We start from the raw sequence: 72,089 nt of genomic DNA, 5'->3' as shown, positions 1-72,089 counted from the left end.
CCATGTAATCTGAAGACATGTTTCATCAGGAGTTCTGCCGTTTGTTTGGACGAAGGTAGTCTGCAAATAGCAATGAAATGTGCCATCTTTGTCAGATGGTCCACTGACACCAAGATGGTATTAAATCCTTTGGAAGGAGGCAATTCTACGATGAAGTCCAATGACAGAACCTCCCATGGAGTTTGGGGTATTGGTAGACTGCATAGTAGACCGGATGGTCTCGTAGTGTCAATTTTGGACCTGGCACAGACATTGCATGAAGAGACGAATTTTTGTATAGATGTTTTCATGTCAGGCCACCAGAATTGCCGAGAAATCAAATTGAAAGTCTTTGTCATACCCATATGTCCTGCCATAGGCACATCATGCGATAATTCCAAGATCTTGGTGCGTAGGGTAGGTGGTATGTAAAGTTTGTCGTTGTAGTAGAGGAAGCCTTCTGCATCGGTAGTTAGTTGTGATGGGGGTGAATCCAACCTTATACCATGCAGAACCTCTTCCTTCAAGGAACGGACAACTCCAATAATGCGTTTGTGAGGTATTATAGGAACGGAAGGAATTTCAAAGTAGTTTTCTTCAGTTTGTCGTGATAGTGCATCCGCCTTTTTGTTCTTATCTGCAGGTGTGTAGGTCACTAGGAAGTTAAACCTTAGAAAGAATAGTGACCATCGTACCTGTCGATGCGAGAGAGTTTTGCTAGTCTGAAGATATTGGAGGTTTTTATGGTCCGTGTATATAATTATTGGTAATTGGGTGCCTTCGAGTAAATGTCGCCAATTCTCCAGAGCCAATTTTATAGCAAGCAGTTCCTTCTCACCCACGGGGTAATTTATCTCGGGACTGCTCAGGGATTTAGAAAAAAAGGCGACTGGATGAAGTGGTGAAGTGGGGGTAGGTCGTTGGGAGAGTATTGCTCCTACTGCCAGGTTTGACGCATCTACCTCCAGAATGTATTGGAGGGATGGGTCTGGATGGCGTAATATGGGAGCGGAAGTAAACCTTGTCTTTAACAAGTGGAAAGCCTTATTTGCTTCTTCTGACCATTTAAATGGTATTTTTATGCTAGTGAGCTGTGTGAGGGGTCTCACAATAGCAGAAAAGTTTTTTATGAACTTCCTGTAAAAATTTGAAAATCCCAGGAATCGCTGTAGCGCCTTGCGTGTAGTTGGTGTAGGCCAATCCTGAATGCAGGATATTTTACTCATGTCCATCTCGATTCCTGTTTTGGATATGATGTAGCCTAGAAAGAGTACCTCATCTTTATGGAACAAGCATTTCTTCAGCTTCACATAAAGATTATGTGCAAGCAATCTCGATAATACAAGTCTTACATGTCTTATGTGTTCAGACAGGGTCCGTGAATATATAAGTATATCGTCCAGATATACCACATCACAGACATCTAGTAAGTCTTTAAAAATATCGTTTATAAATCGTTGGAAAACTGCAGGGGCATTGCATAGGCCGAATGGCATCACAAGATATTCAAACAATCCGTATCTAGTTCTGAACGCAGTCTTCCACTCGTGTCCATCACGGATTCGAATGAGATTGTATGCTCCTTTCAGGTCTAATTTTGAAAAATAGGTAGCTCCACGCACCTGCTCAGGGATAAGCGGTAGAGGATAGCGATCTTTATTGTGATAGCATTCAATTTCCTGTAGTCGATGATAGGTCTGAGACTTGAATCTTTATTGCGAACAAAAAAGAGTCCTGCTGCTGTGGAAGAAGTGGAAGGTCTAATAAAACCTTTTTCCAAGTTCTCATCCAAATAGGTTTTGAGATGGGCAAGTTCATCCTGTGAAAGAGGATAAACATGACCGAACGGAAATTTGCTATTTGGGAGTAGATCAATGCTACAATCATAGTCTCGATGAGGAGGTAATGCTTGAGCATTTTTCTCAAGAAAAACCTCAGAAAGATCCTGATAACATAGTGGTGCAATCTCATCTGTCACCACAGACAGAATCTTCCCGGAAAACGGGAGGTTACACGTTTCCTCGCAATAACAAGAAGGGAAGGTCAAGGACCGTTTCTTCCAATCTATGGTTGGTTGGTGTGTGTGCAACCAGGGAAGTCCCAACACAATGGGAAAGTGGGGTGATGGTATTAAATGGAAGGTAGAAGTCTCCCTATGGGACTCGTTAATAGTGACTAGAAGTGCTTGTGTCTGATCGGTGATCGGACCAGAGGATAACGGAACACCGGTAATAAGACTTACTGAGACAGGTTTGAGTTTAGAAATAATAGGAATTTTATTTAAAGCAGCAAAACATATATCCATATAATTTCCACAAGATCCTGTGTCAATCATGGCCTTAGTAGTAATCCTGTTCTGGTCCCACTGTAATGTCAAAAAAACAGAAATGTAGGGGTTAGTGAATGAAGTTGTCAATCCTCCTAGAGAGACATGTGAACACTCACCCTTCTTTTTGTTGACTAGGGGACAGACGTTTATCTTGTGATCCGGGGATGCACAGTACAAGCAGAGATTTTCATTTCGTCTTTTGGCTTTTTCCATAGTTGATAGCGGTGGGCGTATGGTTCCTACCTCCATAGGAACGGCCAGACTCCGAGAGGAAACGGATAATGGCATTCCCATCTTTTCAGTATTTCTTTCTCGTAGTCTTCTATCTATGGTAATACTGAGTTGTATTAATGCATCCAGGGTTTTTGGCAGATCCGCTCGGGCGAGCTCGTCCTTAACGGCTTCTGATAGGCCAAGCCTAAATTGGGTTTTCAGAGATGCATCATTCCATTCTGAATCAAGGGTCCATCTCTTGAACTCTGCGACAAAGTCTTCCACAGGCCTCCTTCCTTGTTTCAAGGATCTTAACTGAAGATCAGCAGTACTCTGCCTATTGGGGTCATCATATAGGCTAGTGAGCTCTGCCAGGAACAAGGCATAGGAGTTGAGAAGCTGGTCGTTTTTCTCAAAAAGAGAATCTGCCCAGGCTCGAGGATCGCTTGATAGGTAAGAAATAATAGTACAAACCTTAATGTGATCAGTAAGGTAGGTACGAGGTTTTAGCAAAAAAAGTAACTCACATGCGTTTTTAAATTCGCGGAATTTTTTGCGATCGCCTGTAAATACCAAAGGGGGATTTATCTTGGGTTCAGGGGACTGAGCAGAGGTAAGTTGTGTCAGTCTAATTACCTGCTGCGACAGAGCCTGATTGTCTTCTTTTAATTCAGCAAGTGCGTGTATTAACGCAGATACTTGCTGTTTTAATTGTGTCACCTGAGTGGTTATTTCTGGAACTATTTCTGCTGAATCCATTTTTAGGTTCGTTCAATCTGTAACGCTCCTGCGTTTTTATATGGTGTGGATTTTCAGCTGCAGAAATAGTTCCACGTCAGCAGTCATGTAAGAGATATGCCGAGATACCATTCCCAACCTCAATGACTCATCATGTGTGGAAGGTCTTATTTCAGCCAGTAAATACACAAAATTAGCAAGCTGGTTCTTAGAGTGACTTTATGCATGTGGTAACACAATGATGAAGGTTGAGGGATAGGTTGAGTGGAGGTGGTAGGTGATAGACACTTGAAGGTGAGACAGTAGCAGATGGATGCAGGAAGGTTTAGCAATGTTGTATGATAGCAGATGATAGAATAGCAGGTGGACATACAAAAGAGATCAACCCAGTGCAGAAAAGTAGCAGTAGTCTCAAGAGCTAGCAATCTAGTTTATGCAGATGTGATAAACAGTCTCCACTATGCAGAGCTAGATAGTGTAAGCTTAGTATAAGTTTATAGAGAATTCCCCTGCGGGGTACTTAACACTATTAGCGATACAGCCGAAGGGTGGTTCAGGAGAGGCGGATGATCCAGTAGTGGGATACAGGGATCAGCGCAGCGAGGTTCCGTCAGCGAAGTAAGCTTGCAAGCATGGAAGCTTCAAGCAAGGTTAGCATCCAGATAAGGGTGTTTGAACGAACACATGTGAGTGAGAACCGACGCCTTAAATAGCCATCTAGTCCGGCGCTGAGTGATGACAGCTCCAGTCTTAAAGGTGTATGCGCACCTTTCCAAAAGTAAATGGTAGGGCGCATACACTTGTGGAAAGTGTAATTTAGGGTACCAAAGGTACCGGAACATTACAGAGAGACAGCTTTTCTCTCCCTCCTGGGACTCTGCTCCAGCCAAAGATGCCGAGCCATGCGCCCCTTCAAACTTATATCCTCTCCCAGAATCCTCTGCAGCAGAATCTGCCTCCTGGGGTAGATACAAGCCTGAATGTATCTCTGATTGGGTTTCCTACACTGCCCTATCAAGAGCCTCCTTTAGAGTCAGTGGGGAGACTCCCCTCCTCAGAAGAAAAATTTGGGAGTCATGACAACCTACCTGACAAAAAGAAACATGGCCCTGCTGTTAGGCAGACAAGGCCTACTATGCTTTTACCTAGCACCTACCTTTAGGGTGCTACACCCACAAAAGATGAAATTAATGTCCTGGAACATCCGACACCTAAACTCTAGGATAAAACATTCCTTAGTATTTGACTGAGTTAAACAGTACAAACCTCATAATATTTTATTATAAGAGACCCATTTGCAGGGCTCTGGGGTCATGGCACTGAAACGAGCAAATGTAATGCAAGTCCTACATGCTGATCACTTCTAGGGGAGTGGCTATTTTGATCACTAAAGTGGTATTTATTCATATCTTACACATCAAGATGCATCCAAAGGGATGTTTTGCTATCTTGGTTTGTAAGTTACTTAATATCTGCTTGACAATAGTAAGTTTATACATTCCGCTTCCATTTTCCTTTCAGGTATTGGAGAAAATTTTGACTGCTACTGTATTGGTGGCGAAAAGATCAGTGTTGTTTCTAGGGGACTTCAATGTGGTATATGATACAGCTTTAGACCATCGGGGATGTGTATCAGGATCCCCCCCCCTCACTTTTTTCATGGTTGGAGAGCTATGCCCTCATCGATGTTTGGTGATATAAAAATCCAGTGATTAAAGAGTTCTCCTGCCATTCAGAAATGCACAGAACACTCTTGAGAATTGATATGCTGCTTTTTACGATGGAGGGTCTGTCCTTAATACATAATGTCAAATATCTACCAAGGGCCATATTGGATCATTCCCCAATGGAGGTTGTATTACACTTAGGCTTGAAACCTGGGATAAAATACTGGTGTATGAATGTTCAATAGCTGCAGGAGGAGTTTATTACAATGAAGTGCCAGACAGCCATCTCTAGCTATTTGGTGGAGAATGCTGCAGATACATCTGTCTCTACCCAGTAGGAGGCATTTAAAGTGACTCTTAGGGGGACATTTATCAAGGATTTCTCTAGGGCTTTGGATGCAGATGTTGTACAGGCAGAGAAGCATGTTACTTAAGCAGAGCATTCATAAGTGAGGGATACCCCTGCTACTAATTATAAGACATGGCAAGAATATACACAAACATACCGTCTACTTTTGGCAGACCAAACTAGCAAGAACCAATTACACCAGTGCAAACGCATTTTTGAATATAGGGACAAGAATGGTTGCCTTTTGGCATTCCTGGCCAAACCCTCTTATACCCCTTTCTCTGTTATGCATCTTAGAGACTCTAGGGGTACTATTGTTGAAGATCCCCAGGGGATTCTGAGCACTTTTGTGGATTTTTTTTGGGCATCTTTACCAATTTCAAGCTGGAAAGACAGATGAAGATATCTCTCTATACCTTGACACTATTTATTTACCTACATTATCCGTGGCAGATAGAGAAATTTTAGATTAGGCTTTAACACAAGATGAAATTGGCAGCAAAATTGATACCTTTAAACCACATAAATAACCGGGTCTGGATGGATACCCAGTCGATTGGTATCAATTGTATAGAGATACCTTAGACCCACATTTACATAGGGTATATACAGCTGCTAGGAAGGAAGGTATACTGTCCACGATCCATGAGAGAGGCTCTTATAGTAGTGTTACCAAAGCCTGGAAAAGAACCCTTGAAATGTGAATCCTATAGACCCATTTCACTGATAAATGCTGATATAAAAATCCTAGTGAAGGTGTTAGCGAGTAGACTACAATCGATGATTACTAAACTTGTGGGATCGGACCAAACTGGGTTTATACCAGGGAGATGTGCTCAAATTAACCTCAGAATGCTTTTTATTAATTTACAAATACAACATGATAATACTGCCAGTAGAATGATAGCACCTTAGACACAAAAAAAGCATTTGATTCGGTGGGATGGAGATATCTTTTTCACTTTTAGCTAAATTGGGATTTGGATCCAGGTTCATTTTATGGGATTAACTTCTCTATTGTGAAACTATTGTGAACCCATGGCCAGAGTTCAGGTCAATGGGCTTATCTTGGAATCATTTAAGATACATAGAGGCTCCTATTTGTATTGGCCATTGAACCATTGGCTGCAAAATTGAGGGAAGATGTCAATATTCAAGGTCTGCAAGTAGGAGAACCCGAGGAACGTGTTTATTTATATGCCATTGATATGCTTCTGTATCTGAATGACCCGGATCGCTCATTGTCTGTGGCCTTTTCGTTGATACAGGAATTTGGGGATTACTCAGGTTTCCAACTGGAATAAATCGGCACTGTTCCCACTAGACCCACAACCTAATTTAGTGGCCCCTTCTTATTGCCCTATAACAATTTTGGACAATTTTAAATATCTAGGGGTTAATATGCAACGACCTTTGAAATCATTTATAGACATAAATACAGCATCTCACAAAAGTGAGTAGACCCCTCGCATTTTTGTAAACGTTTTATTATATCTTTTCCTGTGACAACACTGAGGAAATTACCCTTTGCTACAATGTAAAGTAGTGAGTGTACAGCTTGTATAACAGTGTAAATTTGCTGTCCCCTCAAAATAACTCAACACACAGCCATTAATGTCTAAACCACTGGCAACAAAAGTGAGTACACCTCTAGATCAAAATGTCAAAATTGGGCCCAAAGTGTCAATATTTTGTGTGGCCACCATTATTTTCCAGAACTGCCCTATCCCTGTTGGGCATGAAGTTCACCAGAGCTTCACAGGTTGCTACTGGAGTCCTCTTCCACTCCTCCATGATGACATCACAGAGCTGGTGAATGTTAGAGACCTTGCTCTCCTCCACCTTTCATTTGAGGACGCCCCACACATGCTCAATAGGGTTTAGGTCTGGAGATATGCTTGGCCAGGCCATCACCTTTACCCTCAGCTTCTTTAGCAAGGCAGTGGTTGTCCTGGAGGTGTGCTTGGGGTCTTTATGTTGGAATACTGCCCTGCGGCCCAGTCTCTGAAGGGGAGGGGGGTTCATGCTCCGCTTCAGTATGTCACAGTACATGTTGGCATTCATGGTTCCCTCAATGAACTGTAGCTCCCCAGTGCTGGCAGACACTCCCACCACCATGCTTGACTGTAGGCAAGACACACTTGTCTTTGTACTCCTCACTTGGTTGCCGCCACACACGCTTGACACCATCTGAACCAAATAAGTTTATCTTGGTCTCATTATACCACAGGACATGGTTCCAGTAACCCATGTCCTTAGTCTGCTTGTCTTCAGAAAACTGTTAGAAGGTTTTTGTGTGCATCATCTTTAGAAGAGGCTTCTTTCTGGGATGACAGCCATGCAAACCAATTTGATGCAGTGTTCAGCATATGGTCTGAGCACTGACAGGCTGACTCCCCACCCCTTTAACCTCTGTAGCAATGCTGGCAGCACTCATACATCTATTTCCCAAAGACAACCTTTAGGATATGATGCTGAGCACATGCACTCAACTTCTTTGGTCTACCATGGCGAAGCCTGTTCTGAGTGAAACCTGTCCTGTTAAAATGCTGTATGATCTTGGCCACCATGCTGTGGCTCAGTTTCAGAGTCTTGGCAATTTTCTTATACCTAGGCCATCTTTATATAGAGCAACAATTCTTTTTTTTTCAGATCCTCAGAGAGTTCTTTGCCATGAGATTCCATGTTGATGTTCCAGTTACCAGTATGAGAGAGTGAGAGCGATAACACAAAATTTAAACACACATGCTCCACTTTCACACCTGAGACCTTGTAACCACAAATCGAACCTGTCTCAATTAAATCCAAACACAGCAGAAAGTTATGGAAAATTGTGCAAAATGATTTGAGAGGCTTCTTTGTCATATTCCTGATTGGAGATCAAGATGATAAGGGTAATCTCTCGTGTATCTTCTGCCCAAGCACCCCTGAAAGTGAGACAGAGGGTGCAAAAGGATTGGAGAAACATGAGTTCTAGAATATGTAACTTGCAGAAACCCAGACTGGAGATGCCAACCAGGACGATCCAGCAGGGCCTCTGCATAGTAGTATCAGGCAAGGAGTAAGCAGTATAACCAGCAGAGGTTAAAAGGAATCTCTGATTTACCAGAGGATTCAGGATAGCAGGATTCTTCAATACCATGAGCAAATGGTAGCAGAACTCGCAGCTTAAATAGGATCTAAGTAGAAACATGACAGTGTCTTGGAGGGGAATAAAGGAATTAGCAAAGTCTTGGGTCAAACTGGGGTCAGCAACAAGCAGGCAACGTAGTACCAAATCAAAAGCCAAATAAAGCTTGAGGACAAAACCAAGGTCATGAACTGGTTGAGCAAAAGTACAGGGCAGAATCCAAAATCAGGTCAGAACAAAGCCGGGTCAGTACCGAGAAAACACATGCCCCACTTTAATAGGCCATCTGGTTCCAAAACTGACTCTGGGCATGCACACACATCCGCATGCACTCTATGAAGCATGGGTACATACTCCTGCGTGTAGGCAGTAGGCATGCACCTAACCATTACTCTACACACATAGCCACTATCAGAGGTATGCTCAGGATAAACTCTATCATGAATTAATTTGTAAAATAAGAATATATTGTATTAATGTGAAAGCTACTGACAGTCTATTTTAAAAACAGTGTAAGGGTACCATGTGTAAAAAAGCATATGCATTATGGGGCCACTTTTCCCAGCACTCAACACTGCGGTGACAAATTATTAGAACATTTTGTATCCACAATTCTTTCCATCAGTTGACACCCTTAATGCTGAATTACAGGTCTGCATGTATATTGAAGCTGGAAACTGTGTAAGTTGCAGACTGTCTCAGCAACTTCTGTATTTGGCAGAGTTTTTAAGTTAATGTAGAGGGGAAAATACACATGAAGGAGACTAGAGAAGAGGATGCTACTGTTGACATACGCATATTAGACCAAAATTGAGGACTGAAGACAAAGCCTCCCCAATAAGAAACCAAAAACTGTATGATTTCTAGGTAAGAAGGAAGAAAGAATATGCAGGATGAACAGATCTAGCTCATTAATTAAATCAAACATTTAAAATCAATAGTTAAACTCACAAATATTCTCAAGAATGGTGCATGGGTGTAGCCCTTAGTAGCTATCTCATCCTCTACCCTTCATGGTCAGCAGCAGGGTTTTGTGCTGGAAAGTCTCCTGGACTGTCTCTAGGCTCCTGCAGTGGAGGACCAGCTCAAAGGCATTTGTGTCTTTTTTGTCTTCTACACATTCAAATTGGCCAGTAGCAGTGTTTTGTAGCAGGCCTTAGCAACAAGCTCTGTTACTTCAAGTTTGTCTGTGAGAAAGGATTGATACAGGCAAAAGGTTCAGGTTTTTAGAGGATGTTTCAATTAAATGCAGACAACTCTAGGTATCACCACTTCATACATACAGCAGTTTTTTTTCTCTAACAGTCTCCTTTAATAGATAAAAATATGGGGCTCTTTTACACTTGTGGTGCCCCCTTAAGTGGGATCCACTGTGGATTCTTTTTTTAGTGTGGTTTGGGTCAGAGTATGGATGCCGTGACTTCCAGAGGCAGCTTTCAGCAGTCCTCCCACTTGCTGCAGCAATTCCATCACCCAAAGGTTCCTGGATACCATCTCCACTAGCGGGCAAGTTAACATTTACATGGCCATCTTGTGACAGATCCTGGGGCAATAGATGTTGTATGTATTGATCGACCAATATAATTTTTTTACCGCCGATACCAATACCAATATTTTGGTCATTGGATATCGGTATTGGCCGCTATCTGCCTATATTTTCTGACATTATTTTTTATTTTTTTTTTAATGTCTACAGGTACTGTGGTGAAGGTATCTGGGGGTCTAAAAAAACCAAACCCCTCCTATGCACTTAAAAGCATTCAAAATGCCAAGTTTGGCTGTTTTGAATGCTGTACGTTTTTTTAATTCGACACCGCCAGTACCCGGAAGTGAGCGGATTCTCAGCCACATCGGTTGTTGTTACAAGACAGGCGACTGTCGGCTATGGACACCGGTACCGGGGTGATGCCTCTAGCTGCAGGCGTCACCCCCTTACAAGCAATTCCCCGAAATATCGGCAATATCGGTAAATCAAAAGGCTGATTCCGATATATCGGGCAAAGTGCATATCAGTCCTCGATATATTGGCTTTGCCAATAATCGGTCGATCACTAGTTTTATGGCATATGGTTCATCACAGGAGAACTGCCCAGAAAATGATATATACATAATATTGTTTTTTCCCTTATAGATGATTATCAATTAACATCAAGTGTTTTACTATACTGGGACTTCCATGAACTGGTTTTCTACCCCAACTGGTTTTCTATCCCAACTGCGCACTGTATATTTTCAAGACTTATAATATCCAGTGCGTGAGCACAGCACAAGTTCTAAGCGCTTATACAGAGTTACATTGATCTATAGTATTACAGGGGTGTTTGTCTTATTCAGTTGGATAGGTTGTGTTCAGCAGAGGTTGTGCCCATGGACAATGATAGGGGATCATTTCTAGCCACTCCGTAATTAGAGGCATCATGCCCATGGCATGCACACATGCTACAGTAGGTAAAAACAAATAGGCATTTGTATCACCCCTTAAAGGTATATGTCACCAGTATACCAGGGATCTTTGAAATAAAGTCCAGCTGTTTATTTAGTAAACAACATAGTGTTTAGTGCAACATTTCGGGGCCACATAACACCCCTTTTTCAGGGATACGTAAACATGGAGTTAGGCTTTGATAATTGGCTGGGGGCCAAATTTTATATTGCTGCAGTACTACTATAATGAAGAAGAGAAAAACATTTATAAATCAAGCTGCAATCTTATAGCTGCCGTCTCCTTATCTGTCCCACTGATGCTATTTGGCAATGTCTTACTGTGCAGCAGAATTAATTAATGTCCCCTCTGTATATATATTTCAGTGGCTTATTTATCTATTTTGCCAAAAGTTTCACTTTCATTACTTGAGCCCATCGCATCTTGGCTTTTCATTTTCAGCTACTTGCAAGTGAAGGACTAATTAGGTTGTGACTTCTGATAGTTTGTTAACTAATGTTGCTTCGTTTATGATCCTCCAGTGGCCTTGTTAGGTGTATTATATAGGATGCTACTAAAAAATGTTTTGATAATAAGCAAATTAATGGAGCAATCAGTTTAGGAGAGATATGTTTTTTTTTTATTTCAATTTCTCTTGATAGAGCATGGAAGCAAACACCAAACTGATGTGCTATTGTAACAAACCCCTCCTTTCTCTTTCTATATTCACCCTTTATTTGTTGGTGGTTTCAGTCAATTTATTTTGCACATTTGCGTGAAGCTGTTCAAGAAGCAATTATAACCAGATGCAGCAAATCAACAAATCAATTTTCACATATGCATTTATAATTTTTCCTTTCAGTCATTTTCTTTCAATATCTGACACTTTTGTTACTAATATTGTACATTTTTCATACTAGTGATATGACCTCTATCACCAGACAAATTGTTCATAGTTTCTAATAAATTAGGTATTAAAAAATAACATTTCATATTTTGAATAATGTTCTTTTTTTTGTATAGTCATTATGAATATACCCTTGAGAGCTGAGACTTGATGGATCTTCAGCAGTGACACAGTTGGAAACCAGGGAAATACATCACAAACTCAGCTTCTCTGCAGAATTACTAATTATAATGGAGCACGCAGTCAAGAAGTCATTTGGAAAATGTTGATTATTCTGCTTTTAAACTGTTTCTTTATTGAATTGCATAAACAAGTCTGAGTCTGTAGGTAAGGAAGGGTTTCTAATTCGATATATATGGCTGCTGAATATAAACAGTACATTAATATTAATTTATTGGTCCATAAAGAACAAATGGAGAAGAACAAGGAAATGTATTACTGAATCAGTATTTATGGATAACCAAGTAAATTGCAGCTCTGCACTTGAAAACAAAACTATTTATCAGGTTTCACAGGATAGTCTTTATTCAATTGAACTCTGTTGTTATTATTCTGATAAAACACAACCCAGTTCCTTGAAATATTTCAGATTGAAGTTGATTAGTGACTTATATACTATTATATTATTTACATATTAGACAACAGGGATCCATATTCATTAACCTTTCCAATTTTCTAAATGCTCCCCTCTCTTATACCACACCATTTCTATAAATTACTACAACCTTCTGGAAAGTTGACAGTAACATCTTTATGACCAGAGGTCACTGAAGCCTAGAAATGCATTTACGTGGTGATAATGCCCTTCCGGGTCTAGGGGCTCACTCTTCTGGAGTGCAGAAGTTTATGGACACCTGCAGGGTGTGGAGGATCTGGAATGATGCCCCAGGAGTGCATTCCTTTCTATGGTCAGTTTCGTAGGGTGCCCCAACTTGTAGATTGTTTTATGATTGCAGAGCACTTTTGTGATAGTAGTGAATTGTTGCCTTAGTCCCAGGCTATATTTAGAGAGGTCCAAAAATAACTGTATATCTTCATATGGAATGGAACAGGTAGCTTCCCTAGGAACCTTGATTTTGCTAAGAGCTGCTCCTTGATGTGAAAAAAGTAGTATCTCATGAACACTTCCCTAGTAAATATATCTGGCAGGTAAAAGTAAGGTGGTGTGTTTAAAATTATCCTATTTCCGTAGACGACTGTTTAGTGGAAACGCGTCACAGAGGAGCGCCGCATCATCATCGCAAGTTGCCGAGGACCGCACTGCAGGCGGCCACGGCCTCTCCAATATCGGTATCGGTTTCCTGTGTCCATTAGTTAACATCTAACTGTAAGTGCACTGGATACTTTTGTTTTAATAAATTGTCAAAGGTACTGCGCTATGGTCTGATTATGTTTCTGTGAGATACACGTGGAAGCCCTCACCTGTGCGGAGAGTAACACCCAGAACAAGAGTGGACCGGGATTGGGTTGAGACACCGAAAGATCAGTGAGACAGTCGCCTTTTGGTTTGAGTGATCTGGTAAGAGGCCACACTTACTATCTGATTATTTCATGGTGACCTCCCTGAATTCCCAAGACACTACTGGGCTGATTATCCGTCCTTAACCTCTTTTCTCTATGGTAAGGGGCTAATCCCCACAAAGGTGGTGGAACCCATCTGCACTCCACGGATCTAGAGGAACCCACAGAGTGGATTTTACTTTAGCCTGTGAGGGGACGATTGGGACTTTATGCACTTTTATATGTATATGGACTATACACTGAGGTGGCAACCATTGAAATATTGGACACTTTTTCTTTGAATTACTTGTGCACTTTGTTGGTTTATGTTGGTATCACATTATCTATTTATCATCACCTATTCACCATAACACACCCAAGTATATGCACCAGGGTGTATAGTATTTACTGTACACCCGTTCAAGTGCACATCAATTTTGGAAACACATCACAGGTATATGGGGGACACTCATTATAGTGTCACACCTTTTCCTGATTTGTGACACCAGTGAATTTTAGTGCACCTGATTTCTTTTCTACAAAAGTAAGGTGGTGCCTGCGATCCATTGTTAATTCCATGAGTGTAGTGTCAGGAAACAAATCAGTAAATATTTCCTTCCTACGTCCACTGACAAGACTGTTTCAGGGACTCCACAGATGTGGCGTGGCCTCTTCTCTAGATCCACTATCTTAGCCTTCAACTACTTGCGTTCCTTTAGGCTGTCATCATGGCCATCCACTAAGTCATTAACTGTGGTAGTAGTCTCCCACAAAGAGTTCTCAATGTGGGACTTTTCAGCTTATGGGACAACAATTTAAGTGCCAGAAGGCTGAGCCTGATCTTTACAAGGGCCTGGTAACTAAACCCTTTGCACACAAAAAACGCTGCCACCATGGGTTTTAATGGGAACACACCTAATTCACAACACCAGCTGTAAAAGATCTGGTCTTTCTATGATAGTTTGTTAACTAATGTTGCTTCGTTTTGTTATGTCTGTTACCTTAACTGTCACTCCAGACAGTATTAGAACAGAGTTTAACCACCTCAATACCAGACACTTTCACCACTTCCTTTCCAGGCTGTTTTTAAGTTTTTAGCACTGTCACACTTAGAATGCCAATTACTCAGTCATGAAACACTGTACCCAAATACAATTTTTATAATTTTTAGATATTTCTTTTAGCGGTGTTTATCCACTTAACTCTCCCTTCCCCCACCTGTAGAAGTGATCAAGTGGCTGTATAGCAACTCAAATCACTTTTACATTAAAGAGCATCGGCTACTAAAAATGTTGATACCGGGATGATGCCTGCAGCTGCAATCAGTATATATTATTTAGTGTGTGTGAAAGTTAAAGAGTTTACAAACTATGGTATAAACAGTATATTTGAAAATTGATTGATCCTGTTGTACTGACTGCCTATCTAGTTTCTGGAGAATCAAATATCAACCCCCCCCCCCCCCAACTCATTTTTTGTAAAGCAGATAGTCCAAGGTATTTAGGAAGAGGCATGGTGAATTTTTTTAAGTTGTATTTTTTATCACAATTTTTTGGAAAATTAAGAAAATATTTATTTATTCAATATATTTTTATTTTATTCAAAGCTGTCATCTTAACAAGTTATGTCTCACACACAGAATAGGCATACTTAGAATTACACTCAAAACACATTCTACTATGCCTTCTGAGTATGGAGATACCACATGTGTGAGCCTTTTTCACAGTGGGGCCACCAAGGTATTTTCTAAGAGGCAGGGGGAGTCTTTTGAAGACTTCCTTTTTTTGCCACACATTTTTTGAAAATGGGGAATGAAAATTAATGTTTTATACCAAATTGTCAATTGATTAAGATATTTATCACATACAGCATGGGCATGCTTCAAATTACAACCCAAAACCTATTCTGCTACTCTTTCTGAGTATGGGGATACCACATGTGTGAGACTTTTCAGTGCCTGAAGTGATTATGTACTAGACAAGTTTCACAGGTCTTCATATTGGGACCACTTTAACCTCCTATCCACAGCGGTCTCTTTTATTGCACTCCACATAGCCTCCCAAAATAAAAGAGGTGGGGCTCACAGCTTACATATATTTATGTGGCCATTCTGCATAGCTCTCAGTAAGATAGTGGGCCCCCATTGTGTAGTAGTAATAAAACCAGCCAAATAATTAAATCAGAATTATGCTCACCTAGGGATTATAGCTTAGTGAAGTGTCACCTACAACAGTCCCAGGTCCTATAAGCCAGGCAAGCCTGGCCTACTGTTATGTGGCTGCCCCCAGGAATGGCCAGGGAGTACAGGCTACAGAAAGGAAGAACAAAAGTGTTCCTGTGGTTCCAGGAGTGCAGTTGTCTGCAGGGAAAGGCTGGGACTGGTGTCTTGCAGGAACATAGTCACTGCAGATAAGAAGATTTAGGCGCAGGCAGAGACAAGGTCAGCATATGGCAAAGGATTGGTCCAGACAACATGCAATTATCAGGAACACTGATCTACACTGGTGTGGCAACACTGTGGTTGGTGTGGTGGTGATCAGAGAACTTTGACTGGATTATTGACAAGCTGCGTAAATTCTGACTAAGCAGTATTTGTAATATTGCTAAAATGCTTATGATCTTCTGCTAACGAAATGTAATGGGATTTATGATAACCTGCATGTTTAAAGCTCGAGCTATGATGATGGAATTTATGATACTCTGCATTATCTTTGGAAAAATAAGTTTAAGTGTGATTTCCCATTCTCAGTTTCTTTGGACTTTGTTATTGTTACACTAGGCCACAACAGCAATCCCACAGTTCAAACACACTGTAGGCAATTAAAAATATTTATTGAAATTGTATCTATTTTCCAAAAATTTGTAAAAATAGTTTGGGTCCACTTCAAATGTGTAGTTAGCTTTATTGTATTCCTGCATTGCTGGCTTGATTAAAAAAAATCTGAAATTGAAAAAAAAAAGTACACAGGCCTTTCCAAAGTTCCCTCAAAATACAATACAAAAAAATATACAATGTATCTTTTTCTCCATTCAAAAAGAGAAAAAAAAAAAAACACAGGGGCAAATTATATAGTGATTGATCACTGTGATAGCCTATCAGCTCCTGATCCTTAGTATGGAACTCTGTAAGAGCCCGGTCCCTGTGCTGGGAGCGAGCTACGCATTGTGCTACCAGCACAAACACAGGTACACATACTGTATCTGTGGCCCAGCAGACAAAGAGCCACTTCTGTGAAGCCACAAATATGTGTAAGAGTAAAGAACCAATGCGCTAACCATTAGGGGAGTAGATAACAAGATAACTACCATTTCCCTTGATAAAGTCACATCTTGTAGTGACGCAATGCGTTGGGAGGAGCCGGGTGATGTCACTTCCGATGATAGATAATCCAATGCTAGATGAGCCAGTGTCACTATTCGAGCAAGACAGAGGATCATTTTACCTATCTTTTTACTTATGCTGAAACGTTTTATTTTTGCCTTATTGAGGTGAGCAGCCACTGCACTCAGTGTTGGATTCTCTGTTTTTGGATTGTCTCACATCGGTGACACTGTGTGATTGGTTTACATCAAATTTCTAGATTACCACAACATTTATATGCATTTCTTCTGCACATTAACATGGACTCTCTACATTGAACTTTTTCTTTAATGATCCCCAATTTTTGTATGAATTTAATTTAAATTTACAAATTATATCTTTTTTAACCATTTATCATAATATGAATGGATTTTCACATGATTGTTTAAACTAGCACTGTCCTATCTATGCCTTTGGAGGAATTTTCATTTTGGAGCACTAGTCACTTTTTTACAGTATATATTGGTATAGTACTTACATACCACTTTTTGCATTGTGTGGACACTTCTATGATCTATTTATTCGCCTTTGTATAGTGACTTTATGTATGATTTTATGCACTATTACTTTATTATGTGATTCATTTTATCTGTGTATTTTTAGCGCTGAATTGACATATATAGTGATATATATATATATATATATATATATATATATATATATATATATATATATATATACAGTATATATATATATATATATATATATATATATATATGTATACACTGTATTTTCTGGCGTATAAGACTACTTTTGAACCTCAAAAAAATCCCCCAAAAATGGGGGGTCGTCTTATACGCCGAGTATAATATCTCCAAGGTACCCTAAGTATAAGTATTACCGGTAGATGTAATCTCTCAAGACGCTGGCTGTGTGGGAATCCTATATCGGTATACCGTATGTACTGTAGCTTCGGTAGCATACAGTGTACCGCGCTGAGCCAATCAGGGAGAGCAATGTATTCTATTATTGAATGCAAAGCCTGCTCGGATTGGCGGAGTAACATCAGCCCGCCTCTCTGACTCTGCCTTTTTGAGCAGGCTTTGCATTCAATAATAGAATACATCGCTCACTGTGATTGGGTCAGCGCGGTACACTATATGTAGCCGAAGCTACGGGACATAAGGTATACCGGTACAGGATTCCCGCACAGCCAGCGTCTTGAGATTACATCTACTGGTAATACTTATACTTAGGGTACCTTGGAGATATTATGAGAAATTACATGTATTACAGTACTTGGGGTACCTTGGAGATCTATGAGAAATCTGATGTTTTTCAATGGTGTTGCCTTGCTTCAGAAGGGGGGTAGTCTTATACGGCGAGTATAGCCCCAAACCTATGTTTTAACTTGAAAATTAGGGGGGTCCTCTTATATGCCCAGTCGTCTTATACGCCGGAAAATACAGTATATACAGTGGGTACGGAAAGTATTCAGACCCCCTTAAATTTTTCACTCTTTGTTATATTGCAGCCATTTGCTAAAATCATTTAGGTTCATTCTTCTTCCTCATGAATGTACACATAGCACCCCCATACTGACAGAAAAACACAGAATTGTTGACATTGTTGCAGATTTATTAAAAAAGAAAAACTGAAATATCACATGGTCCTAAGTATTCAGACCCTTTGCTCAGTATTTAGTAGAAGCCCCATTTTGATCTAATACAGCCAGGAGTCTTTTTGGGAAAGATGCAACAAGTCTTTCACACCTGGATTTGGGGATCCTCTGCCATTCCTCCTTGCAGATCCTCTCCAGTTCTGTCAGGTTGGATGGTAAACGTTGGTGGACAGCCATTTTTAGGTCTCTCCAGAGATGCTCAATTGGGTTTAAGTCAGGGCTCTGGCTGGGCCATTCAAGAACAGTCACAGAGTTTTTGTGAAGCCACTCCTTCGTTATTTTAGCTGTGTGCTTAGGGTCATTGTCTTGTTGGAAGGTAAACCTTCGGCCCAGTCTGAGGTCCAGAGCACTCTGGAGAAGGTTTTTGTCCAGGATATCCCTGTTCTTGGCCGCATTCATCTTTCCCTCGATTGCAACCAGTCGTCCTGTCCTTGCAGCTGAAAAACACCCCACAGCATGATGCTGCCATCACCATGCTTCACTGTTGGGACTGTATTGGACAGGTGATGAGCAGTGCCTGGTTTTCTCCACACATACCGCTTAGAATTAAGGCCAAAAAGTTCTATTTTGATAAATACAAAAATATGTGCAGCGCTAGAAGAAAAAAATTCCCAACAAAATAAATTGTCCAATCGCAGGAAACATTCCACAAGTAACGTAAACAATTGATGGTGAGAAAAAGTCCAATATATAATGGTGCAAATCATATATAAGTGCAGCAAATCTCGTCACCAGTGAAGGTAGAAATATATTGCGCTCACCAGATGGATGGGACCCCAAAACACCTTATAGTGTAGGAGTCAAACAGGCTTAAAAATGATGGAGTGTCCCCACAGATTTTTCACCGATTCCAACGGCAACCATGCAAATCTCCGGTAGATGGAATAGTTCAGAGATTCCCCTTCCACATGGTGGGTGGTAAAACCGAAAAAAATGGAGGGACATATAGCGTAATATTGCTAAAATCAATTTAATATCAATAAAGCTGATACACTTACAGACATCCGTGAAAGACAGGCATATAAGATGTAAAACAGCTGGGCTGACCAAGTCCTCTTTACATGTTTCGGCATAAATGCCTTTTTCAAAAAAAAAAAAGGCATTTATGCCGAAACATGTAAAGAGGACTTGGTCAGCCCAGCTGTTTTACATCTTATATGCCTGTCTTTCACGGATGTCTGTAAGTGTATCAGCTTTATTGATATTAAATTGATTTTAGCAATATTACGCTATATGTCCCTCCATTTTTTTCGGTTTTACCACCCACCATGTGGAAGGGGAATCTCTGAACTATTCCATCTACCGGAGATTTGCATGGTTGCCGTTGGAATCGGTGAAAAATCTGTGGGGACACTCCATCATTTTTAAGCCTGTTTGACTCCTACACTATAAGGTGTTTTGGGGTCCCATCCATCTGGTGAGCGCAATATATTTCTACCTTCACTGGTGACGAGATTTGCTGCACTTATATATGATTTGCACCATTATATATTGGACTTTTTCTCACCATCAATTGTTTACGTTACTTGTGGAATGTTTCCTGCGATTGGACAATTTATTTTGTTGGGAATTTTTTTCTTCTAGCGCTGCACATATTTTTGTATTTATTGATTTATCACCCTCCTTAGTTCAGTGATTGATGTCAGCTGCTTACATTTTTTAAGTTAGCGCAATAATCTCTACTTTATTAAGTTCTATTTTGGTCTCCTCAGACCAAATAATCTTATTTCTGACCATCTTGGAGTCCTTCAGGTGTTTTTTAGCAAACTCCATGCGGGCTTTCATGTGTCTTACACTGAGGAGAGGCTTCCGTCGGGCCACTCTGCCATAAAGCCCCGACTGGTGGAGGGCTGCAGTGATGGTTGACTTTCTACAACTTTCTTCCATCTCCTGACTGCATCTCTGGAGCTCAGCCACAGTGATCTTTGGGTTCTTCTTTACCTCTCTCACCAAGGCTCTTCTCCCCCGATAGCTCAGTTTGGCCGAACGGCCAGCTCTAGGAAGGGTTCTGGTCGTCCCAAACATCTTCCATTTGAGGATTATGGAGGCCACTGTGCTCTTAGGAACCTTAAGTGCAGCAGAAATCTTTTTGTAACCTTGGCCAGATCTGTGCCTTGCCACAATTCTGTCTCTGAGCTCTTCAGGCAGTTCCTTTGACCTCATGATTCTCATTTGCTCTGACATGCATTGTGATCTGGAAGGTCTTATATAGACAGGTGTGTGGCTTTCCTAATCAAGTCCAATCAGTATAATCAAACACAGCTAGACTCAAATGAAGGTGTAGAACCATCTCATGGATGATCAGAAGAAATGGAAATCACCTGAGTTAAATATATGAGTGTCACAGCAAAGGGTCTGAATACTTAGGACCATGTGATATTTCAGTTTTTTTGTCTGTATGGGGTGCTATGTGTACATTCACGAGGAAGAAGAATGAACCTAAATGATTTTAGCAAATGGCTGCAATATAACAAAGAGTGAAAAATTTAAGGGGGTCTGAATACTTTCCGTACCCACTGTATGTATATATATATATATATATATATATATATATATATATATATATACATATTTTTTTTTCACAAATATGTGTACAGTCAGTTGGAAGGAGTTAATATGTGTTGGACAAATTAATTAATTATTTTCTGCAACCTCAATTTGTTTCTTCACAAACATAAGAGATAGATAGATAGATAGATAGATAGATAGATAGATAGATAGATAGATAGATAGATAGATAGATAGATAGATAGATAGACAGACAGACAGACAGACAGATAGACAGATAGACAGATAGATAGATAGATAGATAGATAGATAGATAGATAGATAGATAGATAGATAGATAGATAGATAGATAGATAGATAGATAGATAGATAGATAGATAGATAGATAGATAGATAGATAGATAGATAGATAGATAGATAGATAGATAGATAGATAGATAGATAGATAGATAGATAGATAGATAGATAGATAGATAGATAGATAGAGTCCCTCCTAGAGAGCAAGCTTTACTGAGCCGAGCCCTCTAATTCCTCCTGAATTGAATTGTATTGTAGCTGTACTGTCTGTCCTCGTGTTGGTGTAAAGTGCTGTGTAAACTGTCGATCCTGTACAATAATGATAACTGACAAGGAAATATTTCTGTCAGTGTCTCTGCTAGGGAAATTTCCCTTCACTTCCTTTCAGAACAGAAAGTGATGATGGGATGTCTGTCCAACAGGAGCAAAGAAGGGTTAACATTTCTGTCATTTTTATTACATTATATAACTATTCCTATTTAATTGATGTTTAACTAATTTTACAACTTGATTGTTTTCAATTTTACATTGGTCTACCATGCTTTCACTTCTGCAAGGACTGTAAGGGCTAACTCCGGTATTAATCTATTACATAACACTTGTATTTAGCATGTACCATATAATATATTGTCTAGCATCCCCTCTATTTTCAGAGCACCCCTCCCTCCTCCTCCACCAGTGACAGCTTGCAGGGGTTCTTTTTCCCTCCAACCACTTTTAAAATTGTTCATTCACAGAGATCTGTGAATGAATGAACTACAAGTCCCGTCTACCACTGTGGTAAATGTACTTGTATTTCTCAATGGAACACGAGTGCAGTGAACAGTACACTCATTGTCCATTAACACTTCCTCCAGCTCTCCAACTGAAAGCCAATAAAGACGTATGGGCAGAGAGCCAGAGGGAAAGTTTACAAGAGCCTGCAATTGCATTCCCAAAAAAATATGTGCATTATATTTTTTAATGGTGAACTCAGCTTTGCTGCTTGGTTGCCTTCTGCTTCAGTAATCTCCAGTCTAATACCCTCTGTATTACCTTTCATTTTCAGTTAATGCTGTCATAAATAATTTATTTTCCTGCTCTAATCATTGATGTTTGCTTGTGACTCTCCATGATTGATTTACTAAATCTGGTGTAGCTCTGCATAGAAACCAATCTGCTTCCAGCTTTTTTTTCTTGTCAAAGCCTAATTGAACAAGCTGAAGTTAGAAGCTGACCAGCTACCATGTACAGATGCACCAGATTTTTGCACTCTCCAGTTTTTGTCAATCAACCCCTCTGGGTCTGTTCCTTCTTGTACCCGTTGTGCCCTGCTACCCCATAAAGAGTTAGGGCAACTAGTATTAAAGCTTGCATGGAGCTACAGTATGTCACTTTCACTTTTGTGTCTCTGTAGTATCAGAATTTATTTTTTTTCCTTTCTTATTTCCTCAATTTGACATTTGGCTTAATTTACTTTCCTTGCTGGCTATCTCTGACTGTCATTTTTCACTATGCATCTGCATATTCTTGCTATGAATCTCACCAGTTTTCATATTTAAACAGATAGGAGTTTCCAACCTTCCTAAGCAGCATTCCCTTGATGGTTCTTACATAGACATTATACACTGATAGGGGAGACATAAAAAAGAAGGTTTTGACAGACAGCATATCGGGAGATGTGGCAAAAAGTATTGCAGAGAGCAAAATGAGACATGGGATAGAGAGAAAAGGGGATTAAAGTAGGCTAAGGGAATGAAAAGTAACAGTTGGCATACAGATATATAAAGAACAGAAAATGAAATGAAAAAAAAAAAAAAAAAAAAAAAGAGAAATGATGGCAAATAAGTTCAGTAGTGAGACAAAGAATGTACATTAAAAAAGTAGAAGGAAACTCCGTTAAGTTAGATTAACTGTTTTCCTTTTCTTATTTTTTTTTTTTTTGCTTTTGCCCTGCACCATGTACAGTATGATACATTTACCTATCTGTTTACAATTGATACAATTGAATTATAAAAAAAAAAAAAAATACTATATGAATAGTAGAATCTAATTGTCCACAGATTCATTCATACAAACCACTATCCCTATACTATTTCGTTTAGTGTGGAGAAAATACTGCAGTTCATATGTGTTTTCTATTTTGTATGCCCAGCTTCTGACAGTATGATTCATAAGAGTGCATTGAACAACTGAAAAAATGATTGCTTCGCTCTGCAAACTACTGATATCCTAATAAACCAATTTCCTTAGACTACATACTTCAAGAAGCTAGATTTATACCATCAGGAAATCCTACAATCCATACATTATTGATCTGCAATTTATTTTTCCCAGACATCTGCCCAGTGTTCAGTGTTTTGATTAAAAACCTGAAGATATCATCCTGGGCAGTTGTCAGAACATAAATCAGAGCGTAAAAATATAACACATAGGGTGTCTTCTGCTTATTAACTTTCTATGACCATGAACTGCTTTATAGATGTTGTACAGATCCCATCACTGATAAACAATAAGAGCTAATGTGCATTATAAATTACGTTTAAGAAAATAAATTAAGCTTTAGCTAAACAAGATAGATAACACAATGCAAAATATCTACATTTTTTAAATTAAATAAAATTTTAATGGCAAATTAAAGCTTACAGCATGCATTTCCCACATTAGCCGGATCTTTATTCAACACTACTATTTAGATTTAATTGCAGCCACTGAACTGTAATTAAAACCTTTGAGAATCACTCTTATTAGTACAATCTGTATTTTTTTAAATACTGAAGAAGGAATTAGTCTCTTCAGAAAATTAAAATAAAAGTTTTCTTTTGTGTATTAGTTGGTAAAGCTGCAGTTTTAAAACAAAATTAACTATTGTATATTAAAAAATGTTCTTCGTTAGAGGAGGGCAGCTTTCCCTTCCTTAGCTCATTGCGCAAATAAAAAAATCTGGGCAAATGTTATGTTTACTCTCTCTTTATTAAGATTTGCTTATAGCAAAGTTACAAGAAAAAGATAAATAATATAGGACATTGAGACATATATGGGATCAGTACATATACATGATCAATACAATATCAGCAAAAGTACATCATAATTACTGATATAGAAAATGTAACAAAAGAAAAAACATGCTGAGATAAGGGTCTGGTATACAAATTTTTGGTGGGTACCCCGCGCCATTTTTTTTCAAGATTTTGAAAACGTATGACTCATCGGTTGTTAAGGATGCAGCGGCCGGCTTCCCGGCCAGCTATATACAGTATGTTTACAGTGTGTTTAAAGAAAAAAAAAAAACAAATGCAAAACACAAAATGCATGAAAACTGCATGCAAAAAGGCATAAAAAAATGAGGGTTTAAATGTGCAAAATGCACTGCAATATGTCCCTGAAAAATGCATTAAGCGCAGCCCGCATAGATGTGAACCTATACTCAGACCTCATTCCTACATGGTTGAATGTCAGATTGGTGAATAGTTAAAAAAAAAGAAAAACCTGCAGGTGGCCATCTTGAACCATACCAGGCCACTTGGCCTCAAGATGAGGAGGGCGCGTTGGGGTGCCCCCCTCATGTTGATGGGGACAAGGGCCTCTTCCCAACAACCCTGGGCTGTGGTTGTGAGGGTCTGTGGGTGGGGGGCTTATCAGAATCTAGAAGCCCCCTTTAACAAGGGAACCCAAAGATCCTGGGCCCACCTATGTGAATTGGTATTGGGTACATCGTAACCCCAACCCATTCACCAACAAAGTGTAAAAAAGGAAATACCACAGAACACAGTTTTTGACATGTGACGTCAGAAGGGGCGGTGCCACCTGGTGATGTAACCGGGTGGCCCCGCCCCTTGCCTATAAGAAAAAAAGCTATTAAAGCTGAATAACGGCATACGGCGGGATGCCCCATAAGAGGCAAAGTGTTTTTGAAAATGTTTCTATTTTTCGGATCAGCAGGCATCATGATTGACAATGGATTTACATCGAGAGACACTATTTTTTTTTTAATAAAGGACTTGTCAAAAACTGTTTTGCCGTTTGTCCTTTTTTGGTAAATGGGTAGGGGTAATTGTACCCGATACCCATTCACATGGGGGGGCCAGGGTCTGTGGGCCCCCTTATTAAAGGGTGCTTCCAGATTCTGATAAGCCCCCCACCCATAGACCCCCACAACCACACCCTAGGGTTGTCGGAAAGAGGCCCTTGTCCCATCAACATTGCCCCCCCCCCACCCTGGCCTTCCAGGCTGCATGCTCAGATAAGGGTCAGGTATGGATTTGGGGGGACCCCACGCCATTTTATTTTTAATTTTGGCGTGCCCGAAGGGCCTGGCATGGACTGGGGGGGGCGCCATTTTTTTCATGTTTTTTCATCTCTTTTGCTGGGAGCCAACAATACATTACAACCGCAAGCAAATTGCATTTTTTTCTTTAGAAATGTCAGTATTGCGGCAGCTGGCTCCATACATCATACAGATGTGCTAATTTACAGGCACAATATTTAAAGGAATTTTTCATTTTTATTGTTTCACTTTAGGCAACATTAAAATCACTGTTCCTGTAAAAACGATTGTTTTAAAAAACTTTTTTTGAATTGGGATACATGTCCCCCCGGGGAAGTACCCGGATCCCCATACACTTTTTATGGCAATAACTTGAATATAAGCCTTTAAAATGAGGACTTTTGATTTTTCATGTTTGTGTCCCATAGACTTTTATAGAGTTTGCATGTTCGCTAGAACTTTTTCCCTGTTGAAGATATTCTGGTGCGAACCAAACAGGGGGGTGTTCGGCCCATCACTAAGTGTTGACCCCTCCCCTTTCTCTTTCAATAGAGTAAGGAGAGGAATTATATTCATGTATGACTAGAAAATGAATTAATGGCTCAACATCAGCAGCTGCTGATCCATTTATTCATTTTCACTGACTATGATATTTTTTAACCCTTTTACAACCCCCACCCCTATTCTACACACTCAATCTCATTTGTGTCTTAACGTGAATCCCCATTCCTTTGCACCTACACATTAACTCCTAATCCCTATCCTCCCACTGTATCTGACCTGTACATTAACCTCTTCATTTCTTTCTCCCTTTGTATCTGACCTGTACAAGCAGTATAAAGCACATCTTTCATGGAGATTGTATGCACAGTCGTGTACAAAGATGTGCATGAAAATAACTCAAGTGATTTTATGGAAAAGAATTCTCAAGTAGACATGCCTTAACTCACTAGCGTATCTGCGAGCATGCGTTAATACTTGGCGCCCTCTTGCCTATTTAACTGGCTCCATAGACCAGAAGATTGCTGAGTGGTCATCAGCTTCTACCGTCTGTGACCTGATCCTGTGCTTGTTCCTGTGTATAACCAGCCTGTTTGACTCTGTTTGTTCCTCATACCTTATTGCTGACCCAGCTTGTAACCTGACTCTGCTTTTCGCCTACCATTTCGATGCCTCACCTGATACTGACCCTGGCTTAGCCCTTACTCTTCTCTGTATCTGTTTCTGTACCTATGCTGCTTGGCCTTTACCGACTTCTGCCTGCCTGACCACCCAAGACCCTCCACCCACCTGCTCACCAGCTTGGTTGCTGCCTTCTGTCCTGCACCTGTTGGCGTGTATCCACATCTGCCAGTCCATGAGCCTGCCCCCTGCTTGACATTTGCTGCAAGTACCTTCCATCCAGGATCTCCAACCAGGCACCCATGCTACTCCGTGCCCTGTTATATCCTGTCACTAACTTCAGGAGAAACAGGACAGAATGTGTAAAGGAAAGGGCTCCCGTCAATTTGGACTCAACCAGGTACGTGAAAACACCATTGCCAAGACCTATGTCTCAGCTCCCTCAATACCAGCATGTTTCTTAATTTCCATTAAATAAAATGGCAAAAAAGAGATCACCTTGGGGTGTCTACTTTTCAAAAAAGGGTAATTATTGGGGTGTTTGTACTATCCTGGCATTATCACTATATCGCAAAGCAAGCAAAACAATTTTTATTGGCAATAACAATAATCTATCTAAGTCAATTAATGTATTACAGCACTGGACACTGAAAATGACCTGACAATGAATGAATAATACTGGCTGATGCTCAGCTGGTTGAAAAAAATTGTGTATAGTGCGACATGATGTGAAATTGATTTTGGATTTGGATACACTTTATCCACTTAAGGACCGGAATGTTTTACCCCCTAATGACCAGGCCATTTTTTGCAATTTGGCACTGCGTGTCTTAAACTGGTAATTGAGCAGTCATGCAATGCTGTGCCCAAACGAAACCTATGTCCTTTTCTTTCCCAAAAATAGAGCTTTATTTTTTGGTATTTGATCACCTCTGGGATTTTTATTTTTTTCGATATAAATGAAAAAAGACCCCAAATTTTGAGAAAAAATTACATTTTCTACTTTTTCTTATAAAAAAAATATCTAATAAACTGAATTTTTGTCATACATTTAGGCCAAATGTATTTAGCTACATGTCTTTGATAAAAAAGAACTGTCAATAAGCATATATTGATTAGACGGCCAAAAAGTCTCACACATTCAGTATCCCCATACTCAGTGGACGTAGCAAAATGGAATTCCACATATACCTATGGCATGTGTGAGCAGTATATCATTTAGTGACAACTTTTTGTAAAAAAAAATAAAAATTTAATTTTCCCAAAACTTGTGGCAAAATATAAAGTATTCCATGGACTTAACATGTCTCTCAGCAAATAGCTTGGAGTGTCTACTTTCCAAAATGGGGTCATTTGGGGGGGGGGGGTTGTGCTATCTTGACAATTCAGGGCCTCTGAAACTGTGATAGGTAGTAAGGAGTTAAAATGAGCAATTTACGCCCTTAGAAAGCCTGAAGGCAGTGATTGTTTTTTGGGGTCCTGTACACTGCTAGGTTTCCAAAAAGTCTCACACGTGTGGTATCCCTGTACTCAAGAGAAGCAGCAGAATGTATTTTGGGGTGTAATTCCACATGGCTAGTGTCTTTAAAAATGCGATAGCCATCTAACATCTTTCAAGACCCTATACTAAAACTCCACTAGTGTGTGGTAGCGACGGAAACAGTCTCTGATGCAGAGACCAGTTTGGCCAGGACAGGAGGGACAAAAATAGCGGGTGCCATGCCTATATCCGCATTTTCTTCAGACACGCTCTTTGGGGTACTCTTTGAATAGAGGTACCAGGGAGGACACCTGGAAAATGTCTCTCATGCAGCTGGCTCACTGAATCTGGATTGTGAATGTGGGCCACAGCAGCTTCTGGATACAGAAGGGCTGTAATGATCTCTTCCTGTAGTTTTAGGAAGCATCCACTTTTTCCTGACGCTTTGTATAGCACATAAGCGTTCAGCAGGGCCAATTGGAATAAGTATTCAGACACTTTCTTGTACCAGCGTCTGGCCTTATGGGCAATTAAGTACAGCGCCATCATCTGGTCGTTGAAGTTCACCTATCCCATGTTAAAGTTTTAGTCGTGGAAACAGAGGGGCTTCACAACAACACAAGTCACTGTTGTAATTTGGACAGTTGTATATGCATGAATGGAAGACAGAACGAAAACATTCTGTGTGTCCCTCCACTTCACTGCAACCAATTTATTACATTTCAAGCAGGCTCTCTCCCCCGTCTAAGTCAGGAATCTACAAGCCGTTGGGGGAAGCCCCTGCGATTAGGTCACATGGTGTCATATGCGCCAATTCCAGAATCAAAAAAGTGACTAAAAAGTGGCACGGTGATACATGTGTAATAATTGTCCACGTATAAATGGTACCCCTTTCTGAATAAGGGTAACACCAAGTCCCAAACAATCTTGCTGCTGCTCCCTATGTAGTCTGGGCAGTCTTGTCACATAGCTTACACATCTTGACCCCATATCTGACATGCTTGCTGGGGAGAAACTGTTTGAAAACAAGGCGGCCAGAAAAGGTCATCAGAGACTCATCAACGCAGACAGCTTGTTGGGGCATATACAAGTCTGAAAATTTTTTGTTGAAGTGATTTATGAGGGGCTATGTAAATTTTGTGGACATGGTCATATCCAGGGTCACCATGAGGATGACAGAGTTCATTGTCATTAAAGTGCATGTACCACAACATTTGCTCATATCTAGTCCTGGCCATGGCAGCAGAGAACACAGGCATATGATGAATTGGGTCAGTGGACCAATATGACCACAACTCACTCTTTTTAGTAACACCCATGATGAGGCATAGGTCCAGAAAGATTTTAAATTTGGAAACAGTTAAACGTTTGCATGCAAATTCTCTCGCAAGGGTCAAATTTGGGTTTGCGGCAATAAATTGATTGGCATATAAATTTCTTTGGTCCACAATAGATATGTACAGATCTTCCATGAAAAACAGCTCATAAAAAACCAAGGGGAGTAAAATTGTCTGTTTCCACCTAAATTCGGGGTTGGCCATTGAATGGGGGAAGTACGGACGCTGAAGTAGTGGTGGGTTCCCATTCAGGATTTGCAAGCGCATCAGGAAGGACACTATGGGCTCTACGGGCAGTGTGAACCGTCCCTGAAGAAGGAAATTGACTTTCCGAAATATATTGGGCTGTAATTCTTACCATCTTACGTTCACGGTTATTTATTCTTGACGCATATAATTTGCCTGTTATGTTTTTAACATTTATGCTCTTATGTTTGTCACTTTAATAAATAATATAATTTTTTGCATAGATCTTTGAATCAGTTTATCTATGTGCCTAAAAAATCCCATACATAGGGGAATTTTCTCTTGTATCTAGATTTAGGGATGTGGCACATGTTTTTGGATTACCTACCATGAGCAAACCCTCCCCTGTTTTTAAATTATTGTTGGCTGCCAGACACTACGTGTACTAGCCACCGCACCAGCTTGAACTGCACTTATGGGACTCGCCACATCACCAATATGTGCCTATGTGTACTAGTGTCAGTGTAGTGCTTGTGTACTCACTGTCTGATGCTCTCTCCTCTCAGTCTGGAACCAAAAAGGACTCCGGGAGGGGAGATTGCACCATTTCCCGTGCCTGTGTTTACATTACACAGGCATAGGACATTCTGTGATTCGCCAGAACCGATCAGAAGGTCCAGGCCATAAATCATTGTTCTGGACCTAACGAGTGATCGGTTCTGGAGCGAACATGAGCATATACGCGCGCCCCCTACCTGTGGGTGTGAGTGACATACAGGTACGTCAATTAGCACAGCCGAGCCACCTTTCTGCAGTAAATCTGCGGTGGGATGTCGGCAAGTGGTTAAAGCGGTAGTAAACTCATTACCAAAAATCCCCAGCCAGCATAATGCCACAATGGATTGCATTTCAAAACTCAACAGTATACTCTAATCATCATCTCAGCTTTTTTACATTTGTGCAGTGTATTTTATTATTGCTCCATTTCTTTCCTCTTCTTTACTTCTGCCCTTTCTAGTATGTCACTGCCAGAATCTCGCACATGCGCATTAGAAGAAATCCAAGCCTCGTTTTCATGTACAGATACCTAAATAACCGGCAATAGAATCTGCCATCCTCTTGCCTGTGTTGTATATCACTATGCCTGTGTTGTATATCATTGTACACACCACATGTAACATAGCTAGTCACATGGGGTTTTTTTAAGGAAATGACTGATCAGCAATCTCGCGGGATTGCAATGCTGTGGAGTAATCCTGACAGAGGCACTGCATGTAGATGCATAGATTGACGGCTCACTAAGTGGGCCGTCAATCAGGATAAAAATGAGCATACGTGATTGATGTTGTTAAAAGAAACAGCAGGCAACATCTCCTAAACAATGCACATTGAAGTACTTTTAAAGACACCAACTTGTAAAAATGTTATACTGCTTTACATAGAGCAAAGTATAAAGAGTTTAATACCACTTATTACCACTCTAGGATGTTTTTTTATCAATATTGATTTATGTCCACAAATGTATCAATTTCTCTAAGAGTACAGTTTAAATACAGTACCTTATGATGGATACTAATATATATATATATATCTATCTATATATATATATACTATATATATATATATATATATATATATATATATATATATATATATATATATATATATATATATATATTCCTTATTTTCCAGGGCTTCTGCTACATACAAAACTTCTCTATTTATTAATATTTTAGCCCACTGGATGTGCCCTAATATGTACTGTACTGTATGTGGCTTCTGCTACATACAGAACTTCTGTATTATTATTATTATTGCATACAAAGTGTATGCAAGGCTTTGTATGCATTAATAGAATACACCACTAGCCATGATTGGCTCAGCATGGTACATAGCACAGGGATGTTCTGTAAGTAACTGAAGCTTGCTGTATACACATCTAGCGGGCTAAAATATTAACCACTTACCGCAAATCGACGTAGCTCTACGTTGGCTGCAATAAGTGGTTGTACCAGGGTGATTCCTGCAGCTAGAGGCATCATCCCAGTACTATTTTTTAGAGCCGGCGGTCAGCTTTCAGGCGGTAATGACTGATGCAGTTCGGGAGCGGCTCGATCGTTACCCCAGCAAGCGGGAGGGGGCGCCCCCCCTTCCACCGCTTTCTGCGGCTTTGCCCGGGTCTCCAGTCCCTCCGGGAGACCCGAGCAACCAGCTGACGCATCCGCCGGCTAGTTGGCGTCTTCGATGACGTAACCCGGAGGCGGTGTCCATGACGTCATGTCCGGGTTACTCGGCTGCAAAAGGAATTTAAAAAGTGAATGTATTCAAAAATTTAGTTTTAAGCATTTTGAATACATTGAAGTGCAGTGGAGGGGTCTAGGGTCTTTTAGACCCCGATCCCTCCATAAAGAATACCTGTCACTGCCTATTGCTGTCACAAGGGATGTTTACATTGCTTGTGACAGCAATAAAAGTAATCAGATTTTTCTTTTTTTTAAAAAAACAGTGCTAAAATGAAAAAAATAAGTAAAATAAATAGGAAAATTTTTTTTTAACTGTCCCCATCGCCGTGAGCTTGTGCACGAAAGAAAACGTATACGGAAGTCGCGCCCACAAATGTTAGGTATTGCCGCGATCGCCAGAGAGAGAGCAATAATTTAAAAAAAAAAAGAGCTACTCTGTAACTCTAAACTGGTAACCGTTAAACATTTTTAAAATGTCGCCTATGGAGATTTTTATTGACCGTAGTTTATCGCCATTCCGCGGGTGTGTAGTTTATCGCCATTCCGCGGGTGTGCGCAATTTTAAAATGTAACATGTTGGGTATCAATTTACTCGGCGTGACATCATCTTTCACAATATACAAAAAAAAAATGGTCTAACTTTACTGTTTAGTTTTTTTATAAATGCAGTGAAATGTAATTTTTCCAAAAAAAATGGCGTTTGAAAGACCGCTGCGCAAATACCGCATGACAAAAATATTGCAATGACCGCCATTTTATTCTCCAGAGTCTTTGCTAAAAATATATATATAATGTTTGCGGGTTCTAAGTAATTTTCTAGCAAAAAATACTGATTTAACTTGCAAACAACATGTGTCAGAAATGGGCGGGGTCCTTAAGTGGTTAATAATACAGAAGTTCTGTATGTATCAGAAGCTACAGTACATATTAGGGCACATCCAGTGGGCTAAAATATTAATAATAGAGAAGTTGTGTATATAAATTCTTTGGATGGCATGGAGAACGACTTCTTGTGGCAAGATGAAGGGGAAGTCGAAGCTGGAGCTATATGATGACTGTCTTACAAATGTACCACAAGATGTCATTGATGAACTTATGATGTCAGAGGATGAACATGATGAGGATTTTGAAGGATTTTAAGTACAGTAAGTCTTAACCATTTTAATTAAAATTATTTACGGGGAGTATAGGGAGTTATACGGGGAGTATAGGGCAAAAACCTATTTTAGTTTTAACTGTAAAATTAGGGGGTTGTCTTATACGCCTAGATGCCATATAAGCCGGAAAATATGGTATATATACAGTATATATATATATACTGCTCAAAAAAAATTAAAGGAACACTTGAAAACGCATCAGATCTCAATGGGGAAAAATATCATGCTGGATATCTATACTGATATGGCCTGGGTAATGTGCTGGAAGGAAAGGATGCCACATCGTTTGATAGAAATGAAGATGATCACCCTACAGAGGGCTGAATTCAATGACTCCCCGAAAATCAAAGTGAAAATGATGCAACAGACCAGTCCATTTTGCTGAAATTTCATTGTAGTTTGTATGACCCCCACATGCTTGTAGGCATGCCTGATAACATCGAGGCATGCTCCTAATGAGACGATGGATGGTGTCCTGGGGTATTTCCTCCCAGATCTGGACCAGGCCATCACTGAGTTCCTGAACAGACTGAGGTGCAACCAGAAATGGATGGACAGAAACATCATGTCCCAGAGGTGTTCTATTGGATTTAGGCTAGGGGAGCATGGGGGCCATTCAATGGTATCAATTCCTTCATCCTCAACTAACTGGCTGCATACTCTCACCACATGAGGCCGGGCTATGTTGTGCACCAGGAAGAAGCCAGGACCCACTGCACCAGCATAGGGTCTGACAATGGCTCCAAGGATTTAATCCCAATACCTAATGGCAGTCAGGGTACTATTGTCTATCCTGTAGAGGTCTGTGCATCCCTTCATGGATATGCCTCCCCAGACCATCACTGACCCACCACCAAACCAGTCATGTGCAAAAAAATATATACAATATGTATATATTAACGCGCCAGGGAGATTAAATCAGGATCTGGTATATATAAATAAATAAACATATATGTGGATAAATAAAGTGATTATTAGTTTAAATAAATTATTAAATTAGTTGCAGCTGCTATGTAGTGCGGGTGCTAGTATTGAAAAGAAAGTGATCACATTAGTGATAACTATAGCGCTTGCAGTGTCCCCTAATGGGAAAAATATAAATCACAATAGTGTTGAATAATAAATGTAAAAGTGATGCTCTCAAATAAATGCACTGATAAATAGACAAATAATAAATAAGTAGATAAATAAATAAACCACTCATAAATATAGTCCTTCACAGTGTGCAGTGATAAAAAACTTTCAATGTGTCATAAATGTTAAATATAAATAATAAAAGTCCAAACAAAGCTGAGATGATAAAAAGTGCTGGTGCTCGTTGTTTGATCCCTTGGTGCTTCCTTCACCGTGAAAAATAAATGAAATGCCCACTCACCAAATGCTGTGGGTTTTATATGTCTTACGACATTAAAACCATCTGTGCTTAATTAGGAGATCCTTCCCGGTTCGGATAGCTCTCCCTGGGTCTTTGCAGCCACTGCGGGTTAGACTTCCACCTCGGGTATGTCCCCTCCAGCCACGATCCCAAACTTGGAATGTGCCCCTCCTGCAAGTCACCTCCAATCACAGCCGTGATGGGGAAATAAAAAACGGATAGTGTGGTATTGTTTCCAATATTTTATTCACACACCCCATGCATTAACAACGGTAAAATCCATAAAAATTCCAGCAGGTGATAAAAAGGTGCTCATCCAAAGTTCAAAATAAACAGCACAATCGTGAAGTAAACGTGGTCAGTCCAAACAATACAGGCAAACGGATAGGACCATCATACGTTGGACACAGAGAGTGGAGAGCGGTAGTTCCGGTTTGCGTTCCACTCGAGTGCGTATGACGTCACGGCGTGCGTTCCACCTAACGCATTTTGTCATTGGCTAGACGTCTTCAGAGGTGACCAAACCAGTCATGCTCAACAATGTTACAGGCAGCATAACATTCTCCACGGCTTCTCCAGACCCTTTCACATCTGTCACATCGGTCTCAGGGTAATCCTGCTCTCATCTATGAAAAGCACAGGGTGACAGTGGTGGACCTGCCAATTCTAGTGTTCAATGGCAAAGGCCAATTGACCGCCAAATGCCAATCAAACTCCACAGTGCTGGGCAATGAGTACAGGGCCTGCTAGAGGATGTCAGGCCCTCAGGCAACCATCATGAAGTCTGTTTCTGATTGTTTGATCAGAGACATTCACACCAGTGGCCTGCTGGAGGTCATTTTGTTGGGCTCTGGCAGCACCCATCCTGTTCCTCCTTGCACAAAGGAGCAGATATTGGTCCTGCTGATGGTTTAAGGACCTTCTACAGCCCTGTCCAGCTCTCCTAAAGTAACTGCCTGTCTCCTGGAATCTGCTTCATGCTCTTGAGAGTCTGCTGGGAGACCCAACAAACCTTCTGGCAATGTGCCATCCTGGAGGAGTTGAACTGCCTGTGCAACCTCTATAGGGTCCAGGTATCGCCCAATGCTACCAGTAGTGGCATTGAAACTATCCAAATGCAAAACTAGTGAAAAAAGTCAAAGAGATGAGTAGGGGAAAAAATGTCAGTTGCCTCCAACTGTAAAACCCCTCCCTGTTTTGGAGGGTGTCTCATTTTTGCCCATCTAGTGCACCTGTTGTTAATTTCATTAACACCAAAGCAGCTGAAACTGATTAACAACCCCCACTGTCACTTATGGCCAGTACACACGATCCGAAAATCGGACGACTTTTCGTCCATTTTTGCTTGGTTGCTAGTACACTCTCAATTATATCGCAAATGGGAGAGGTTACTTACAGTACAAATTTTCTTGTACGATGCTCCAAAAATGTCCTGTATGCGTAACCACGCTGTAGCGTGTGAGGGGAAATGATGTAATGTGCGTGTGACCCCTCTAGCCACGCCTTGAGCGCCTTTGTGCCGAGCTATTTGGAATTTTCGTGTCTGGTCACGTTTATTCGCTCGTTCTGCATGACCTTTTGGATTTTAACAGGAAATATGGAGGATTCTTGGTGTTATGGCTATCCAGAATGTTCTTAACCAAAAGAAAAAGAGAAGGCGAAGATCGTGGAGTAAAAAATGACTCCTCAATCATGCAAAGTACTCCCACATGCTACTCATCCGTGAAATTCAGGAAAACAACCCAGATGATTTCCATAATTATTTGCGAATGGATGATGAGTGCTTCCAGCATCTCCTTTCATCTGTCTCTCCCCGAATACAGAAACAGGACACAGCCATGCGTGAGGCAATTAGTGCAGAGCGAAGGTTGATAGCCACCCTGCGTTATCTGGCAACAGGGCGAAGCTTGCAGGACTTAAATTTACCACTGGAATTTCCCTGCTGGCCCTTGGCAAGATCATCCCTGAGACCTGCAAGGCGCTGATCACTGCTCTACAGAATATAAAGGTAATTTTCATATTTACAATGTTTAGTAAAAAAAAAAAATATATATATATATATATATATATATATATATACAGTATATATATATATTTATAGTAGTAAATATTTTACATATTTACAACAGAATACAAATTGGCCTTAAATGATGTAAAAATAAGATTTCTTTTTTATTTGGGAATGTTATATAGCAGAAATTGAAAAATACTGCTCTTTTGCCCAAATTGTCACTATAGTGCATAATCCAAAAACCGCACAGGTGATCAAATGCCACCAAAATAAGCTTGGTTTGTGTGAAAAAATGACGACAATTTTATCTGGGTACAGCATCGCACGACCGTGCAGTTGTCAGTTACAGTAACGCAGTGCCGAATCACCAAAAATGGCCTGGTCATTAAGGGGGCAAATCCTTCTGGTACAGAAGTGGTTAAATATAGTTTTCATGGTTGCTATCAATGTATAATTACTCTCAGCTATTACCATTACCAAATTCAATTGTCTAAAATACTTAGTTGTTAATTGTTGTCTGTAGCACACAGATTGAATTTTCTGTATTTTTTTTTACAGTTTCCCAAGAACACAGACACATTGTTGGAGGTGGCCAAAAACTTCCATGAGATGTGGAACTTCCCAAACTGGGGAGGTGCAATAGATGGGAAGCATGTTAGGATTACCCCACCTGCCAACTCTGGATCATTTTATTATAACTATAAGGTATTCTTCGGCACTGTCATGATGGCAGTTGTTAATACAAACTGTGAATTCCTATATTTAGACATTGGTACAAATGGGTGGTACTCAGATGCCAGTATTATCGAACACACAGAATTCTATAGGCGCCTCCAGAATGAGACACTTAATTTGCCAAGCAATGCTCAGAATGTGGAAGGTATGAATTTTGTTTTTATAGCAGACGACGCCTTTGCATTAGGAGAACACCTACTGAAGCCTTTCCCCATGCGTGGCTTGACCTCAGATCAGAGGATCTACAATTATAGGCTGTCCCGTGCATGTAGGGTGTTGGAAAATGCCTTTGGAATACTAGCCAACAGATTCCACATTTTCCAAACTGTGATTAACTTGGCAATATATAAAATAGACACTATAGTTTTGTTATGTTGTGTCCTTCACAACTACCTCCGTCGACATGTACAGGGGTATGTTGCTGCAGCACCAGATCGGGAAGCTGAGAGACTTGGCAGATATAACAGTGAGGAAGGACACGAGTGCCTTGCTGGACTGACATCTCTTGACCGAGTACATTCCAGGCTACCAACACAAAGTGTTTGGCAAAGCAGGCTGGATTACATGAATTATGTTACTGGAATCGGTGCAGTGAGCTGGCAGAATGACATGTAATTTGCTGCTGTCAAAGTTATATTTGTACACTTTGTGTTTGAAAAACCTTTTTCCAATAAAAACAAGTAAATTTGTACATTAGCAATGTTAATATTATATGCGCTTTTGTACTTTCATTTTCAAATACATTTAAATTTGAAATATTTTTCGGACTGCATTGAACCAACTACTTCCATGGTTTGTAAGGTCTGCCAGAAATTAAGATAGCATGGTTAAAAATAAAAGGGGGATCTTGAAACTGCACAAGTGTCTTTTTCATAGCGGGTACATTTGGGAAATAACAGTCACAGACACCAAATTTCGATGACAAAGGGTTTTATTGCAGTGAAGCAGAGTCATTGCATTTTTTAAACACTTTTATTCAAATACTTTTCTGAAAGAATACAGGTTACATACATTATTTTGATGCTAGGATTCTTAAAAAATCCAAGAGTTTACATCAACATAAAAACATTCTAAAAACAATTTAACATTCAACATGTCATTTTTATACATTATTTTTAAACAAAGGCTCCACTCTATCTTTTGATATTATGAACCTAGTTTGTTTGGGACTGCTTGGATCACCTGCACTTTGTCCCTCGCCATCATGCTGGATGTCCTTTTGAACATCTAGTTAGGTGTGGCTGCACATAGCATACTGCACTGTCTGGAGGTGCATGATGATGATGATGTCATATGCTCTGACTCATACAATCATGTTACAGCCATCTAGTTTAGTTTGATCAAACCTAGGAAGATGTAAAGTTGGAGCTTATCATTATTTACTTGAGAGATCAAAGATATTATACTTTACATTAGTAAACAGGACATGATAGGCTGACGTAAGGTAGTCAAATGGTGCACATGAAAACAGTCCTTAACATTCTTTAAAGCTGCACCCCTCCCCCTCAAAAACAAAAAGCACCAAACTTCCGATTCAAGGCCACTCTCCATTGTTCTATTTCCCTCTGCACAATATGTGAAGCAACCTCATATGCTGGGCAGTATTGCATGGAGTCCTTGTTATACTTGAAAATGATTTACCTTAATGTATTCACCACATTAAAGTTGAATTAAAGACTATATCTAACTAAACCTTGGAACTGCTCCCACCCCCGTTATAACTCTGATTCTGACTGCCCTGTAGGCCTACAATTTAGCAAGTAGATCAATGAAATTTTGCAGTAAACACAGTACAGAACTTGTTGCTTCTTAGATTTTATGAAGTTGAGTGCAGCAGTGAAGCAAATCAGCAGATAGACAGGCCAATGGTTATTGGATTCAAACTGTGCTCTGTGTAGGTAGTAATATTAATTAATGGCCTTACTATGCTCGATAGAACCTAACAAAAAAAAAAAAAACAAGACATGACCATGTGACTTACGAGAGGATAATACTGGCTCTGCAATGTCCACAACTGTTGGCTTCATGACATCTGTACCCACAATCTCCAAAGTGTCTTCTTCCAAGAAATCCGATCTGCAGTCATAACTGGTCATTTCCTGAACCTCCATATGCTCTTTTGGTGTAGCATCTGCATTTCCAAATATAAGTTAACAAGTCAATATCATTTTTTTTTCAGTCATATGTATGCTAGAACACTACACAAAATTGTCAGGTTGGAACAAAGCAATGTGAACCTTATGCAAATGTGAGAAATCCAGCCTCTGCAGTGCTCCATCAATGTGAGGATGTATTCTCCGAATGCTCACCTCTTGAGTTTGTAATACTTACTAGAGTGCTGTTTAAAATGTTTGAAACGCCTGATTGGAGACCATACTGGAATCCATATCCACCTAGCTATAGTACACCCCCATGTAACAGACATACATTTATGGTCGGATAGGTACAGTATAATTTCAAAAAACAAAAACAATCCTTTAACACAAGACTCTGGCATAGATAGATTTACCACCGTTATGCCACTGTCCTCATCAGCGTGTTCACCTGTTGATTTTTCAAAGCTGGAATCACGCACATGTAGTCTTCTCTTCTTGCATTTCTCTTTAATAAAAAAAAACATGTGTTTAAACTTTTTGAGATGTGAATTAAAAATGTGTTGATATATGCTAGGGTACCTACTTGATTTAGTTGTTGTGCAAATATTATCTTTTTTGTGGCTCTCATTATCTTTACTTGTCAGGTTAGCATAGCTTCTTTTTTGCCTCTCTCTCTCTCTCTCTGTTTGGCTCTATCCTTTACTATATTTCCTGTAATAAGAGAAAAGAAAAGAATCATTTAGAGGTCATACATGCATAGACAAAATATAACATTGCTACAATCTATAGTTTTCACATTAGATACCCCTAAAATAAATACTCACGCTTTTTAAGAGTGAGATGGATTTGTTCCAACTGTTCATGTTCACAGTGTTTTAAATCTGACCATCTTTTCCTGACTTGGTCTTTGCATCTTTCTACTTCATGCTTCTTTCTTAAGCATTCCAGAACTTTGTCTAAAATTGCATCTTTTCTGCTGTTGGGCCTCTCATAAATTTGGAGCTTGCCTTCATAATCATGCTTCTCCAGCAGATATGCAAGATCGACCATTTCACCTCGGGACAATGCTGTTGCCTTCATCTTTCTCCCACATGTCCCTCTGGCCTTTGGTCTGGGCTCTCCTTCGTTCTCCTCGTCCGCCATTTCGTACACCTGATGTCTTCCTCGTGTGTCGCCGACAAGTCCTACGCACATACACACTGCTGTGTGAGTCATCAGAGTGAGGCGGAGCAACAGGCGCATGCTCACTGTGTAATCCAACGAACATACGCGGCAGACCTGAAAGATCTGACATACAACAAGCATTGACCCTGATTTATCTGCCACACAATCGATCTGTTCAACGAACAAAGTAAGTGAACATTTTAGTTTACATTCATATGAGAACATTTAATATTTTATGTTGACACACTGGGGGTGCTGCTGCAGCTAGTAGGCCTCACGAATTATCGTTGTCTATTGGCCAGAAGTTCTGGATTATAACTCTGGTTTACTGTATGTTTGTTAAGGTTTCACCAAGAAACATTACTTTGAATTGAACTTCAGTATGTGCCAACATGCTTCATGTCTGATCATTACAATTTTACTTTGCAGTTAACATGACAGACAAGTTCACCACCCCTGAATTTCTTCAACGCTTCATTGAGATATACAGGCAAATCAAAAGTTAAGTCCAAGGATTACTCAGACCGCAACAAGAAGCATGAGGCCCTAAGCAAGCTAGCGGAACTCTGCAAAGATGTTTGCCCTAATCCAGTCGTGCAATATGTGCGAAATAAAATTTCTAATCTGAGAACAGTATTCAAAAAGTAGCTAAATAAAATAAGGGCATCACAGAAGTCAGGAGCAAGAGCTTCAGATGTTTATGTTCCACGGCTGTGGTACTACGAAAGCCTTGCCTTCTTGACAGAGCAAGTTGATGCTAGAGCTTCCCTTTGTACCCTTGCAAACCCTTTCCCAGTCTCAGCAGATTCACCAACATCTGACATTGATCTTGACAATTCTCAGGACATTCCCCCCTCTCAGGTAAGTGATGGATAGTTTGGTACTTTTGCCTTGTATGAAATTTATTTTTTAAAGGTGTCTTTTTGCGAAAAGTTTCTTAAATTTTATGGCCTTCAGCAGTTTGTCTGTAAACATTTTGACAAAATGGGGTTTTACTTTGCTGATAATGGTCTTATTTTACAATCATAGGAACTTGAGGATGTCATTCCATCAACTCCTTTTGCATCAACATCCATGAGGAAAAAAAGGAGGAGCCTGGAGGATGCCACATCATCCTTCTTATCAAAGGCATCTTCAGCTCTTGAACGAAAGTCTGATGATTATGATGGGTTTGGAATTGTCACAGCCAACAAATTACATAAAATGTCTGATGAGCAACGCATTTTGGCTAAAAATTTACTCCTTCAAGTCATGCATAAGGGTGTTAGTGGGCAATTATCTACATACACACATTTGTCAGACAATCAAGTCTCAACACCACCACCAATACCACCACCACAGCCATCGCAACAGTATTCTCAACCCATGCCATCCCATCCCATACCATCCCATGCCATCCCATCAGCAAACAACACGTTGGCAATACCCTCAAATGGAAAGGCACCATTCCACCTGGTCGGAGGAGTTTAGTTTTACCCAACTGTAAAGTTTTGGTTAAACATGTTGCATTTGCCAGTAAATGTGTTAAGCTGTGATAATGCACTTTAGTATATTAATGAACATTGTTTGATGTTGTTCTTCATTTAAATGTTGGTTTGTAATATTTATTAACTAATTCAAAAATTATTTTGGTTATTAAAGATGTCTGCTTCTTCACTAAAAATAATTTTGCAGTTTTCAGTACTGCCACACCATGAATATAAATTACGTGGTCATGCTGCACTGTACCCCAACAAAATTGGTACTTTTTATGGACACAAATACAGGTTTTTATTTGTGGTAATACATCTTCTTTTTTTAACATAGAGGTATAAACCAAAAATTTAAGGCAAAAAATGAAGATAATTATCATACATTTGTATGAAACGTTTGAAACAGGTATTAAAAAAAAATAAAAAAGGCAAAGACAGCAGGTTACAAAATCACACTGTCAGCATTGCTGTTTAGGTGGGAGAGTGGGGAAGGGCAATTCTGAGACATATAATTTTTGCATATTATTATTTTTTGTCATTTTTATTTTATTTCTTGCAAAAATTACCATCTATAAACTGTTTAGCGTTTAACAATTGGAATGCTTTTCAAAAAACACAAAACATAATAACTTACTCCTATAAAATGTAATTTTGTGATTTAAACCTATTATTCTTCTTTCCCTGTTTTTTCTTCCGGGTCGTTCTTTCGTTTCCGTGCATGCGCTGTCTACTGCTCTCCATTTTTTTTGTACCAACAACATACTAATAATACGATTATCGTACGATTGTCGTACGATGTGTTATCATACGATCAAAATTTTTTGGCTTGCACGATCGGATAATACGGGACGAACTGTCGTGATCGCCTCTCGTAAGCTGTGTACTAATGATCCGATTATCGTACGATCTTTTTGAAAGTGGCATTTTTCGTCCGATTTTCGGATCGTGTGTATGGGCCATTAACTGACCAGATCAATGTCCCAGGAGTTTAATTGACTTGATGCTATACTCTGATCAAAAAGTGTTTCTTTAATGTTTTTGAGCAGTCGTATACTGTATATCTGAACATAGCTTCATATCATAAAATGTAAAATTATAAAGTATTTTAACCACTTGCCGACCGCTCACTGAGCTGGTACTGCGGCAAAGTGTCTCATTATCGTCCAGCGACGTAGACCTACTTCTCTGGATCCCGCCCCCTCCAGGCGGCACGCGCACACCGCCGGATGCTCGCTCCTGCTGTATTCAGACACAGCGGGAGTCGGGCCAAGGGAGGAGAGGCGGTTATCCCGATTGTCGGGGATCGAGTGAGGAAATCCGCCCACTTGTGTAGACAAAGCGGGCGGATCTCCTCTGTGACAGACAGTCACAGATTACAGGATTCAGCATAGCTAAACCTGCGATCTGTGTCTGTGTCACACAATCCCCTCCCCCCACACACGTCAGTAAGCATGAGGCATACATTTAACCCCTTGATCACCAATAAAGTTAACCCCTTCCCTGCCAGTGTCATTATTACAGTAACAGTGCATATTTATAGCACTGATTACTGTAGTAATGTCACTGGTACCCCCAAAAGTGTCAAAAATGTCAGTTAGGGGTCCGATCTGCCGCCGCAATGTCTCATTTCCGCAAAAAAAATTGCAGATCACCGCCATTACTAGTAAAAAAAATAAACAATAAAAATGACAAATCTTTCCCGTAGTTAGTAAACGCAATAACTTTTGCGCAAACCAATCAAAATACGCCCATTGCAATTTCTTTTACCAAAAATATGTAGCAGAAAACAAATTGGCCTAACATGTTAAAAAATTTGGATTTTTAATTTTTTTTTTTTAGGGAATGTTATATATCAGAATGTAAAAAATATTGCTTTTTTTTTTTTTCAAAATTGTCGCTCTTTTTTTCAAAAAAAAAATCACAGGTGATCAAATACCACCAAAAGAAAGCTCTATTTGTGGGGAAGAAAAGGACATAAATTTAATTTGGGTACAGCGTCGCACGACAGCGCAATTGTCTGTTAAAGTAACGCAGTGCCGAATCGCAAAATATAGCCTGGTCAGGAATGGGGTAAAATCTTCTGGTCTTAAAGCGGTTAAAAATATGCTCATTGAGGATTTTTTTGTCAAAGACATGTAGCTAAATACATTTTGGCCTAAATATATGAAAAAATTTAATATATTGGATATTTTTTAACTGTCAAAATAGAAAATGTCAATTTTTTCACAAAATTTTCGCTATTTTTTTATTAATATCGCAAAAAATGAAAAGTGCAGAGGTGATCAAATACCACCAAAAGAAAGCTCTGTTTGTGGGAAAAAAAGGACGTAAATTTCGTTTGGGTACGGCATTGCATGACCGCGCAATTGTCAGTTAAAGTCACGCAGTGCCAAGTTGCAAAAAGTGGCCTGGACGTAAAGCAGTAAAATCCTCCGGTGGTAAAGTGGTTAAAGTAAAGGAAAAAATTAGTAAAAGAAAAAAATAAAATTATGTAATTTGAATGGTTTAGTAAAAGCTTCACGTGTTAAGAAACACTTTTCATACCTTTTCTATTCCTAGAAAACAAATGTATGTCTGAAAATTAAGAGTTGATTCTCTGTTAATAAAAGAAATATTCATAACAATTGCACTTTCTCACATTTAAACTTCAAGGGAATACTCCATATGCTGCTGTGTTACCAACTGACGTGATCTGAATATTTGCACCACTAACAATGCAAGGCAAGCTTTTGTGAGGTGTCTTCCAGATGACATGTTTACCAGACTGCTTCTTTCACTTTTACTGGAAAACAATAGAGCTTCTTTTTTTCTATGCAAATACACTTAAATGCAGTTAGAATAATAAAATGTATATTTAAATACATATAGTATGGTCACTATTTGCCTTTATAATAGCTTCCTGCAAACCCCAGCACTACAGGATTCAGTGTGGGAAAGAAAGACTAAACACTGGAAACTAATAAGACTCTGTTATTAACCTTTGCAACGTGGTATTGCTCCTTTATTACCCAAGCAGCAGACTTTGGTTGAGTCTTTCATCAAGTTGTACTAATAAACTACTGTCGATAAAGGTCAGATCATGATTGCCCCTTTGAGACTGTCTACGGTATCTTATAGAAGAAAAGACAATGCAAAAAAAATATATATCTTGAAAAAAAATATACATTTTTTCTGCATGTTCTTGTTAGTTCGTTTGCCAGAAATGTTAACGATCCAAATGAGAATTTGGATTTGGAATTTGAAATCAGAATTGGGAAAAAGGCCCTCTCCTGATGCATGTGTTTCGTATACTGTTGACAACACGTTGTATATAGCTTACCATGTAATCTGCCCTATAAATTTAATGATGTTAATCAATGTAAGAGATACTAGTTTTATTATACCACAACTGTAACTTCTGAAGCTTTGTACATTTTTAAACACTATTCAGAAGCCAACATTTATAATTTAAAATAACACCTATACTCATATGGGAAATAGCTTCATTTTTATTATTAGACAATTGATGACAAATATTGAATATGGAGTGGGCTGTGATAGTTTCCCAAGTGAAACACAAATTATTTATGTGCAGTGTTAATTGGAAGGTGTTCTGATATTTGTCTTTTGAGGATCCAGCTGACTGATTATGTTATTATTTCATTTATTGTTTCAGTCTTTAAAATGTCAGTAAATCTCTCACAGGAATAGGAAGTTCAAGATATATCATTTTTTTGTAGCATAGTATTCTTATCTTCTGCAACAATAATTATTAGTTGAGAATTACTTGTTTTCTCAATCTGGCCGTACATTATGTTTAAAGGGTAACTCCACTTGCGTGGGGGGAAAAAAAATAAAAAATAAAGAAAAATAATATAGCGCATACAATTGCAACACAAGTCATATTTTAATTGAATATTATTAAAAATGACCTTTCCTTTTCAATCTGCAGCCACTGTAATTTTCTGAAAATGCAATGCAATATGTTTACCTGAAGGTGTCCTGTACAGATTTCAGGCATCCCCTGCAACAAAAATGTCATTTTTGGTAAGATACCCCCAATTGGAAATAATATCTAAAGTGATGCAGGCCCAGCAGATTTCTTCATTAGTACTCTGCAGGTGCAACAGCTGATTGATAATTGTGAAACCACTCCCATTAAACTAATTTTCCCTCAGGGGCAAAGAAAAACACAGAGGGATTTCTTCAGATTAAGAAAAGGTAGGAATCTGCAACAAAGGTTGTTATAATCATTGTAATGTACATAGATCACCCAGAGGAGAATGTTTCTTTCTCAACAAAAGTGGAGTTATGCTTTAAAGTGTCACTTAGCTTAGCTATTTCAAAATGGAAATGAGGCATTGACATAATTTTGTTGTATACATGTGTATCCACTATTTGAAATTGTATGAATATAATATATATATATCAATATATATATCAATATATATATATATATATATCAATATATATATCAATATATATATATATATATATATATATATATATATATATATATATATATATGTATACATACACACGCTATGTTGTCAAAAGTATTGGGACGCCTGCCTTTACACACACGTGAACTTTAATGGCATCCCAGTCTTAGTCCGTAGGGTAGACTGTAGGGTGATTTGTCCCACCCTTTGCAGCTATAACAGCTTCAACTCTTCTGCGAAGGCTGTCCACAAGGTTTAGGGGTGTGTCTATGGGAATGTTTGACCATTCTTCCAGAAGCACATTTGTGAGGTCAGGCACTGATGTTGGAGAGAAGGCCTGGCTCACAGTCTCTGCTCTAATTCATCCTAAAGGTGTTCTATCGGATCAAGGTCAGGACTGTGCAGGCCAGTCAAGTTACTCCACCCCAATTTCATCCATCCATGTCTTGCTTTGTACATTGGTCAAAATCATTTGGTGGAGGGGGGAATCATGGTGTGGGGTTGTTTTTCAGGGGTTGGGCTTGGGGTTTTTGAAGAAGGGCTGTATCTATTGAGCCCAAAACTGTCCACCTTGAATACCATGCAACTTTGATGTCTTTTTTAACCTTTTCATTAGAAAAAAAAGCAGCAATCCCATCACTTTTTTCTATATAATGGCCCTTGGGAAGGCCTAATTGCTTTGCATTGATATTCATAACCGACCTCATCCCCAGAAATTTGCTATCTATAAATACAGTATCCCACAAAAGTGAGTACACCCTCACATTTTTGTAAATATTTTATTATATCTTTTCATGTGACAACACTGAAGAAATTACACTTTGCTACAATGTAAAGTAGTGAGTGTATAGCTTGTATAACAGTGTCAATTTGCTTTCTCCTCAAAATAACTCAGCACAGCCATTAATGTCTAAACCACTGGCAACAAAAGTGAGTACACCCTAAGTGTAAATGTCGAAATTTAGCCCAATGTGTCAATATTTTGTGTGGCCACCATTATTTTCCAGCACTGCCTTAACCTTCTTGGGCATGGAGTTCACCAGAGCTTCACAGGTTTCCACTGGAGTCCTCTTTCACTCCTCCATTATGACATCACTCATCTGGTGGATGTTAGAGACCTTGCACTCCTCTACCTTCCATTTGAGGATGCCCCACAGATGCTCAATAGGGTTTAGATCTGGAGACATGCTTGGCCAGTCCATCACCTTTACCCTCAGCTTCTATGGCAAAGCATTGGTCATCTTGGAGGTGTGTTTGGGGTCGTTATCATGTTGGAATACTGACCTGTGGCCCAGTCTCTGAAGGGAGGGGATCATGCTCTACTTTAGTATTTCACAGTACATGTTGGCTTTCATGGTTCCCTCAATGAACTGTAGCTCCTCAGTGCCGGCAGCACTCATGCAGCCCCAGAATATGACACTCCCACCCCCATGCTTGACTGTAGGCACACTTGTCTTCGTACTCCTCACCTGGTTGCCACCACACATGCTTGACACCATCTGAACCAAATAAGTTTATTTTGGTCTCATCAGACCACAGGACATGGTTCCAGTAATCCATGTCCTTAGTCTGATTGTCTTCAGCAAACTGTTTGTGGGCTTTCTTGTTGCATTATCTTTAGAAGAGGCTTCCTTCTGGGACAACAACCATGCAGACCAATTTGATGCAGTGTGCGGCGTATGGTCTGAGCACTGACAGGCTGACCTCCCACCCCTTCAACCTCTTCAGCAATGCTGGCAGCACTCATATATCTATTTCCCAAAGACAACCTCTGGATATGACGCTGAGAACGTGTGCTCAACTTCTTTGGTCAACCATGGCAAAGCCAGTTCTGAGTGGAACCTGTCCTGTTAAATGCCTGTACGGTCTTGGTCAGCGTGCTGCAGCTCAGTTTCAGGTTCTTGGCAATCTTCTTATAGCCTAGGCCATCTTTATGTAGAGCAACAATTCTTTTTTTCAGATCCTCCAACTTCCAGTGACTAGTACGAGAGAGTGAGAGCTATAACACCAAATTTAACACACCTGCTCCCTATTCACACTTGAGACCTTGTAACACTAATGAGTCACATGACACCGGGGAGAGAAAATGGCTAGTTGGGCCCAATTTAGACATTTTCACGTAGGGGTGTACTCACTTTTGTTGCCAGTGGTTTCGACATTAATGGCTGTGTGTTGAGTTATTTTGAGGGGGCAGCAAATTTACACTGTTGTACAAGCTGTACACTCACTACTTTAAATTGTAGCAAAGTGTGTTGTCACATGAAAAGATATAAAATATTTACAAAAATGTAAAGGGTGTACTCACTTTTGTGAGATACTGCATATACATTTATATATATATATATATATATATATATATATATATATATATATATATATATATATATACTGTATATCTGTCAGTCTTGTACTGTATTCTTAATATTGCAATAGTTTTGTATGTACAGTATTTTTGTATTGTAAAAGCACACGCATACACTGCAGAGGTCTGAGCTTCCTTGATTATACCTCGAAGTAACCTTGGTAGATAGAGGCAAGCAAAACATTCTGGGGCTAGTACCAGTATTGTGGTAAAATTCAACTGAAGCAGACCTGTTTTCTGTGGTGTGTTGTAAGGCTTGTGCTAGGTAAAAATGCTGTGTAAGCTGTTTAGGAAAAGCAAGGATGCAGAGGATTCTGGTATCCAGAATGGAGTGTACAGCTTGCCTATCTGGGCCAGAGACAATAAGTGGGAGCCTCTTGCTAAAGAATTTGCAAACTATGCTTCTCCCTTGAATAAGACTTGGGGTAATAAAGACTCAGATAATCCTAGTGGCCTGGAAAATACCTACTCCTGGAGAACAATAAGAGAGGGTATTTCCAGGTTGGGTGAGATGGGTTGTATAACCAGATTAAATAGGTTTCTAGAATGGATGTGTCCAGATATGGAACCCTTTACATATGCTCTGTGTTGTAATCTGATGAAGCCTGTTCCATTTAATCTCAGGGCTCCTTTATTGTACTTGCTGGGAGGCCTGGGATTAAACAGCAGGATTCATGAAGCCACAACCCTTTTAGGCCAGTTGGGGGAGCTAGAGGAGACTAAAACAAAACCTGTCAGGGCAGTAGGTAGGCTCAAGGCCGGACAGGAAGAGAACAGGCAGAAAACAACAGAGAAGAAAGGGAATGTGGGAGAGAAGAAAGGAGGTGAAGAGAAAACCAGGTAGTTATCTGTAGGAAACAAATGTGGGTGGACCTATTAAAGGCAGGAGTACCTAAAGATGAGATAGATAGGACTTCTACTGCAGAATTGCTGAAGAGGTGGATACGTTTTGTGGGGAAAATTGTCAGGGTTAGAAACACTACTCCTAGTGAAGATAACATCAGTCTAGATTTAGAGAAAACAGAACAGACGCCTCCTGTTAGCCCCAAACCAATTCCCAAAACTGCACATGAACCCAAACCCAAATCTTTTTATCCTGGAGAGGAGTTAAGCCCCGTACACATGTACTGATCGTCGGCCGAATGATCGGCCGTCTTTTGTCCAGGGCTGTCGTGTCTGTTGAAAACTGCAAAAGACTGCACACGAATTTTGTCAGCCAACAACAGCCGACTGCAGAAGTGATGTCATGTGATGGTTAACTTTCCTTGTCTTTTTTCTTTTCTGAGCATGCCCAGTCTTGCAAATCTGCTGTCTGTCGGCCGAAATCTGTACTGACTGGCGAACAATCGGCCGTTCTGGTGACGGCCAACAAATATTTTAATGCCTGCACGACAGATTCTGTTCGGCCGAAAATGTGCTGTCGGCTGTCGGAAGCATCATACTAACAAGCCTACAATCGGCCGATCGGTCGTCGGCCGAATATTTACGGCCGACAATCGGTACGTGTGTACGGGGCTTTAGAGAGACTCAGAAAATGGGATCGGGAGGTTCCTTATTCTTTATGAAGGGAAGGTGGGTCTCTTGTAAGAGCAGTGAGGACAGTGACAGCAGGAGATCAACGCCCATATGCACCTGTCACTGTATGGTGGGTGAAGTCATCTTCTCCTACACATGTGATGGCTTTAGTGGATACTGGAGCTGAAGTTACATTTTTGCAAGGAAATACTTCCCATCACAAAGGAAAAGTGATTTATGTGGAGGGTTTGGGAGGGCAAACCACGCCAGCAGTTAGGACACGGGGTAAATTGGCTATTAGGAAGGGACCAGGATTTTGGACAAATGTTTTGGTATCAGAGTTACCTAAAAATATTCTTGGGATGGATATACTTCAAGGTCTGTCTATTCAGACTGAACGGAGTACATTCACATTCGGGTATCCTGATAAAGCATGTCTGGTTAGGGCGGTGAAGGCCATGGTCAGAGGTCATACAAAATGGACCCTAGTCTTCATTCCTCCACCAGAGAGGCCAGTCTGTCTCAAGCAGTACAGACTTCCTGAAAGCCACAAAGAAAATTAGGGAGACTTTTCAAGAACTGTTGAGAGTAGGGATCCTTAAACCTGCTGTAAGTCCTTTCTCTTTTTTTTTTTGTCCTTTCTCATCTCCAGTGTTCCCAGTAAAGAAACCAAATGGGACATATAGAATGACTATGGATTACAGAGGTCTAAACAAAGTGCCACCTCTGTTGAAATGAGCTGTACCTGATACAATCTCAATCATTGAGAAAACTGCTATAGAGGAAGGAGAGCATTATCCTGTGATAGACATTAATGGTTTATTTTCTATTTTGATAGACCCAGAGTGTCAGAACCAGTTTGCCTTTGTGTGGGATGGTCGCCAATACACTTTCACTGTGCTTCCTGAAGACTATGTTCATTCTCCAATGATTTGTCATGGACTGATTGCTCAATATTATAGTACCCTGAAATTAAAAGTCATTCATTCATTGTGATGGGTTATAGACCCAGAGTGGATAAGTGCAAGAAGTTGGAAATATTGTGACATGTGTCATCACAATGAATGTGTATAGACATTTCATATGTTTGATGTAAATCAATTATTTTTCTATTAAATACAAATTATTTTATCTCACATACTTTGTATACAATTCACTTGCTTCTAAAGTCCCACTCCAATTGGCCCGAGGTACCAACCCAATATATATATATAACTACTCAGGGACGAAGGCAGACACATATTCTTAAAGCCTTATAGAGATCAAAACTGAGAAAACAGAGATACACCCCCCTAGAGAAGTACCTGTTTTGGGCCTACAAAGCACTTCAACACGTAGAGACCATTACAGGAAAGGACAGTCACCATCCATACTGCATTGCCAATAGCAGGATGGGTGAGAGATAATGGACTGATCAGTAGGGCAGCTGTAGCCCAAAACATGACATTGATGAAATGGAAGTGGTACCTTCAAGAAAGAGGGGGTATTGCAGCTGGGGATCTCAATGACATTTTGAAACAGTTGACAGGGCTTGTCACTTTTACCAGAACCCAGCCAGAAGAAGAAATTCCTGTGCTTCAGTCAACCCCCTGTCAGGAAAGGGTTAACCTGCTGGTGGCGCTGTGGCTCCCAGATCTATAATAAAGGGAAAGAAAGCTGCGCACAAAAAAGGTGATGCTAAAGGCTGCTAGTACAAAGTATATCAAACCCAGAAAAATGTAAAGATGGTACAGCGCCACTAAATAGGTAACTAACTAAAAAATTGAGGAGGTGAACCAAAGTCCATAAGTCCATAAGAGGGAAATTCCAGATGCTGGGAATATGACCGTGAATCCCACATCAATCTTGCAAGTAGAGTTTCAGGCAGAGATCACATAAACATTAAGGATGTAACCTTACCGGACAGTTGGACCCCCTGTTACGGAAGGTCAAACAGGCATGCGATATCCACCACCAGGAACAAAACTGCAACAGAATTCCTCTCCAATCGACCACAGACACTCCGGGTAACCATAGACCATGGATCCGGCGGACCTCACTGAACCCCAGGTGCACACAGGGGATGACCTCCAATGAGACAAATGGGGGCGCACATGGTGAAGTACGTACAAGTCTTTTATTGAATTAAAAGGTAAAAAACTCACATTTAGCTGCTTGACACAGGCATGTTAGAAAATCATTTGGCCGCGGCTCGAACAGCGTGACTGCATGGGGGCTTAGCGTGCCTGATGCGTTTCGTCCTGCAAAAGGCGTTTTCAAAGGCAAAAGCCCCCCTCATGCAGCACGCTTTTATAGGAAACCCCCAATTGTTTGGAATGTGGCCACTTCCGATGCGTGGTGACGCACTTCCGCTTCCGGTGTGCGATGACGCGCTTCCGCTTCCGGTGCGCGATGACGCACTTCCAGTTACGGCGTGCGTGATGATGCACTTCCGGTTTTGGCAATCAACATCGCCGTGAGGCTTTGGTGAGCTCCCGGACATCTGGCAAAGGAAGGGAAAAAAAATTACCTAGAGAGAACAATCGGCAGTAGGAGATAACGGTCCCCCAGCCGCCCAAGGCAAGCCAGAAGAAACCACTCCAATTGCACTATATCCCAGATCTATAGACCACAGTTCTGGTGTTCACCAGCAGGTGTCCCTCAGCAGCCAGAAGCTGTCATTATCTTATGCAATCAGTCAACTCCTAATGCTGGTTGCAGGAAGTGTATTTAAACACTGTTCATGTTCTTCCTCACTACCTTGGTGTTGTCTCCATGTACCCCTGATCTGCATTCCTGTGTCTCTGCATCCTGATCCTGGACCCTGATCCTGACCCTGCAGGCTGATCCCTTCCTTCCTGCTTACTCCGTCTCCTGTTACCCTCTCCCTGTTCTATCTTGTTCCCAGCTCCCTCTGCTTGATCTCCCGTGTATGACCCTGGCTCTGTTACGATTATGATTAATTTATCCTGTTTTCTGTATATATTTGGTTTGAGCAGTTGTTTATTGTGTGTCACTATTGTTTGGTTATCTGGTTTGATTTACACGGTTTTCTTTTTCTGGAGGTTCGTTTACATTTGTGTTATTCATTTATTTTTAAATAAATTATATTCTTTTACACTATATTTGTGCCTGATATTCTCTGTGGCAATCCATACATGTCTGGTCACACCTGTTACTGACACCCCCATTCAAGAGGCTCTACCCTTTGAGTCTCTGTCAGAAGACATGAAAGAGTCAGCATGGTTCAGTGATGGTTCAGCCATAGTACCTTGTATGGGCGTAAATGGACAACAGAAGCCTACAACCTGAGTACAGACACAGTCCTGAAGGAGACCGGAATTGGAGGGTGCGGTCAGTATGCAGAGTTGAAAGCTGTAGTGATGACTCTTCATGAGGATCCTACTTCCCATGTCACTATCTACACTGACAGCTGGGTGGTCTTTAAAGGACTGACAACTTGGATGCCCATATGGAATTCCAATGAATAGAGGATTCATGGAAAGGTGGTGTAGGGACTACATCTGGAACGAAGCGCACTCCAGCACCATAAAAGTGGGGCATGTTGATGCACATGTATCCCTGGTCCCAGACTTTGAGAACTATAACAGAGTGGCAGATAAATTGCTAAGTTGAGCGCAGTTGTGTCAATTGATCCTTTCTTGATGAATTTGGCCAATTGGGTCCACAAGCAATCTGGACATTTAGGACAAAAAGCAACATATGAATGGGGACAGCAGAGAGGATTGCCCATATCCATGGACATAATAAAGACTGTAATAGGGACCGGTACAGTGTGTGGAGAAGTGAGAAAATGCGGTAGCTACCCTCTGCGTTGCCCTAATGTTTCCTCCCACCTTATGTTCCCCCCCCCAGCTCCCCTTTGGTATAGCGATGGGTTTAATCCCATGGAACTAACCATATGACGTTTATATTGGTTTCCCTTATGCTATAGAGGGCTCTCTCCCCTTGGGCGCAGCTTGATCCCTTTGGGGTGCCCAGGGGGGGGGGCGGAAATCCCTCGGTCCAGTATAAGCTTCTGTGTTCATTCTGTTAACTGAGTTACTGCCAGTTGGTTCCTTTGTTTACTGCACATTGTGAATATCTGTTTCATGTAACTACTCAACTGTGCCTTGCGGCTTATCGCGTACTGTTATTGTTACTGAATTACTAATAAAAATTATTGAAACTAGAAGTGCGAAAATGGCCATTTACAAAAGTACCGAACTTTTAAGAGGGGTGAGAGGCCTGCAGATATTTGGCAGATTGACTTCATCGGTCCCATGCCTTGGGAAAACAATGGACTGAGGTATTGTTGCACTGCAGTGGACGCCTATTCTGAACTTTTGTTTGTTCATCCTTGCAAAAGTACAGATCAAGCCGCAACACTTCAACTGCTACAAAAACGTGTCGTTGCTTATGGCTGTCCAAAGTGATAATGGCTCACACTTCACTGCATCAACAGTACAGCAATTGCCCAAAGATTCTGGAGTGTACTGGTTGTGCCACACCCCATACCATCCACTGGCAAACGGTTTGATTGAAAGATACAACAATACAACAAAGATGCAATTGAAGGGCCAGATATGCCAACTTACACCTACACGTACACTTTGTGAAACTTTCACAAGCAGGCAGTCACAGGCATGTTCTGGGTGTAACTTGGCTGTCAATGTGGCCCCTTTCAGTCTCCCCCCTTTTTTGAGTGTTCTGAGCATGGCTTCTTGCAAGCCAGATACACTGGACCCTGCTGTGTGGATGACTGGAATGTCCTAAAGGGCAATTTGGAGCAACAGCCTGTTTGTTGAAAGATTCTGGTTTCAATGTTGGTCTCCATCTATTGGAGACTAAGGATGATCGAACGGTTCGGGTCGACCATCGGTTCGACCCGAACATTGGATGTTCGATATTCGGCCGAATACCGAACTTTTTGCGGCAAAAGTTCGGTATTCGGCCACCAGAACCACCCAAAATGCACTGGGACAGGAACTGGGCTTGGCCCAGAAACGTCTGCAAAAGCCAATGAGGGGCAGGAGTCTCCCAGGAACGTGATTGGAGTGACTACGGGGACCAGAGGCCAATCAGGAGTGAATACGCCCCACACTATATAAGATGGCCCCGCCTAACCCCTAGCACAGTTATCCAGATCCTGTTGAAGAGAGTTGAAGCAGTTCTCTGACTCCTGCTTTGCTACACTACATTTCCTACATATCGAGTGGTTCTAAAGCTCCATATAGCAGAATTGTATTTAGCTTACAGCCAGTGTAGTTAGATACAGCGATTGTGCTGGTTCTTAGAGTTAAAAAAAAAACTTAAGGGACAGTGTCAGTCTTCTGCTGTATGGAGCTTTCTATTTAGTGGAAAGGGATATCTAGTGTAGTTAGGGAACATTGTACTACATTAGTTATATTTAATAATTGAGTTTCTGTAGGGAAAGTGTGAGGGTTCTGTTTAGTGAGCACGTGGCACAGTGCTGCTGTATCAGAGCAGGTGTACGTGCTTACTAGGCAGCAAAATACAGTGACAACTTAACGCCTGTTGTTCAAAGCGTTAGGTCCACTGTGCAAAAGCCTTTGCAACTGTGCGTGACACGCATCTGCTGTGCTGTATCCAGCGACAACTGTGGGTCGCATAGCAGTGTGCGTTTTTCACCGCACACAGTTGCCAATGCATCAGTGACAACTTAACGCCTGTTGTTCAAAGCGTTAGGTCCACTGTGCAAAAGGCTTTGCTACTGTATGTACAGGAGGTGGTGGACTATATGACCAAACCCTCATCATCGGCATCATCTGCAACTACAGTGACCCAGGCAGAGAAAAGTGGTCAGTCTTCTGCAGTTGGCAGAACAAATACAGATGAGTCCATGTCCACCTCACGTCCTCCCTTAGACCCAACTTCAGACATGACAGAGGAGTCAGCTGAGCTGTTTGACCAGTGTCGGCCATCTACTCTAGTATGATGCTCAGTTCTTTATGGAGTCTGATGTTGGGTCTGAGTTTGAGGAGGAGGCAGAGCAAACAAGAGGGGAGAGCAGACGGCCCGCTCCATCTAAGGCCACACCTGTTGTCTTCCGGGCCAGGCCTGTTGCTCAGTCTTTGATGGAGTCAGATGTTGGGTCTGAGTTTGAGGAGGAGGCAGAGCAAACAAGAGGGGAGAGCAGACGGCCCGCTCCATCTAAGGCCCCACCTGTTGTCTCCCGGGCCAGGCCTGATGCTCAGTCTTTGATGGATTCAGATGTTGGGTCTTAGGTTGAGGAGGAGGCAGAGCAAGCAAGAGGGGAGAGCAGACGGCCCGCTCCATCTAAGGCCGCACCAGTTGTCTCCCGGGCCACTATACACACCTCATCTTGCTGGGCCTTTTTTGAGACATCCCATGCAGACAAAACAGTTGCGATCTGCAAGATTTGTAAGAAGGGTATAAAACGTGGCAAAAATGTCAACCACCTGGGTACAAGCTGCCTAAACAGGCATTTGACAACCCACCACTCGGCCCGTTGGCAGGAGCATTTAAAGAACCCACAAAAGGGCCAAAGATCGGTCAGTCGGCCTCCTAGTTCTCCTCGCGCTCCTCCTCATGCTCCATCGGCTCCACCTGCTCCACCTGCACATCAGTCTGTTCCTGGCCCTGCTATAGTCACTCGTCACCTGTTGGCAGCCTCCACTGACAGGGATGATGATATAGCAGGGAGTGTCGCATCTACCTCCAGCACACCACCAGCTGTAACATGTAGACGCCAAATTTCGATTCCACACATGCTGAAACGAAAAAAAAACGTATACTCCCCGCTACCCACATGCCCAGCGTCTAAACAGTAGTTTGGCTAAACTACTGGCTCTGCAACTATTACCATTTAACCTGTTAGAGTCTGCTCCCTTCCGTGACTTCGCAAAATGTGCAGTTCCACAGTGGCAGGTGCCAAGTCAGCATTACTTTTCCCGTAAGGCCCTGCCATCCCTATACCAACATGTGGAAGGCAATGTAGTGTCGTCCCTGGCCAAGTCAGTCAGCCATAAGATACACTTGACGGCTGATACTTGGTCAAGAAAACATGGGCAGGGACGGTACATTTCTGTCACTGCTCACTGGGTGACACTGCTTGCCAGCGGAAGGGATTGTAGCCAGGGCTCGGAGCTGCAGCCAGTGTTGCCCCCACGTCTGCAAACAGCTGGTGGTGTCGCTGATCCGGGTAGATCGATCACTTCTACCCCCTCCTGCTCCTCCTCCTCTACCTCCTCCATGCCCTCCTCTGCAGAATGGTCCTTTGAATATGATGAGGTACCACGTAAATGTTCAAAGGGCTATTCTTTGTCTCAGGCCAAAAGGTGTCACGCAGTGCTGCAGCTTGTGTGTCTAGGGGACAGGCAGCACACTGCCCCTCAGATTCTTGGGGCTCTGCAGGCACAGGCCCAGAGGTGGTTGACACCACGCCAGCTGCAGCCAGGGATGGTGGTTACTGATAATGGGTCAAACCTCCTGGCCGCCCTTCGTCAGGGAAAGTTAACCCATGTGCCATGCCTGGCGCATGTCCTGAATCTCGTGGTACAGCGTTTTTTGAACTCGTACCCGGGAATGCAGGATGTGCTAAGGATGGCAAGAAGGGTGTGCAGTCACTTCAGGCGGTCGTACAGTGCCACTGCACGTTTGGCCGAAGGGCAGCGCGAGTTTCACCTGCCGGTACACCGCCTCATCTGTGACATGCCCACCCACTGGAACTCCACCTTGGCTATGCTGCAGCGCCTGTACACACAGCAGAGGGCCCTCAATGAATACCTATGCGAGTACGGCACCAGCACTGGCTCTGCGCGCCTGGGCTTCTTTTCACCACGGCAGTGGCTTTTGATTAAGGATGCATGCGCTGTCCTCTCGCCATTTGAGGAGGCCACAAGGATGGTCAGCCGGGACAGCGCATGCATCAATGACACCCTACCGGTACTGTTTTTGTTGGAGCACACTCTGCGTGGCATTATGGACAGGGCACTAGAGGCAGAGCAGCAGGAGGAAGAGGAGGACTTCCTTGCCTCTCAAGGCCCCCTTTATCCTGAGAATCCTGACCCCATTATGCCTAGCTCCCAGAGGCCCGAGCAGGATCCAGGGGTGGAAGAGGAGGAGGAGGAGGACGATTCTGCGGGAACTTTTGCAGGGTTTGAGGAGGAGGAGGAGGAAAACATGCGGCAATCTGCAAGGCCTAGTTTGACTCCCTCGGGACACTTTGGAGTAGTGCGTGGCTGGGAGGAGGAGGAGCCCGTTGAAGATAATGTCGTTATGAGTGACCCCGAGGAGTCAGCTTCTCAGGACTTCGCTAATTTGCGACGCATGGGAAACATCATGCTTCAGAGCCTGCGAAAGGACCCCAGAATCAAGGCCATTAAAGAGACTAACCACTATTGGTTGGCCACCCTACTTGACCCCCGGTACAAGTCTAAAGTCTCGGAGCTTTTCCCATCCACCCAGAGAGTCCACAGGATCAAATCCCTTGAGGACAGTCTCAAGAGGATTCTGGTGAACACGTTCCCCGACTCCCGTAGGGTGCAGGGGCGGGGACAACCTACCATGGATTCTACTGGTGGTCACGAGAGGAGCGTTGGAGAAGGCGTGCTGTTGACGGATGCCTTTCGGTCTTTTATTAGTCCTCACCGCCCAGGCCTCTCAGCTGCCACATCGCATCGACAGCGTCTGCATCACATGGTGGACGATTACGTGAGGGCACAAAGTGACACAGAGGGCTTTTCATGTGACGATGCCGATCCACTGGCATACTGGGTCTTAAGATTAGACCACTGGCCAGAACTGGCCCAGTATGCCATGGCGTTGTTGGCCTGCCCTGCTTCCAGTGTCCTATCGGAACGGGCATTCAGCGCAGCAGGAGGATTCGTCACAGACCATCGAACAAGACTCTCCACCGACTCAGTCGACCGCTTGACATTCATTAAAATGAATCAGTCGTGGATATCAAGCTTTGATGCACCTGATGCAAACCTTGTAGACTAGGCTATCGTTGTGATGTGGCAGCTGAGCCTCAGTTTAAGCCTGGACCGTGGTGCCACCCTCAAACCCTCCTCTCATTCTCTTTACGTTCACAGAACCTCATTTTGGTTACAACAAAAACTAGCATGTTTGCGCTCCTGTTCCACAGGTGCACACCTTTACAATTTTTGGGCCTCTTTCAACACCAGCTCTTTGGGGTTAAGGTGGGGAGGCTATGCTAAAACAAAAAATAGCATGTTTGCGCACCTGTTCCACAGGTGCACACCTTTACCATTTTTGGGCCTCCTTCAACACCAGCTCTTTGGGGTTAAGGTGGGGAGGCTATGCTAAAACAAAAACTAGCATGTTTGCGCACCTGTTCCACAGGTGCACACCTTTACAATTTTTGGGCCTCCTTCAACACCAGCTCTTTGGGGTTAAGGTGGGGAGGCTATGCTAAAACAAAAACTAGCATGTTTGCACACCTGTTCCACAGGTGCACACCTTTACAATTTTTGGGCCTCCTTCAACACCAGCTCTTTGGGGTTAAGGTGGGGAGGCTATGCTAAAACAAAAACTACCATGTTTGCGCACCTGTTCCACAGGTGCACACCTTTACAATTTTTGGGCCTCCTTCAACACCAGCTCTTTGGGGTTAAGGTGGGGAGGCTATGCTAAAACAAAAACTAGCATGTTTGCGCACCTGTTCCACAGGTGCACACCTTTACAATTTTTGGGCCTCCTTCAACACCAGCTCTTTGGGGTTAAGGTGGGGAGGCTATGATAAAACAAAAACTACCATGTTTGCGAACCTGTTCCACAGGTGCACACCTTTACAATTTTTGGGCCTCCTTCAACACCAGCTCTTTGGGGTTAAGGTGGGGAGGCTATGCAAAAACTACCATGTTTGCGCACCTGTTCCACAGGTGCACACCTTTACAATTTTTGGGCCTCCTTCAACACCAGCTCTTTGGGGTTAAGGTGGGGAGGCTATGCTAAAACAAAAACTACCATGTTTGCGCACCTGTTCCACAGGTGCACACCTGTACAATTTTTGGGCCTCCTTCAACACCAGCTCTTTGGGGTTAAGGTGGGGAGGCTATGCTAAACAAAAATTACCATGTTTGCGAACCTGTTCCACAGGTGCACACCTTTACAATTTTTGGGCCTCCTTCAACACCAGCTCTTTGGGGTTAAGGTGGGGAGGCTATGCTAAACAAAAACTACCATGTTTGCGAACCTGTTCCACAGGTGCACACCTTTACAATTTTTGGGCCTCCTTCAAAGCCAGCTCTTTGGGGTTAAGGTGGGGAGGCTATGCTAAACAAAAACTACCATGTTTGCGAACCTGTTCCACAGGTGCACACCTTTACAATTTTTGGGCCTCCTTCAACACCAGCTCTTTGGGGTTAAGGTGGGGAGGCTATGCTAAACAAAAACTACCATGTTTGCGAACCTGTTCCACAGGTGCACACCTTTACAATTTTTGGGCCTCCTTCAAAGCCAGCTCTTTGGGGTTGTGGTGGGGAGGCTCCGCCAACACCAAAACTACCATGTTTGCGCACCTGTTTCACATGTGCACACCTTCATAATTTTTACGCCTCCTTCAACACCAGCTCTTTGGGGTTAAGGTGGGGAGGCTATGCTAAAACAAAAACTACCATGTTTGCGCACCTGTTCCACAGGTGCACACCTTTACAATTTTTGGGCCTCCTTCAACACCAGCTCTTTGGGGTTAAGGTGGGGAGGCTATGCTAAAACAAAAACTAGCATGTTTGCGCACCTGTTCCACAGGTGCACACCTTTACAATTTTTGGGCCTCCTTCAACACCAGCTCTTTGGGGTTAAGGTGGGGAGGCTATGATAAAACAAAAACTACCATGTTTGCGAACCTGTTCCACAGGTGCACACCTTTACAATTTTTGGGCCTCCTTCAACACCAGCTCTTTGGGGTTAAGGTGGGGAGGCTATGCAAAAACTACCATGTTTGCGCACCTGTTCCACAGGTGCACACCTTTACAATTTTTGGGCCTCCTTCAACACCAGCTCTTTGGGGTTAAGGTGGGGAGGCTATGCTAAAACAAAAACTACCATGTTTGCGCACCTGTTCCACAGGTGCACACCTGTACAATTTTTGGGCCTCCTTCAACACCAGCTCTTTGGGGTTAAGGTGGGGAGGCTATGCTAAACAAAAATTACCATGTTTGCGAACCTGTTCCACAGGTGCACACCTTTACAATTTTTGGGCCTCCTTCAACACCAGCTCTTTGGGGTTAAGGTGGGGAGGCTATGCTAAACAAAAACTACCATGTTTGCGAACCTGTTCCACAGGTGCACACCTTTACAATTTTTGGGCCTCCTTCAAAGCCAGCTCTTTGGGGTTAAGGTGGGGAGGCTATGCTAAACAAAAACTACCATGTTTGCGAACCTGTTCCACAGGTGCACACCTTTACAATTTTTGGGCCTCCTTCAACACCAGCTCTTTGGGGTTAAGGTGGGGAGGCTATGCTAAACAAAAACTACCATGTTTGCGAACCTGTTCCACAGGTGCACACCTTTACAATTTTTGGGCCTCCTTCAAAGCCAGCTCTTTGGGGTTGTGGTGGGGAGGCTCCGCCAACACCAAAACTACCATGTTTGCGCACCTGTTTCACATGTGCACACCTTCATAATTTTTACGCCTTCTTCAACACCAGCTCTTTGGGCTTACAGTGGTATGGCTCCGCCAACACCCAAACAACAATTTTTGCGCACCTGTCACACAGATGCATATCATTGTAATTTTATTCCTTACAAAGGCAATTATTGCCTTCATTACCAGCACTTTCATAGGGATATGGTGTCAAGGCATCGTCCGCACCACCAAAGGCCCAATTTTTAAGCATCCTTTACTTCTATTCAAAGTCAAGAGACAACAGTATTCATCCAAAACATCTCTAATCTTGTTCACTCTGCACTACATTGTGGCCCCTACCCCTAACCCTAACCCTCAATGTATCCGTGCATATATGTCTGTTTCTTGTGAGAATTCAAGTTAAAGTGCACCAAACACCATTTTACATGAAATAAAGTGCAATTACATACATCTTTGGACTTTTTGAAAACATTTGGTAATAATAGCCCCATTGTGGAAATACACCCGTTAATTATATGCACATTTAAAGAGACAGCACCTTTTTCCAAAAAAAAACTCTAATCTTGTTCCCAATGCACTGCATTATGTCCCCATCATACACATTGGCTGTGCCGTTGATTAGGAGCAAAAGAAAGGTGCGGTTAAGCAAAAAAGTCATTTTTGAAGGTTTTGTATGCTATAATTCTGGTTCTGGACATGCTACAGAGCCGAAACTTCACAGGTACACCTTTTAGACCCCCCAGACACTAAATCCAAAGAAATCTCTTTTTTTTTTTTTTTTTAATTTTTTCAATAATTGGCTCTCTATCAAAAACGACAATTTTTAAGAACTTTTTTTGTGTGATTAATAGTCCCTGGGGCATGACCCAGAACCCTAGGCACTTTTTAGGGGCATTTATTGGGTTTTTGTAAGATTCTGGTACCTTCGGTACCCTTCCAGCCCAATTCTTCCGCATATAGCTACCTGTCCCTTTAAATCTCGTGACGTAATCACTAGGCGCCGCTCTGAGCGGCTATTTCAATCGCCGGTTTTCACTCACAAGGTGTTCGTACAAACCGCTTGTTACACAGCCTTGTCTGACGCTGCCGAAGCCTCCAGCTATTTCCTGTATCTCGCTACGGATCCTGTATCTCGCTACCGATCCTTCTCCTCATTACCGGACCCCTCATCTCTCTAAAACCAACTAGTGATAAGTACCCCGCAGGGGATTCCTTCCTATCAACTTGCACTATCTACTCTTGTATACTAAAGACTGTTGCTATCTATGCATTACTATTTCTATCATCTGCACTGTTACATAGATTGCTAGCTCTTGAGTCTACTACCATCTATATCCTTGCACTGAGTTAGCAATTCCTGTACACTTCATCTGCTGTCCCCTACCACCTGTTAATTGTACATGATTGCTAACCTATCTGCATACTATCTATCACCATCTGCTAACACTCCTGAACATTACTATTGAGTGCCTATCATTGCTATCACTACTCACGCCTGTCCTTTGAGCACATCACCTCTATACTATCGTATACAACCTATCACTCCAGGAACATCTTAACTGAGTGCCTGTATATTTGCATGCTGAGGCAGGCTGGGCCACAATGATGAGTCTGGAGAGTTGGATATGGTGATTCAACACATCTCTGCACGACTACTGAGTGGAAATTCTGCAGCTGCATATCCAGTTCACTAAACAAACGCCGGAGCGTTACAGATTGTAGGAACCCGAAATAAAAAATGGATTCAGCAGAATTAGCCACTCATGTGTTACAACTAACACAAAAGGTAGATGCACTAATCCTTTCCCTTACCGAAGTGAAAAATGAAAATCAGACTTTGAGACAGCAGGTAGCTCGTATTTCACAGCTTACTGCTGCTCAACCCTCCTCTAGTGTTTACAGGTGATCGAAAAAAATGTAGTGAATTTAAAAACGCATGTCAATTGCTTTTTAATCTAAAACCTCGTACTTACACTACAGACCAAATTAAAGTCTGCACCACTATCTCATATTTGTCGGGTGATCCACGGGCTTGGGCAGACTCTCTCTTTGAGAAAAATGACCCTCTTCTTAACTCCTATCCTTTATTTTTAGCAGAACTCGCTAGCCTATATGAAGACCCAAATAGGCAGAGTACTGCTGACAGCCAATTGAGGGCTTTAAAACAAGGAAGGAGACCTGTTGAAGACTTCGTAGCAGAGTTCAAAAGATGGACCCTTGATTCAGGGTGGAATGATGCATCTTTGCGAACCCAATTCAGACTCAGGTTATCAGAAGCCGTTAAAGACGAGCTCGCCCGAGCGGATTTACCTGGCACTTTGGATGCCTTAATACAACTCAGCATCAATATTGACAGGCGACTGCGAGAAAGAAAGGCTGAGAAAATGGGAATACCATTATCCAATCCTTCTCGGGTTTCGCCCGTTGACCCTACTCCTATGGAGGTAGGAACCATACGCCCACCATTATCGTCTACTGAACGAGCCAGGAGAAGATCTGAAAATCTCTGCATGTACTGCGCCTCCCCGGATCATTTGATAAGCGTCTGTCCCCTTGTCCGCAAAAAAGAGGGTGAGTGTCCACATGTCTTGCTGGGGGGATTAACGACTTCTTTTTCTAATCCCTATCTTTTTATTCATTTGACCTTATAGTGGGACCATAATAGAATCACCACCAAGGCTATGATCGACACAGGACCTTGTGGGAACTACATTGACACTAGTTTTGTTGCTTTAAATAAAATACCTATTATTTCAAAATCTAAACCTGTCTCTGTTAGTTTTATTAACGGTATTCCGTTATTTTCTGGTCCAATTACCAATCAGACACAAGCACTCCTTGCTACTGCTAACGAGTCTCATGCTGAGACCACCACTTTTGATGTATTACCTTCACCCCATTTTCCCATTATTTTGGGACTTCCCTGGTTACACATACATCAACCAATCATTGATTGGAAAACACGGACTTTAACCTTCCCCTCTCACTACTGCGAGACCACGTGTAACCTTCAATCATATAAAAAAATCCTGTCCATGGTGTCAGATGAAATTTCACCACCACCATGTTATCAGGATCTATCAGAAGTCTTCCTTGAGAAAAATGCTCATGTATTGCCTCCCCATAGGGACTACGATTGTTCTATTGATCTACTCCCTAATAGTAAACTACCTTTCGGTCATGTTTATCCTCTTTCTCAGGATGAACTTTCTCATCTCAAGGAATACTTGGATGAGAATTTAGCGAAAGGGTTTATTAGACCCTCTACTTCTTCCACAGCTGCAGGACTTTTATTTGTCCGCAATAAGGATTTAAGTCTCAGGCCTATTATTGACTATAGGCAATTAAATACCATTACGATAAAGGATCGCTATCCTTTACCTCTCATTCCCGAACTTATTGAACAAGTGCGCGGAGCTACCTACTTTTCAAAATTGGACCTAAAAGGGGCATACAACCTTATCTGAATCCGTAATGGGGATGAGTGGAAGACGGCATTCAGAACCAGATACGGATTATTCGAATATCTAGTAATGCCTTTTGGGTTGTGTAATGCTCCCGCAGCATTTCAACGATTCATAAATGACATCTTCAGAGACCTACTTGATGTTTGTGTTGTGGTATATCTGGATGATATACTCATTTATTCTCAGTCCTTGTCCGAACATGTAAGACATGTAAGACTTGTGCTATCCAGATTACTCGCACACAACTTATACGTAAAATTAAAAAAATGCCTATTTCACAAGGAAGAAGTACTATTCCTAGGATACATCATATCTAAGAACGGTATCAAGATGGATATGAGCAAGATATTATGTATACTGGATTGGCCTGTACCAACAACTCGTAAGGCATTACAACGATTCCTTGGATTTTCAAACTTCTATAGGAAGTTCATCAAGAACTTCTCTTCTATTGTGAGACGACTCACACAACTTACAAGTGTAAAGAAACCATTCAAATGGTCTGAAGAAGCAAATAAAGCTTTCCGCTTGTTAAAATCAAGCTTCACTTCTGCTCCCATACTACGCCATCCAGACCCATCCCTTCAATACATCCTGGAGGTAGATGCGTCAAATATGGCTGTAGGAGCAGTTCTTTCCCAACGACCAACGAATACTTCACCACTCCACCCAGTTGCTTTTTTCTCTAAATCACTAAGTAGCCCAGAGGTGAATTACCGAGTGGGTGAAAAAGAGTTGCTTGCCATAAAATTGGCACTAGAAAATTGGCGACATTTACTTGAAGGTACTCGATTGCCAATACTCATATATACAGATCATAAGAATCTCCAATACCTTCAGACCAACAAGACTCTTTGCCACCGGCAGGTACGTTGGTCATTATTCTTCCTAAGATTCAACTTCCTAGTGACCTACACGCCTGCAGACAAAAACAAAAAAGCGGATGCGCTATTACGGCTAACCGAAGATAACTGCGCCGAAATCCCTTCACTTCCTATAATACCCCATGACCGTATTATTGGTGTTGTTCGTTCCTTGAAGGAAGAGATTCTGCACAGTATAGGACTGGATTCACCACCACCACAACTAAGTGCTGATGCAGAAGGCTTCCTCTACTTTAACGACAAACTCTACATACCTCCTGGTATGCGTACCAAGATGTTGGAATTATCACATGATGTACCTATGGCAGGACATATGGGTATGACTAAGACATTCAATTTGCTCACCAGGCAATTTTGGTGGCCTGATATGAAGACGTCTGTACAAAAATTTGTTTCCTCATGTGACATCTGTGCAAGGTCCAAAATTGACACTACAAAACCATCTGGTCTACTTTGCAGTCTACCAATACCCAAAGTTCCATGGGAAGTTGTGTCCTTAGACTTTATAGTAGAATTACCACCTTCCAAAGGATTTACTACCATTCTAGTGTCAGTGGACCATCTGACAAAGATGGCACATTTCATTTCTATTCGCAGACTACCTTCATCTAAAAAAACAACGGAATTACTAGTGAAACATGTGTTCAAGCTACATGGAATTCCAAAGACTCTTTTATCTGACCGAGGTTCACAGTTCATTTCCAAGTTTTGGCAAGCTCTATGTCATATACTACGAATTGAGCGAAAACTTACTTCTCCCTACCACCCTCAGACCAATGGACAAACTGAAAGAGTCAACCAGTGCATTGAACAATATTTGTGTTGCTACACCTCATACCTACAGGATGATTGCGTGGACCTCCTCCCTCTGGCAGAATTTGCTTACAATAACGCAACCCACAGTACTACTAAGCAAAGTCCATTCTACCTAAACTATGGGTTTCATCCCACACTTCTTCCACCACGCATCCTGCCATCAAGTAACCCAGTAGCCTCTGACTATCTTACCCAAATAAAAGACTCTCTGGGTTTACTTAACACCACCATCTCACATGCCCATAGCCAACAAAAAAGGTACTACGACCTCCGTAGCAGACCTTCTCCTCAATATGCTATTGGGGATCTCGTTTGGCTATCTACGAAAAACTTAAGGTTAAAGATCCCCAGTAAAAAGCTTGGGCCTTTGTTTCTAGGACCTTTCCCAATTGAGAAGCTCATTGGGAGAGCTGCAGTTCAACTCACCTTACCGGCAGATCTTAAAATACACCCCATCTTTCACGTGTCGCTACTGAAACCACATGTTCCCAACCAAGGAATAAGACCTACCATCTCGCCTCCACCTCCAGTACAAGTTGAAGGCGGAGAAGAATTTGAGATTAAGGAGATTTTGGATTCTCGTATCCACAGAGGGAAACTCCAATATCTCATAAGATGGAAAAACTATGGACCCCAAGACGACACCTGGTTGGATACTTCTGACGTTCACGCTCCCAGGCTTATACGAAGGTTCCACTCCAAATACCCGGAGAGACCAGTGCTATAGGCCTTCCGGAGCCGGCCTTAAGGGGGGGGTACTGTAAGATTCTGGTACCTTCGGTACCCTTCCAGCCCAATTCTTCCGCATATAGCTACCTGTCCCTTTAAATCTCGTGACGTCATCACTAGGCGCCGCTCTGAGCGGCTATTTCAATCGCCGGTTTTCACTCACAAGGTGTTCGTACAAACCGCTTGTTACACAGCCTTGTCTGACGCTGCCGAAGCCTCCAGCTATTTCCTGTATCTCGCTACGGATCCTGTATCTCGCTACCAATCCTTCTCCTCATTACCGGACCCCTCATCTCTCTAAAACCAACTAGTGATAAGTACCCCGCAGGGGATTCCTTCCTATCAACTTGCACTATCTACTCTTGTATACTAAAGACTGTTGCTATCTATGCATTACTATTTCTATCATCTGCACTGTTACATAGATTGCTAGCTCTTGAGTCTACTACCATCTATATCCTTGCACTGAGTTAGCAATTCCTGTACACTTCATCTGCTGTCCCCTACCACCTGTTAATTATACATGATTGCTAACCTATCTGCATACTATCTATCACCATCTGCTAACACTCCTGAACATTACTATTGAGTGCCTATCATTGCTATCACTACTCACGCCTGTCCTTTCAGCACATCACCTCTATACTATCGTATACAACCTATCACTCCAGGAACATCTTAACTGAGTGCCTGTATATTTGCATGCTGAGGCAGGCTGGGCCACAATGATGAGTCTGGAGAGTTGGATATGGTGATTCAACACATTTCTGCACGACTACTGAGTGGAAATTCTGCAGCTGCATATCCAGTTCACTAAACAAACGCCGGAGCGTTACAGTTTTAGGGCTTCAAAATGGTGTTTTTTGATTCCAGAAGTTCGGGTCCCATTGATTTCAATGGGGTTCTGGAATCCGAACCGAGCTTTCGGGAAATTCGGGTGTTCTGGTCGAACCGAACTTTTCAAAAGTTCGATCATCCCTATTGGAGACTCCTACTTAATAAGAGTGTGGCCGGATAATGGCCATTTTGGTTACTGGAGGAAGGGATTACCTTGGTCCTCTGGCATTCTACATGTGTTTGCAAGTTTTTACTATGTAAGTGCATTACTTCGTAATAAGTGATTGCTTTTTAGGGTATCACACTATATTGATCCCTTAAATAAATACATTCTGATCTGCTGAGAGCAAACAGGAAACTACCTGAACATCGGATAACACTTAAATTACCACCGGGATTTCCGTGTGCTGGACTTTCTTCTTTTTTACTTTTGATTCATCTTCTTTTTTAATTGTTTGGAGGTGCACTCATTAATGTTTATCACGGTGTGTTTATTTTGTACACAAATGTATTCACATTGTTCATTTATGCACTGCACTTTTTATTTATGAGATATGGTAATCAACCTGACATATAAAAGGTTGTCAGGCATAAGCTGGACAGGACTCCATGATGCATTAACACCATAGCAGGACTCCATCATGCCTTAAACATCAAGAAACAAGAAAGTCTGTACCAGCCAAGAAGAAGATACCTGATTTCCAGCAACTGCTATAGAAGCTTTGGGTCCTTGTTGCCAATGGAGATCAAGAACTGTAAAGTTACCAGGGTTAAGTAATTTTTAAACATACTTTTACTGTGTAGACCATAGTTTCTGTTTATTTGCTAGGCATTGTTACTGTATATCTGTCAGTCTTGTATTGTATTCCTAATATTGTAATAGTTTTGTATGTACAGCATTTTTGTAAAAGCACATTCATACATTACTGAGGTCTGAGCTTCTTTTATTATACAGCAAAGAAACTTTGCTAGCAAGCAAGCAAAAACATAAGCATACTATTACATCACCATATCAAACAGTAGATACAAAGCAATATCCAAAAAAGTAAATTAATGTGTGAAGAGACAGTCATCTAATGTTATCATGACTGGCCTCTAGTAACTTCTAGAAAGCATCAACTCACCCTCACTATCCTGTTTCAGGACCGGTATAAATCCAGATTCTATTCAGTGGCATTAGGGACTTATAATTGTTTGCTCCCCATAATCGAATGAATACAATTAGATTACTACTATAAGGATGTAAAAATGAAACTGATTGTGATCGGGTTAGTTCAAGGACAATTTTTTCTTTTTTTTTTTGGAAAAATTTGTTATAATGGAGAATTTTGTTATTTAGAGATGTTATTAGGGTTTTCTCCTAAATGTTTGAATAAATAAAAAATTCCTTACAGCTAAGATGAACCAAGGGTGGGGTGGGGTGGTCTGCCCAAGTGCAAGCAATTAGTTAGGTACATTGTCTAGTGCAATCCACTCAGGTTTATTGATCTCTTGCCCAACAGTGATAGAATAGTTCCACACCTGCCGTCATTTGGCAAGGCCAGGGATATGAGACAAGTGAAATGTCTCCTCTCATCTCTCATGATATTTGACTATATGTAATAGTCATCGACCAATATCTTTTTTTTAATGCCAATACCGATACCGATATTTTGGTCATCGGTATCGGCCGATATCTGCCGATATTTTCGGACATGTAAAAAAATGTTTTTTTTTTATTTTTTTATTTTTCTAAAGGTTCTCCTTGTGGAGGGATCTAAAAGATCCCAAATCCCTCCTCAGACCTAAAAAGCATTCAAAACACCAAATTTGGCTGTTTTGAATGCTGTCAGTTTTTTAATTCGGCGCCGAGTACCCGGAAGTGATCATCACTTCCGGGTTTTTTACACGGAGACCCGGGTCTTCTCTTCAGCGGCGGTGGAGGTAGGATGCCCAGGTCTCCCGGTGGGCAGTGGGAGGCAGTGGGAGGGGGGGAACGCAGAAGGCGGTGGGAGGGGGGATGTCCCCTCCCTCTCCTTGTAATGACAGTCGAGCGGCTTCTCAGCTGCATCGGTTGTCATTACAGGTCAGCCGACCATCGGCTATGGACACTGGTACCGGGGTGATGCCTCTAGCTGCAGGCATCACCACAGTACAAGCACTTTCCTGAAATATTGGCAATATCGGTAACCCCAGGGGCCGATTCCGATATATCGGGGAAAGTGCATAACAGCACCCGATATATCGGTGTTGCAGATAATCGGCCGTTCCCTAGAATGTAATGGGACACTCTTACCACAGACCACCAATAAAAAGACATTTTTCCCACTGACAATCTATGTAAGTGGCACTTCTTCACCACCAATGTAAAAAGGCACTTTAACACTGACCTCCAATATAAAAGAGAACTACACTGACCCCCCCCCCCGTGTCATATCTGAAGACCTTTCATTTTGGTCATTTTTATTATTTGTTTCATTTTATGTTTAGAAAGTAACATCATTTTGTTGCATAGAGGGGAAGGGGGTTAAAATTATCTTCTCTGGGTGCATATTATGCACCCGGTGTGCCAACGCCTTAGAGTATTTAAGTTCTCTTTTAAATTACAGCAATACAAAGAAAACAAACAGTATCTAACAAAAGAAGCAAACAGATCTGATTAAAAAGCTCAACTGTGGAAATATTAAAACAACCAAATATTCTTTTAATAAAAGGTAGCTCACATATTCAATTAAAATTGATAATAACATTTGTGATACAGTAGTAAACATACCATATATTTATTTTTTTAGGTAAAGTTTATTAAAAACATGGAATGATATGACTATATGGTTAAGCTTGCAAAAAAAAAACTGGAAGTCAACATGAACTATAATTAGATTCTAAAAACACATAAAGTTTATATACCTGCAGCAAGTTCACTCAGGATGCTGTTGTGTAATCAATCGATGAATAAAGAAAATAGAAAAAAAAAACAGAAGATCAATACAAAAGAGGTTCACAAGTTCAGCTGCCAGAAGTTCATTAAAGGTTCTGTTGTCAAAATGATTCTTAAATAATGAAAGTAAGCTGTAAATCCTATAGAAAGAAGTTCTACAAGGTCAGTCACAATGTCTGGTTCTCACAATATATTACATATAGTGTGGCCTTACATGGCACAGACCATATTAAAAGTGATTGTAAAGGGCTTTTTTTTAACCCTTTTTGCTGTTTTCCATTTTTTGCACATGTTTAAAAAACTATTTTAGACCTGAAGATTCCATAAACCCCCCACACATTATACATTTTCTGAAAGCAGACTCACTAGAGAATAAAGTATTGTTATTTTCAAAAATTTTAGTAAAAAACACACAAAAGTGAATTTTAGGGCAAACCTATGCAATCACCTACCCAATATTTTGGCAAAATATAAAAGAAGAGGTTGCACTGAGTAAATGGATACCCAACATGTAAAATCTTAAATTTGTATGTGACCGTTAAATGGCAACAAACTTCAGTGCCCTATATTTTCTATAGGTGTGACATCAAAAAACCCCTATAGGTCGTTAGTTTAATGCAATGTTTCTCAACTCCGGTCCTCAGGGCACACTAACAGGCCAGGTTTGCAAGAAAACTGAAATACATCACAGATGATATAATTTGCTGCTCAGTGATTGCAGTATTCTAGTCTGCATCTCCCCAAGGTAATACTTAAAATCTGCTCTGTTAGTGTGCCTTGAGGACCGGAGTTGAGAAACACTGGTTTAATGTTAAGGAGGAGGTCTTGTGCTGGAATTATTGCTCTGACTCCAGCACATGTAGCAATGTGTAGCATGTATCCCATAGGCGCCCCCGCTTAACTTTTATTTTTTCATCA

This window comes from Pelophylax lessonae (assembly GCF_965119305.1).
Source record: "Pelophylax lessonae genome assembly, chromosome: 8".
Lineage (NCBI taxonomy): Eukaryota > Metazoa > Chordata > Amphibia > Anura > Ranidae > Pelophylax > Pelophylax lessonae.
The sequence above is the reverse complement of the archived record's forward strand: the minus strand, read 5'-3'. Positions refer to the sequence as shown.